Source organism: Oncorhynchus masou, chromosome 10 (genome assembly GCF_036934945.1).
Source record: "Oncorhynchus masou masou isolate Uvic2021 chromosome 10, UVic_Omas_1.1, whole genome shotgun sequence".
In the NCBI taxonomy this organism is placed as follows: Eukaryota; Metazoa; Chordata; class Actinopteri; order Salmoniformes; family Salmonidae; genus Oncorhynchus; species Oncorhynchus masou.
In genome coordinates this window covers 53,722,839-53,794,927 of record NC_088221.1, presented here as the reverse complement: position 1 = coordinate 53,794,927, position 72,089 = coordinate 53,722,839, and positions in this window count along the sequence as shown.

Genomic DNA, 72,089 nt, shown 5'->3' with positions numbered 1-72,089 from the left:
TTTAACCAGGTATTATATATATTATATATATAACCCTAACCCTTTATTTGACCAGGTATTTATATATTATATATATAACCCTAACCCTTTATTTAACCAGGTATGTCTATATATAACCCTAACCCTTTATTTGACCAGGTATTTATATATTATATATATAACCCTAACCCTTTATTTAACCAGGTATTTATATATATAACCCTAACCCTTTATTTAACCAAGTATTTATATATTATATATATAACCCTAACCCTTTATTTAACCAGGTATTTATATATTATATATATAACCCTAACCCTTTATTTGACCAGGTATTTATATATTATATATATAACCCTAACCCTTTATTTAACCAGGTATTTATATATATATATATAACCCTAACCCTTTATTTAACCAGGTATTTATATATATAACCCTAACCCTTTATTTAACCAGGTATTTATATATTATATATATAACCCTAACCCTTTATTTGACCAGGTATTTATATATTATATATATAACCCTAACCCTTTATTTAACCAGGTATTTATATATTATATATATAACCCTAGCCCTTTATTTGACCAGGTATTTATATATTATATATATAACACTAACCCTTTATTTAACCAGGTATTTATATATTATATATATAACCCTAACCCTTTATTTAACCAGGTATGTATATATTATATATATAACCCTAACCCTTTATTTGACCAGGTATTATATATATATAACCCTAACCCTTTATTTAACCAGGTATTTATATATTATATATATAAACCTAACCCTTTATTTAACCAGGTATTTATATATATAACCCTAACCCTTTATTTAACCAAGTATTTATATATTATATATATAACCCTAACCCTTTATTTAACCAAGTATTTATATATTATATATATAACCCTAACCCTTTATTTAACCAGGTATTTATATATTATATATATAACCCTAACCCTTTATTTAACCAAGTATTTATATATTATATATATATATATTTATATATATATATAACCCTTTATTTAACCAGGTATTTATATATTATATATATAACCCTAACCCTTTATTTGACCAGGTATTTATATATATATATATATAACCCTAACCCTTTATTTAACCAGGTATTTATATAATATATATATAACCCTAACCCTTTATTTAACCAGGTATTTATATATATAACCCTAACCCTTTATTTAACCAAGTATTTATATATTATATATATAACCCTAACCTTTATTTAACCAGGTATTTATATATTATATATATAACCCTAACCCTTTATTTGACCAGGTATTTATATATTATATATATAACCCTAACCCTTTATTTAACCAGGTATTTATATAATATATATATAACCCTAACCCTTTATTTAACCAGGTATTTATATATATAACCCTAACTCTTTATCTAACCAGGTATTTATATATTATATATATAACCCTAACCCTTTATTTAACCAGGTATTTATATATATAACCCAAACCCTTTATTTAACCAAGTATTTATATATTATATATATAACCCTAATCCTTTATTTGACCAGGTATTTATATATTATATATATAACCCTAACCCTTTATTTAACCAGGTATTTATATATTATATATATAACCCTAACCCTTTATTTGACCAGGTATTTATATATTATATATATAACCCTAACCCTTTATTTAACCAGGTATGTCTATATATAACCCTAACCCTTTATTTAACCAGGTATTTATATAATATATATATATAACCCTAACCCTTTATTTAACCAGGTATTTATATATATAACCCTAACCCTTTATTTAACCAAGTATTTATATATTATATATATAACCCTAACCCTTTATTTAACCAGGTATTTATATATTATATATATAACCCTAACCCTTTATTTGACCAGGTATTTATATATTATATATATAACCCTAACCCTTTATTTAACCAGGTATTTATATAATATATATATAACCCTAACCCTTTATTTAACCAGGTATTTATATATATAACCCTAACCCTTTATTTAACCAGGTATTTATATATTATATATATAACCCTAACCCTTTATTTGACCAGGTATTTATATATTATATATATAACCCTAACCCTTTATTTAACCAGGTATTTATATATTATATATATAACCCTAACCCTTTATTTGACCAGGTATTTATATATTATATATATAACCCTAACCCTTTATTTAACCAGGTATTTATATATTATATATATAACCCTAACCCTTTATTTAACCAGGTATGTATATATTATATATATAACCCTAACCCTTTATTTGACCAGGTATTTATATATATAACCCTAACCCTTTATTTAACCAGGTATTTATATATTATATATATAAACCTAACCCTTTATTTAACCAGGTATTTATATATATAACCCTAACCCTTTATTTAACCAAGTATTTATATATTATATATATAACCCTAACCCTTTATTTAACCAGGTATTTATATATTATATATATATAACCCTAATAGGTATTTATATATTATATATATAACCCTAACCCTTTATTTAACCAGGTATTTATATATTTTATATATTATATATATAACCCTAACCCTTTATTTAACCAGGTATTTATATATTATATATATAACCCTAACCCTTTATTTGACCAGGTATTTATATATATAACCCTAACCCTTTATTTAACCAGGTATTTATATATTATATATATAACCCTAACTTTATTTAACCAGGTATTTATATTTATATTATAACCCTAACCCTTTATTTGACCAGGTATTTATATATTATATATATAACCCTAACCCTTTATTTAACCAGGTATTTATATATATAACCCTAACCCTTTATTTAACCAAGTATTTATATATTATATATATAACCCTAACCCTTTATTTAACCAGGTATTTATATATTATATATATAACCCTAACCCTTTATTTAACCAGGTATTTATATATTATATATATAACCCTAACCCTTTATTTAACCAGGTATTTATATATTATATACATAACCCTAACCCTTTATTTAACCAGGTATTTATATAGTATATATATAACCCTAACCCTTTATTTAACCAGGTATTTATATATTATATATATAACCCTAACCCTTTATTTAACCAGGTATTAATATATTATCTTAGCTACTGTTGTATCAATATGTTTTGACCATTTATTTCACCTTTATTTGACCAGGTAGGCTAGTTGAGAACAAGTTCTCATCTACAACTGCGACATGGCCAAGATAAAGCAAAGCAGTGTGACACAAACAACAACACAGAGTTTCATATGGAATAAACAAACATACAGTCAACAATAAAGTAGAAAAGTACATATACAGTGTGCAAAAGAGGTAAGATAAGGGAGATAAGGCAATAAATAGGCCACGGTGGTGAAGTCATTACAATATACCTGTCACGCCCTGACCTTAGTTATCGTTGTTTTCTTTATTATTTTGGTTAGGTCAGGGTGTGACGGAGGTGGTATGTGTGTTTTTGTCTTGTCTAGGTTTTTTTTTGTATATCCCTGGGGTTTTGGTATTGTCTAGGTAAATGTAGGTCTATGGTGGCCTGAATTGGTTCCCAATCAGAGACAGCTGTTTATCGTTGTCTCTGATTGGGGACCATATTTAGGTTGCCACTTCCATTTTGGTTTTGTGGGTTATTATCTATGTGTCAGTACTCGTGTTGCATAGCTTCATGGTCGTTTTGTATAGTTTGTTTAGTGTTTTTCCTTCATTAAAAGAAGAATGTATGCTTATCACAGAATGGCCCACCAAACAAGGACCAAGACGCGTGAAAAGGAGGAGCAGCGCTGAATGGGGAGATGGACCTGGGAGGAGATATTAGATGGAGCAGGACACAGCCAGGGGAGTATCACCGTCCTAAGGAGGAGTTAGAGGCAGCAAAAGCAGGAACTGCGATACTACGAGGAGAAATACCGGAAAATAGAGAAACAGCGATGATATGAAGGTACACGGCTAGCACGGAAGCCCGAGAGGCAGACTCAATATATTTGGGGGGGAAGCACACGAGGAGATTGCATGAGTCAGGTCAGAGTCCTTTGTCAACTCCTCGTGCTTACTGTGGAACGCACGGTGTCTCCAATGCGCTATTCTAGCCCGGCGCGCTATATTCCAGTCCAGTACGCCCTGTTCCTCCTCCCCGCACTCGCCCTGAGGTGCGTGTCCCAAGCCCAGTACCACCAGTGCTGGCACCACGCACCAGGCCTATAGTGCGCCTCGGTAGTCCAGTACGCCCTGTTCCTCCTCCCCGCACTCGCCCTGAGGTGCGTGTCCCAAGCCCAGTACCACCAGTGCCGGCACCAAGCACCAGACCTACAGTGCACCTCAGCAGTCCAGAGCGTCCGGCGACAGTTCACAGTCCGGAACCTCCAGCGACGGGCCACAGTCCGGAACCTCCAGCGACGGGCCACAGTCCGGAACCTCCAGCGACGGGCCACAGTCCGGAACCTCCAGCGACGGGCCACAGCCCGGAACCTCCAGCGACGGGCCACAGCCCGGAACCTCCAGCGACGGGCCACAGCCCGGAACCTCCAGCGACGGGCCACAGCCCGGAACCTCCAGCGACTGGCCACAGCCCGGAACCTCCAGCGACGGGCCACAGCCCGGAACCTCCAGCGACGGGCCACAGCCCGGAACCTCCAGCGAGATGCACACCCAGACCCTCGCATATAGGTTTTGCCGGCCAGGAGTCCGCACCTTTAGGGGGGGTACTGTCACGCCCTGACCTTAGATATCTTTGTTTTCTTTATTATTTTGGTTAGTTCAAGGTGTGACGGAGGTGGTAAGTGTGTTTTTATGGGGTTTTGGTATTGTCTAGCTACATGTAGGTCTAAGGTGGCCTGAATTTGTTCCCAATCAGAGACAGCTGTTTATCGTTGTCTGTGATTGGGGATCCTATTTAGGTTGCCATTTTCCATTTTGGTTTTGTGGGTTATTGTCTATGAGTAGTTGCCTGTCAGTACTCGTGTCTCATAGCTTCACAGTCGTTTTGTATAGTTTGTTCAGGGTTTTTCCTTCATTAAAAGAAGAATGTATGCGTATCACGCTGCGCCTTGTTCTCATCCATATGACAAATGTGACAATACCAATTAAACACTGGAGTGATAGATGTGCAGAAGATGAATGTGCAAGTAGGGATACTGGGGTGCAAAGGAGCAAAATAAATAAATACAGTATGGGGATGAGGTAGTTGGATGGGCTATTTACAGATGGGCTATGTACTGGTGCAGTGATCTGTGAGCTGCTCTGACAGCTGGTGCTTAAAGCTAGTGAAGGAGATATGAGTCTCCAGCTTTAGTGATTTTTGAGAGACTGCCAGAGGTCTATCAGAAGGACTGCCAGAGGTCCGGACAACAGGCCCTCTGATTTGACACACTGAACTCTATCAGAGAAGTAGTTGGTGAACCAGGCAAGGCAGTCAAATTGAAAAACCCTGTCTTTCTGGCTGCCCTCACCTTCGAAGTACCAGTTGGTTTATTTGTCATGTCCATCTAACCCTAATGAAACGCTAACTGTCAGGTTAACCTCTCGACAGTGCAATAACAATAAAACAGGTAAATAACTAAGTGAATTAAAATACAAATAAAAGCTCAATTAAATAATTTTACCAATTTAATAATGGAAATAGCCTTAATAGAAATAACAGACATGAGCCAAGCCAGTTTACTTGTAGAATGATATAGGTTATAAGACCTCGATCATTCATTTAATTTAGTCAGTCCTACCACCTAAACATTACGCATTTTAAACAGGTTGACTTAAAACATGGGGGAGGACTATGGAATTGTTTTAAGATACCATGGATCATTGAGCTATTTGATTTGGAATTGTAGGACCCTTTTAGGTATCAAATAAAAATATCCAAGAATGACCGCCCATATAACACATTCAATCAATCAATAAAATACATTTATAAAGCCCTTTGTGACATCGGCTGATATAAAAAGTGCTGTACAGAAACCCAGCCTAAAACTCCAAACAACAAGCAATGCAAATGTAGAAGCACGACGGCTAGGAAAAACTCCCTAGAAAGGCCAGGACCTAGGAAGAAACCTAGAGAGGAACCAGGGGTTCCTGGGGTGGCCAGTCCTCTTCTGGCTGTGCCGGGTGGAGATTATAACAGAACATGGCCAAGATGTTCAAATGTTCATAAATGACCAGCAGGGTCAGATAATAATAATCACAGTGGTTGTAGAGTGTGCAACAGGTCATGACCTCAGGAGTAAATGTCATTATAATGGGCTTTTCATAGCCAATCATTGAGAGCTAGACAGCAGGTGTGGTAGAGAGAGAGTCCAAAACAGCAGGTCCGGGACAGGTAGCACGTAGTAGACCTACAGTAGAAACAGTCAGTCCAGTACAGTAGACCTACAGTAGAAACAGTCAGTCCAGTACAGTAGACCTACAGTAGAAACAGTCAGTCCAGTACAGTAGACCTACAGTAGAGACACAGTCCAGTAGACCTACAGTAGAGACAGACAGTCCAGTACAGTAGACCTACAGTAGAGACACAGTCCAGTAGACCTACAGTAGAGACAGACAGTCCAGTACAGTAGACCTACATTAGAGACAGTAGACCAGACAGTCCAGTACAGTAGACCTACATTAGAGACAGACAGTCCAGTACAGAAAACCTACAGTAGAGACAGACAGTCCAGTACAGTAGACCTACAGTAGATCTACAGTAGAGACAGACAGTCCAGTACAGTAGACCTACAGTAGAGACAGACAGTCCAGTACAGTAGACCTACAGTAGAGACAGTCCAGTAGACCTACAGTAGAGACACAGTCCAGTAGACCTACAGTAGAGACAGACAGTCCAGTACAGTAGACCTACAGTAGAGACAGACAGTCCAGTACAGTAGACCTACAGTAGAGACAGACAGTCCAGTACAGTAGACCTACAGTAGAGACAGACAGTCCAGTACAGTAGACCTACAGTAGACCTACATTAGATACAGACAGTCCAGTACAGTAGACCTACAGTAGAGACAGACAGTCCAGTACAATAGACCTACATTAGAGACAGTCCAGTACAGTAGACCTACAGTAGAGACAGACAGTTCAGTACAATAGACCTACATTAGAGGCAGTAGGCCAGACAGTCCAGTACAGTAGACATACAGTAGAAACAGTAGGCCAGACAGTCCAGTAGACCTACAGTAGAGACAGACAGTCCAGTACAGTAGACCTACAGTAGAGACAGACAGTCCAGTACAGTAGACCTACAGTAGACCTACAGTAGAGACAGACAGTCCAGTCCAGTAGACCTACAGTAGAGACAGACAGTCCAGTACAGTAGACCTACATTAGAGACAGTCCAGTACAGTAGACCTACAGTAGAGACAGACAGTTCAGTACAATAGACCTACATTAGAGGCAGTAGGCCAGACAGTCCAGTACAGTAGACATACAGTAGAAACAGTAGGCCAGACAGTCCAGTAGACCTACAGTAGAGACAGACAGCCCAGTACAGTAGACCTACAGTAGAGACAGACAGTCCAGTACAGTAGACCTACAGTAGAGACAGACAGTCCAGTACAGTAGACCTACAGTAGACCTACAGTAGATATACAGTCCAGTACAGTAGACCTACAGTAGAGACACAGTCCAGTAGACCTACAGTAGAGACACAGTACAGTAGACCTACAGTAGAGACAGACAGTCCAGTACAGTAGACCTACAGTAGAGACACAGTCCAGTAGACCTACAGTAGAGACAGACAGTCCAGTACAGTAGACCTACAGTAGAGACAGACAGTCCAGTACAGTAGACCTACTTTAGAGACAGTCCAGTACAGTAGACCTACAGTAGAGACAGACAGTCCAGTACAGTAGACCTACATTAGAGGAAGTAGGCCAGACAGTCCAGTACAGTAGACATACAGTAGAAACAGTAGGCCAGACAGTCCAGTAGACCTACAGTAGAGACAGACAGTCCAGTACAGTAGACCTACAGTAGAGACAGACAGTCCAGTACAGTAGACCTACAGTAGAGACAGACAGTCCAGTACAGTAGACCTACAGTAGAGACAGTAGAGACAGTCAGTCCAGTACAGTAGACCTACATTAGAGACAGACAGTCCAGTACAGTAGACCTACAGTAGAGACACAGTCCAGTAGACCTACAGTAGAGACACATTCCAGTAGACCTACAGTAGAGACAGACAGTCCAGTACAGTAGACCTACAGTAGAGACAGACAGTCCAGTACAGTAGACCTACAGTAGAGACAGACAGTCAGGTACAGTAGACCTACAGTAGAGACACAGTCCAGTACAGTAGACCTACAGTAGAGACAGACAGTCCAGTACAGTAGACCTACAGTAGAGACAGACAGTCCAGTACAGTAGACCTACAGTAGACCTACATTAGATACAGACAGTCCAGTACAGTAGACCTACAGTAGAGACAGACAGTCCAGTACAGTAGACCTACATTAGAGGCAGTAGGCCAGTACAGTAGACCTACAGTAGAGACACAGTCCAGTAGACCTACGGTAGAGACAGACAGTTCAGTCCAGTAGACCTACAGTAGAGACAGACAGTCAGGTACAGTAGACCTACAGTAGAGACAGACAGTCCAGTACAGTAGACCTACATTAGAGGCAGTAGGCCAGACAGTCCAGTACAGTAGACCTACAGTAGAAACAGTAGGCCAGACAGTCCAGTAGACCTACAGTAGAGACAGTAGAGACAGACAGTCCAGTAGACCTACAGTAGAGACAGACAGTCCAGTACAGTAGACCTACATTAGAGACAGACAGTCCAGTATAGTAGACCTACAGTAGAGACAGACAGACAAGTACAGAAGAGACAGAGGGCCAGACAGTCCAGTACAGTAGACCTACAGTAGACCTACATTAGAGACAGACAGTCCAGTATAGTAGACCTACAGTAGAGACAGACAGTCCAGTACAGAAGAGACAGAGGGCCAGACAGTCCAGTACAGTAGACCTACAGTAGATACAGGAGCCCATAGATCTAGTAGAGACAGACAGTCTCAGTCCAGTAGACCTAAAGAGACAGACACAGTCACAGTCACACACTAGAGACAGACAGTCAACATGGTGTCCTTGCACAGTAGAGACAGTTTATAGACCCTACAGTAGAGCATCAGACACTAGAGAAACAGTCCAGTACAGTAGCCTACATTAGAGTGTTGGGCCAGACAGTCCAGTACAGTGAAACTCTGTAGTTTTTCCCCAAACAAGTAGACCCACAGTAGAGACAGACAGTCCAGTACAGTTAACCTGGTTAAATAAAGGTAAAGGTGCAGTTAGTAGAGACAGACCGTCCAGTACAGTAGACCTACAGTAGAGAGACAGTCCAGTACAGTAGACCTACAGTAGAGACAGACAGTCCAGTACTTTAGACCTAAGTAGAGACAGACAGTCAGGTACAGTAGACCTTCAGTCAGAGAAACATTGACTTGCAAAACAGTAAGGCTTAGTGGTTAACAGTCCATATTAGTAGACCTAAGGAGAGTGAGAAACCATCAAACCACATTTTGATTTGGTCTGACAGAGTACATTAGACCTACAGTAGAGACAGACAGTCCAGTACAGTAGACCTACATTAGAGACAGACAGTCCAGTACAGTAGACCTACAGTAGAGACAGTCCAGTAGACCTACAGCAGAGACAGACAGTCCTCCCCCACAGACCTACAGTAGAGACACAGTCCAGTAGAACAGAAATAGACAGACAGTCCAGTACAGTAGACCTACATTAGAGACAGACAGTCCAGTACAGTAGACCTACATTAGAGACATTAGGCCAGACAGTCCAGTACAGTAGACCTACAGTAGAAACAGTCAGTCCAGTACAGTAGACCTGTGGTTAGAAACAGTCAGTCCAGTACAGTAGACCTACAGTAGAGACAGACAGTCCAGTTGGTAGAATACAGTAGAGACAGTACAGTATGTGGAGACAATACAGTAGGCCTTGGTATAATACACAGTCCAGTAGGCCTACAGTAGAGATACAGTCCAGTAGGCCTACAGTACAGACACAGTCCAGTAGACCTACAGTAGATACAGACAGTCCAGTACAGTAGACCTACAGTAGAGACAGACAGTCCAGTACAGTAGACCTGGTTTATAAGACAGTCCAGTACAGTAGACCTACAGTAGAGACAGACAGTCCAGTACAGTTTAGATAATTAGAGGAAGTGGTTGGTAGACATACAGTACAGTTGGTAGAAACAGTATGTGGTTGGTATAGTAGTAGACCTACAGTAGAACAGTCTGGTTGGTATAATACAGTAGACCTAAGTAGAGAAGACAGTCCAGTACAGTAGACCTACAGTAGAGACAGACAGTCCAGTTACAGTAGACAGTCAGTAGAGAATACAGTATGTGGTTGGTATACAGTAGTGGTTGGTATAAGACAGTCTGTTTGGTACAGTACAGTCTGTTTGGTATAATACAGTATGTGGTTGGTATAATACAGTAGAGACACAGTCCAGTACAGTCTACAGTATTAGTACAGTCATTTGGTATAATACAGTATGACAGACAGTCCAGTACAGTATGGTTGGATAATACAGTCAGTGGTTGGTATAATACAGTAGAGTTACAGACAGTCCAGTTGGTATAATACAGTATGAGACAGACAGTCCAGTACAGTTAGACCTACAGTATGTTTGAGATAATACAGTCTGGTTGGTATAATACAGTAGAGGCCAGTCCAGTACAGTATGTGGTTGGTATAAGACAGATGTGGTTGGTATAATACCAGTAGACACAGTCCAGTACAGTAGACCTACAGTAGAGACAGACAGTATAGTACAGTAGACCTTGGTAGAGACAGACAGTATAATACAGTATGTGGTTGGTATAATACAGTAGTGACAGACAGTATAATACAGTATGTACATTGGTATAATACAGTCTGGTTGGTATAATACAGTAGAGATAAGACAGTCTGGTTGGTATAATACAGTAGAGACACAGTCCAGTTTGGTAGAATACAGTATGTGACAGTTGGTATAATACAGTAGTACAGTTGGACAGACAGTCCAGTACAGTAGACCTACAGTAGTGGTTGGATAATACAGTCCTGTTTGGTATAATACAGTAGAGACAGACAGTCAGTACAGTAGACCTACAGTAGAGACACAATACAGTAGTGGTTGGTATAATACAGTCTGGTTAGTATAATACAGTATGTGGTTGGTATAATACAGTAGAGACAGACAGTCAGTACAGTATAATACATGTAGAGTACAGACAGTCCTGTACAGTAGACCTACATTAGAGACAGACAGTCCTGTACAGTAGACCTACATTAGAGACAGACAGTCTGTGGTTGGTATAATACAGTGGAGACAGACAGTCTGGTTGGTAGATACAGTAGACCTAAAGTAGATACAGACATGTCCAGTACAGTTTAGATACAGTAGAGACAGACAGTCTGGTTGGTTTAATACAGTAGACCTACATTAGATACAGACAGTTGGTATAATACAGTAGAGACAGACAGTCCAGTACAGTATAATACAATATGTGGTTGGTATAATACAGTACAGTAGATAATACAGTAGAGACACAGTCCAGTAGACCTGGTTAGAGACAGACAGTCAGTCTGGTAGAATACAGTAGAGACAGACAGTATGTGGTTGGTATAATACAGTAGACAGACAGTATGTACAGTAGAATACAGTAGAGACAGTTGGTATAATACAGTAGAGATACAGTCCAGTAGACCTACAGTAGAGACAGACAGTCCAGTACAGTAGACCTACATTAGAGACATTGGTATAAGACAGTCCAGTACAGTATACCTACAGTAGAGTACAGTACAGTCCAGTACAGTATAATACAGTAGAGTTGGTACAGTCCAGTACAGTAGACCTACAGTATGAGTTGGTATAATACAGTCAGTTGGTATAATACAGTACAGTGGTTGGTATAATACAGTAGTGGTTGGTCCAGTACAGTAGTGGTTGGTATAATACAGTCCAGTACAGTAGACCTACAGTAGAGACAGACAGTCCAGTACAGTTAGTATAATACAGTAGAGACAGACAGTATAATACAGTATGTGGTTGGTATAATACAGTATGTGACAGTTGGTATAATACAGTAGACCTACATTGGAGAAGACAGTCCAGTACAGTAGACCTACAGTATGTGGTTGGTACAGACAGTAGTACAGTAGACCTACAGTAGAGACATACAGTCTGTACAGTAGACCTACATTAGAGACATACAGTCAGTACAGTAGACCTACAGTAGAGACAGTGTCCAGTACAGTAGACCTACAGTCTGTGGTTGGTATAGGCCAGTACAGTAGACCTACAGTAGAGACACAGTCCAGTTTAATAATACAGTATGTAGAGTATAATACAGTCAGTCCAGTAGACCTACAGTAATACAGTCTGGTTGGTATAAGACCTACAGTAGAGACAGACAGTCCAGTTGGTAGACCTACAGTAGAGGTCCAGTATAATACAGTAGAGACACAGTCTGTTTAGACCTACAGTATGAGACAGACAGTACAGTACAGTAGATACATTAGAGACATGTTTGACAGTCCAGTACAGTAGACCTACAGTATAAACAGTCAGTCCAGTACATAATACAGTAGTGGTTGGTATAATACAGTCAGTCCAGTACAGTAGAATACAGTAGTGGTTGGATAAGACAGTCCAGTACAGTAGACCTACAGTAGAGAGACAGTCCAGTACAGTAGACCTACAGTAGTATAGACAGTCTGGTTGGTATAAGTCTGGTACAGTAGACCTACAGTAGAGACACAGTGGTTGGTAGACCTACAGTAGAGACAGTAGAGATAAGACAGTCAGTAGGTTACAGTATAATACAGTCCAGTATAGTAGACCTACATTAGAGACAGACAGTCCAGTGGTTGGTAGAATACAGTGGTTGGTATAAGACAGTATGTCCAGTTGGTAGAATACAGTCTGGTTACAGACAGTCCAGTACAGTAGATACAGTATGAGACAGACAGTCCAGTACAGTAGACCTACATTAGAGGCAGTAGGCCAGTACAGTAGACCTACAGTAGAGACACAGTCCAGTAGACCTACAGTAGAGACAGACAGTTCAGTCCAGTAGATACAGTAGAGACAGTACAGTCTGGTACAGTATAATACAGTATGTGGAGACAGACAGTCCAGTACAGTAGATAATACAGTATGAGGTTGGGCCAGACAGTCCAGTACAGTAGAATACAGTCTGGTTGGTAGAATACAGTAGAGACAGTTTGGACAGACAGTACAGTAGTACAGTTGGACAGACAGTCCAGTACAGTAGACCTACATTAGAGACAGACAGTCCAGTATAGTATACCTACAGTATGAGACAGACAGATAAGTACAGAAGAAACAGTTGGTAGACAGTCCAGTATGTAGACCTTGGTAGATACATAGCCCATAGATCTGTATTGAGATAATACAGGAAGGTTGGTATAATAAAGAACTGATACACAGTTGGTCATACACTCACACATATCAAATGGTGTCCTTACAAGGTATGGAGTTGGTATAATAGCCACCCTGGCATAACACAGAAATGTGCAGTTGGTATAGTGGTTAGAGTGTTGGGTAAGTAACAGTCTGGTGAAATACAGTATGTTTTTGGTAAATAATACAGTTCTGTTTAGGCCGTATTGTAAATAAGTATTTGTTGGTATAATACTTGCCTGGTTAAATAAATGTGGTGATAATAGTCTGGTTGGAACACACAGGTGCAGTTCACAGGCCAACATTCTACTGAACAGTAAAAAGTATCTTTAATAATGTATCAATTAGTCTATAAACACAACAACAGATTTAGGTTTTATAATACAATATGTCTTCAGTCAGAAAACATTGACTTGCAAAACAGTAAGGCTTAGTGGTTAAATGTATATTACAGTGATAAGGGGAGATGGGTGGTATAAAACAGTATTTGATTTGGTCTGACAGAGAATCATTAACACAAATTGTTGGTATAATAAATGATTGTAGTGGTTTAAGTATGAAGTCCTATACAGTCTGTTGGAGGTAATACAGTAGTCAGCATGACAAAGCCTATCCCCCCACAGCCACAGTCCCCTTGGTCTGTAAACAGAAATATGCAGTTGGTTCTCAACAGTCAGTTGGCCTCCAAACAAGCAGCCAGACGCCCAACAGGTATAATACAACAGGCAGCCAGAACCCCAACAGGCAGTATGCCGTTGGTCTACAGTCTGGTTGGTGGTTGGTGGTATATACAGCAGTTTTCCTCCAGTATTTGTCCAATTTCTATAATACAGTCTGTGGTTGGTATAATACAGTCTGGTTGGTATAATACAGTCTGTGGTTGGTATAATACAGTCTGGTTGGTATAATACAGTCTGTGGTTGGTAGAATACAGTCTGGTTGGTATAATACAGTATGTGGTTGGTATAATACAGTATGTGGTTGGTATAATACAGTCTGGTTGGTGTAATACAGTCTGGTTGGTATAATACAGTATGTGGTTGGTATAATACAATATGTGGTTGGTATAATACAGTCTGTTTGGTATAATACAGTATGTGGTTGGTATAATCCAGTATGTGGTTGGTATAATACAGTATGTGGTTGGTATAATACAGTATATGGTTGGTATAATACAGTATGTGGTTGGTATAATACAGTATGTGGTTGGTATAATACAGTCTGTTTGGTATAATACAGTATGTGGTTGGTATAATACAGTCTGTTTGGTATAATACAGTATGTGGTTGGTATAATACAGTATGTGGTTGGTATAATACAATATGTGGTCGGTGTAATACAGTCTGGTTGTATTAGTACAGTCTGGTTGGTATAATACAGTATGTGGTTGGTATAAAACAGTATGTGGTTGGTATAATACAATCTGTTTGGTATAATACAGTATGTGGTTGGTATAGTACAGTCTGTTTGGTATAATACAGTATGTGGTTGGTATAAAACAGTATGTGGTTGGTATAATACAGTCTGTTTGGTATAATACAGTATGTGGTTGGTATAGTACAGTCTGTTTGGTATAATACAGTATGTGGTTGGTATAATACAATATGTGGTTGGTGTAATACAGTCTGGTTGTATTAGTACAGTCTGGTTGGTATAATACAGTATGTGGTTGGTATAATACAGTATGTGGTTGGTATAATACAGTCTGTTTGGTATAATACAGTCTGGTTGTTATAATACAGTCTGGTTGGTATAATACAGTCTGGTTGGTATAATACAGTATGTGGTTGGTATAATACAGTATGTGGTTGGTATAATACAGTATGTGGTTGGTATAATACAGTCTGGTTGGTATAATACAGTATGTGGTTGGTATAATACAGTCTGGTTGGTATAATACAGTATGTGGTTGGTATAATACAGTCTGGTTGGTATAATACAGTATGTGGTTGGTATAATACAGTCTGTTTGGTATAATACAGTATGTGGTTGGTATAATACAGTATGTGGTTGGTATAATACAGTATGTGGTTGGTATAATACAGTATGTGGTTGGTATAATACAGTATGTGGCTGGTATAATACAGTCTGGTTGGTATAATACAGTATGTGGTTGGTATAATACAGTATGTGGTTGGTATAATACAGTATGTGGTTGGTATAATACAGTCTGTTTGGTATAATACAGTATGTGGTTGGTATAATACAGTATGTGGTTGGTATAATACAGTCTGTTTGGTATAATACAGTATGTGGTTGGTATAATACAGTCTGTGGTTGGTATAATACAGTCTGGTTGGTATAATACAGTATGTGGTTGGTATAATACAGTCTGTTTGGTATAATACAGTATGTGGTTGGTATAATACAGTATGTGGTTGGTATAATACAGTCTGTTTGGTATAATACAGTATGTGGTTGGTATAATACAGTCTGTGGTTGGTATAATACAGTCTGTTTGGTATAATACAGTATGTGGTTGGTATAATACAGTCTGTTTGGTATAATACAGTATGTGGTTGGTATAATACAGTATGTGGTTGGTATAATACAGTCTGGTTGGTATAATACAGTATGTGGTTGGTATAATACAGTCTGGTTGGTATAATACAGTATGTGGTTGGTATAATACAGTATGTGGTTGGTATAATACAGTCTGTTTGGTATAATACAGTATGTGGTTGGTATAATACAGTCTGTTTGGTATAATACAGTATGTGGTTGGTATAGTACAGTCTGTTTGGTATAATACAGTCTGTGGTTGGTATAATACAGTCTGGTTGGTTTAATACAGTATGTGGTTGGTATAACACAGTCTGGTTGGTTTAATACAGTATGTGGTTGGTATAATACAGTCTGTGGTTGGTATAATACAGTCTGGTTGGTATAGTACAGTCTGGTTGGTTTAATACAGTATGTGGTTGGTATAATACAATATGTGGTTGGTTTAATACAGTCTGGTTGTTATAATACAGTCTGGTTGGTTTAATACAGTATGTGGTTGGCTTAATACAGTCTGGTTGGTATAATACAGTATGTGGTTGGTATAATACAGTCTGGTTGTTATAATACAATATGTGGTTGGTATAATACAGTCTGGTTGGTATAATACAGTCTGGTTGGAATAGTACAGTCTGGTTAGTATATAACAGTCTGGCTGGTATAATACAGTCTGTTTGGTATAATACAGTATGTGGTTGGTATAATACAGTCTGGTTGGTATAATACAGTATGTGGTTGGTATAATACAGTATGTGGTTGGTATATAATATAATATGTGGTTGGTATAATACAGTCTGGTTGGTATAATACAGTCTGGTTGGTATAATACAGTCTGGTTGGTATAATAACAGTCTGGTTGGTATAATACAGTCTGTTTGGTATAATACAGTATGTGGTTGGTATAATACAGTCTGGTTGGTATAATACAGTATGTGGTTGGTATAATACAGTATGTGGTTGGTATAATACAGTATGTGGTTGGTATAATACAGTCTGGTTGGTATAATACAGTATCTGGTTGGTATAATACAGTCTGGTTGGTATAATACAGTATGTGGTTGGTATAATACAGTATGTGGTTGGTATAATACAGTATGTGGTTGGTATAATACAGTCTGGTTGGTATAATACAGTATGTGGTTGGTATAATACAGTATGTGGTTGGTATAATACAGTATGTGGTTGGTATAATACAGTCTGGTTGGTATAATACAGTATGTGGTTGGTATAATACAGTATGTGGTTGGTATAATACAGTATGTGGTTGGTATAATACAGTCTGGTTGGTATAATACAGTATGTGGTTGGTATAATACAGTATGTGGTTGGTATAATACAGTATGTGGTTGGTATAATACAGTATGTGGTTGGTATAATACAGTATGTGGTTGGTATAATACAGTATGTGGTTGGTATAATACAGTCTGTGGTTGGTATAATACAGTCTGGTTGGTATAATACAGTATGTGGTTGGTATAATACAGTCTGTTTGGTATAATACAGTATGTGGTTGGTATAATACAGTATGTGGTTGGTATAATACAGTATGTGGTTGGTATAATACAGTATGTGGCTGGTATAATACAGTCTGGTTGGTATAATACAGTATGTGGTTGGTATAATACAGTATGTGGTTGGTATAATACAGTATGTGGTTGGTATAATACAGTCTGTTTGGTATAATACAGTATGTGGTTGGTATAATACAGTATGTGGTTGGTATAATACAGTCTGTTTGGTATAATACAGTATGTGGTTGGTATAATACAGTCTGTGGTTGGTATAATACAGTCTGTTTGGTATAATACAGTATGTGGTTGGTATAATACAGTCTTTTTGGTATAATACAGTATGTGGTTGGTATAATACAGTATGTGGTTGGTATAATACAATCTGTTTGGTATAATACAGTATGTGGTTGGTATAATACAGTCTGTTTGGTATAATACAGTATGTGGTTGGTATAATACAGTATGTGGTTGGTATAATACAGTCTGTTTGGTATAATACAGTATGTGGTTGGTATATAATACAGTATGTGGTTGGTATAATACAGTCTGTTTGGTATAATACAGTATGTGGTTGGTATAATACAGTATGTGGTTGGTATAATACAGTCTGTTTGGTATAATACAGTCTGTGGTTGGTATAATACAGTCTGGTTGGTTTAATACAGTATGTGGTTGGTATAATACAGTCTGGTTGGTATAATACAGTATGTGGTTGGTATAATACAGTCTGGTTGGTATAATACAATCTGGTTGGTATAATACAGTATGTGGTTGGTATAATACAATATGTGGTTGGTTTAGTAATACAGTCTGGTTGTTATAATACAGTCTGGTTGGTTTAATACAGTATGTGGTTGGCTTAATACAGTCTGGTTGGTATAATACAGTATGTGGTTGGTATAATACAGTCTGGTTGTTATAATACAATATGTGGTTGGTATAATACAGTCTGGTTGGTATAATACAGTCTGGTTGCAATAGTACAGTCTGGTTGGTATAATACAGTCTGGTTGGTATAATACAGTCTGTTTGGTATAATACAGTATGTGGTTGGTATAATACAGTCTGGTTGGTGTAATACAGTATGTGGTTGGTATAATACAGTCTGGTTGGTGTAATACAGTATGTGGTTGGTATAATACAGTCTGTGGTTGGTATAATACAGTATGTGGTTGGTTTAATACAGTATGAGGTTGGTATAGTACCGTCTGTGGGTGGTTTAATACCGTCTCTGTGAGGCTCTGTGTGCATCTCAAATAGCACCCTATTCCTTAGATAGTTCACTGCTTTGACCAGGGCTCATAGGGCACATAGGGCTCTGTTCTAAAGTAGTGCACTATTGAGGGAATTGGGTTCCATTTGAGTCAGGGTTCTACAGCAGGGGGGACCCACCAATATTGACAAACAATCATGCCGCCTGCCGCCCTCGGTCTGCAGTTGGTCCACCTCCGCCTCTCCTGGCCTTGTGGCACCGTGGGAGATGTGTTTTTGATAAGCTGAATAAACGCTACAGTAGTTCCACCCTGGATGCTGTTACCTACGAGCTAGCGCACTGCCGGCCTGTAAAATATTCATTGCTTTCCTTTCTGCCACTAACAGACCGTGTCTTCTGTCTCCTCTGGAAGAGGGATGGGTTTGCCCTGAAAGCATCATGTCCAGGATTATAAAATGTTCTTAAAAAAGTGTTCTATAAAAAGTGCCATTTTTATCTACTCTTGATCTATGTTAGTTTATTCACATTTCAACATGATGTAGTGCCTCTTTATTAATTTAGGTGAGATGTATTTGAGTTATGGTGTAAAACAATGTTACTAATGGCCCTTGGTCCCATTAATGTGGACAGTTGGAGGCAGTGAGTCCTCTATGTAACACAGGACATTAACATTTAGTATGAGTATTTATGAGGATCCCCAATTAGCTGCTGCAGAAGCAGGGACTTCTCTTCCTGGGGTCCAAACAGGAAACAACACAACATTAAATACATAATACACGTCACGACATTTACATTACCATTCAGCCATTCAGCAGGCCCCTCCCATCCGGAGACCCACAGCTAGTGAATTAATCTGAAGATGACCACATATCCCAGTTGTGTCCCAATCACGCAGCACATACATAATACAGTACATAGTACAACACAAAATGTTAAATTATGTCTGTGTGTGTCTCTTCACAGTCCCCGTCGTGCTGTAAGCTGTTCTTTAATCTGGTTTAAATGGTAGCTTGAGTTACCTGGGATGGAAGAGAGTTCCATGTAGTCATGGCTCTATTTATGTGTTTCTCAGCCTCTGTTCTGGACCTTAGATAGCCATCACTAGCCGGCTACCACCCAGTTACTCAACTCTGCACATTAGAGGCTGTTGGAGCTGGGAACACAAGTATTACTGCACTGTTAGGTATTACAAGCATTTGTTGGAGTACTGTTGGAGGAACACAAGCATTTAGTTAGATATTACTGTACTGTTGGAGCTGGGAACACAAGCATTTAGTTAGATATTACTGCACTGTTGGAGCTGGGAACACAAGCATTTAGTTAGATATTACTGGTTGGAGCTGGGAACACAAGCATTTAGTTAGATATTACTGCACTGTTGGAGCTGGGAACACAAGCATTTAGTTAGATATTACTGCACTGTTGGAGCTAGGAACACAAGCATTTAGTTAGATATTACTGCACTGTTGGAGCTGGGAACACAAGCATTTAGTTAGATATTACTGCACTGTTGGAGCTAGGAACACAAGCATTTAGTTAGATATTACTGCACTGTTGGAGCTAGGAACACAAGCATTTAGTTAGATATTACTGTACTGTTGGTTCTAGGAACACAAGCATTTAGTTAGATATTACTGCACTGTTGGAGCTAGGAACACAAGCATTTGTTAGATATTCTAGGAACACAAGCATTTAGTTAGATATTACTGCACTGTTGGAGCTAGGAACACAAACATTTAGTTAGATATTACTGCACTGTTGGAGCTGGGAAACACATTTAGTTAGATATTACTACACTGTTGGAGCTGGGAATAAGATTTCTGCAAAATATCTGCAAAATATGTGTATGTGACCAATAAAATTATGTGATTTAAAATTTGATTTAACAGTTCAGTACCTTCAACACATCAACACCTCGCACAAAGACCAATAGCGATGCAGTCAATCTCTCCTCAACCTTGAGCCAGGAGAGATTGATATGAATGTCATTGATATTCACCCTCTGTGTACATCTAAATACAGTACGTGCTGCTCTGTTCTGGACCAACTGCAGTTTACCTACAGTGTGTCCTTCTTCGTCGCACCATAGTCCAGGTTCGAAGTTACAGTAGAGATTAGGCCTATGCATTACAGTAGGGTGTATATCTATACATTACAGTAGAGAGTAGGTCCATGCATTACAGTAGAGAGTAGGCCTATGCATTACAGTAGAGAGTATATCTATACATTACAGTAGAGAGTAGGTCCATGCATTACAGTAGAGAGTATATCTATACATTACAGTATAGAGTAGGCCATGCATTACAGTAGAGAGTATGGGCCTATACATTACAGTAGGGAGTAGGCCTATGCATTACAGTAGAGAGTGGACCTATGCATTACAGTAGAGAGTAGACCTATACATTACAGTAGGAGTAGGCCTATGCATTACAGTAGGAGTAGGCCTATACATTACAGTAGAGAGTAGGCCTATGCATTACAGTAGAGAGTAGGCCTATACATTACAGTAGAGAGTAGGCCTATACATTATGCATTACAGTAGAGAGTAGACCTATACATTACAGTAGAGAGTAGGCCTATGCATTACAGTAGAGAGTAGGCCTATACATTACAGTAGAGAGTAGGCCTATGCATTACAGTAGAGAGTAGGCCTATACATTACAGTAGAGAGTAGACCTATGCATTACAGTAGAGAGTAGGCCTATACATTACAGTAGAGAGTAGGCCTATGCATTACAGTAGAGAGTAGGTCCATGCATTACAGTAGAGAGTAGACCTATGCATTACAGTAGAGAGTAGACCTATGCATTACAGTAGGGAGTGGGCCTATACAATACAGTAGAGAGTAGGCCTATGCATTACAGTAGAGAGTAGGCCTATACATTACAGTAGAGAGTAGGCCTATACATTACAGTAGAGAGTAGGCCTATACATTACAGTAGAGAGTAGGCCTATACATTACAGTAGAGAGTAGACCTATGCATTACAGTAGAGAGTAGGCCTATACATTACAGTAGAGAGTAGACCTATACATTACAGTAGAGAGTAGGCCTATACATTACAGTAGAGAGTAGACCTATACATTACAGTAGAGAGTAGGCCTATACATTACAGTAGAGAGTAGGCCTATACATTACAGTAGAGAGTAGACCTATACATTACAGTAGAGAGTAGGCCTATACATTACAGTAGAGAGTAGACCTATACATTACAGTAGAGAGTGGGCCTATACATTACAGTAGAGAGTAGACCTATACATTACAGTAGAGAGTGGGCCTATACATTACAGTAGAGAGTAGACCTATACATTACAGTAGAGAGTAGGCCTATACATTACAGTAGAGAGTAGGCCTATACATTACAGTAGAGAGTAGGCCTATGCATTACAGTAGAGAGTAGACCTATACATTACAGTAGAGAGTAGGCCTATGCATTACAGTAGAGAGTAGGCCTATACATTACAGTAGAGAGTAGGCCTATGCATTACAGTAGAGAGTAGGCCTATGCATTACAGTAGAGAGTAGACCTATACATTACAGTAGAGAGTGGGCCTATACATTCCAGTAGAGAGTGGGCCTATGCATTTAACAGATTTCCTAGAACAACAGGATGGATGTGGATCTGCTGATAAACATAATTTTCTCTCTCTCTCTCTTTACTTTCCAAACCTCTCCAAGGACACGTAACAATGACACAGATGTTTTGTCTGTAAGAACTAAGCACCTGGAACTCATCTCATCTGTGAGTGGATTCCCTAAAGCCAGAAGCTGATCTGAGTGCTAATGCCAGGCAGCTCTCACAGAGACATTGTTCTCTGCTGTTTAATACATTCCAAAGGGATGCCCAGAATAGCCAACCTGGTCTCAAAGACTAGACGTAACATAGTAAATATAAATCCTTGACACAAAAATTAGTCTGTTACTTTTGGTAGGGTCACCGGTTACATAAGACAGAAGGTTAATTAACCCTTTAACCTAACTCCTAACCTTAAACACTAACCCTAACCTCAAGCCTACCTAACGTTAGCCACCCAGCTAACTTTAGAATTAGCCACCTAATTGGAATCCGTAACATATCATATGTTTTGCAAATTTGTAACATATTATGCAAAATGGATGGACATCCACAAATGAATACATTTGTACATATTCTAAACTGCTCTTCTCTGCATCACGGAGGCGCTGACTTAAAGCTAATCATCCTTCTAGACCATCGGCTGCCTTCACTGTGAACCATCAGTCCACCCTCTCCAGTTGGGCATCTCCGGCGCGGCCCACGTTTGGATTGCGTCCTACCTGACAAAGGAATCTGTCTCCTCGCCACGCGCTCTCACCACTGGTGTCCCCCAGGGCTCTGTTCTAGGCCCTCTCCTATTCTCGCTATACACCAAGTCACTTGGCTCTGTCATAACCTCACATGGTCTCTCCTATCATTGCATGCAGACGACACACAATTAATCTTCTCCTTTCCCCCTTCTGATGACCAGGTGGCGAATCGCATCTCTGCATGTCTGGCAGACATATCAGTGTGGATGACGGATCACCACCTCAAGCTGAACCTCGGCAAGACGGAGCTGCTCTTCCTCCCGGGGAAGGACTGCCCGTTCCATGATCTCGCCATCACGGTTGACAACTCCATTGTGTCCTCCTCCCAGAGCGCTAAGAACCTTGGCGTGATCCTGGACAACCAACATCATGGCGGTGGCCCGTTCCTGTAGGTTCATGCTCTACAACATCCGCAGAGGACCCTGCCTCACACAGGAAGCGGCGCAGGTCCTAATCCAGGCACTTGTCATCTCCCGTCTGGATTACTGCATTAACCCTGCCTGTGCCATTAAACCCCTACAACTCATCCAGAAAGCCCGTCTGGTGTTCAACCTTCCAAGTTCTCTCACGTCACCCCGCTCCTCCGCTCTCTCCACTGGCTTCCAGTTGAAGCTCGCATCCGCTACAAGACCATGGTGCTTGCCTACGGAGCTGTGAGGGAACGGCACCGCAGTACCTCCAGGCTCTGATCAGGCCCTACACCCAAACAAGGGCACTGCGTTCATCCACCTCTGGCCTGCTCGCCTCCCTACCACTGAGGAAGTACAGTTCCCGCTCAGCCCAGTCAAAACAAACTGTTCGCTGCTCTGGCCCCCAATGGTGGAACAAACTCCCTCACGACGCCAGGACAGCGGAGTCAATCACCACCTTCCGGAGACACCTGAAACCCCACCTCTTGAATACCTAGGATAGGATAAGTATCCTTCAAAATGATTTAGATGCACTATTGTAAAGTGGCTGTTCCACTGGATGTCAGAAGGTGAATTCACCAATTTGTAAGTCGCTCTGGATAAGAGCGTCTGCTAAATGACTTAAATGTAATGTAAATGTTTAATATTCACATGGAAAGGTCCACAGACCCACTCCAAAAGGCTTTCGAAGCCATCATCGACTCAGTGGGTTTTGTCCAACATGTCTCTGGACCCACTCACTGTTCCAGTCACACTCTGGACCTAGTTTTGTCCCATGGAATAAATGTTGTGGATCTTAATGTTTTTCCTCATAATCCTGGACTATCGGACCACCATTTTATTATGTTTGCAATTGCAACAAATAATCTGCTCAGACCCCAACCAAGGAACATCAAAAGTCGTGCTATAAATTCACATACAACACAAAGATTCCTTGATGTCCTTCCAGATTCCCTCTGTCTACCCAATGACACCAGAGGACAAAAATCAGTTAACCACCTAACTGAGGAATTCAATTTAACCTTGCGCAATACCCTAGATGCAGTTGCACCCCTAAAAACTAAAAACATTTCTCATAAGAAACTAGCTCCCTGGTACACAGAAAATACCTGAGCTCTGAAGCAAGCTTCCAGAAAATTGCAACGGAAATGGCGCCACACCAAACTGGAAGTCTTCCGTCTAGCTTGGAAAGACAGTACCGTGCAGTACCGATGAGCCCTTACTGCTGCTCGATCATCCTATTTTTCTAACTTAATTGAGGAAAATAAGAACAATCCGAAATTCCTTTTTGATACTGTCGCAAAGCTAACTAAAAAGCAGCATTCCCCAAGAGAGGATGACTTTCACTTTAGCAGTGATAAATTCATGAACTTCTTTGAGGAAAAAATTATGATTATTAGAAAGCAAATTACAGACTCCTCTTTAAATCTGCGTATTCCTTCAAAGCTCAGTTGTCCTGAGTCTGCACAACTCTGCCTGGACCTAGGATCAAGAGAGACGCTCAAGTGTTTTAGTACTATATCTCTTGACACAATGATGAAAATAATCATGGCCTCTAAACCTTCAAGCTGCATACTGGACCCTCTTCCAACTAAACTACTGAAAGAGCTGCTTCCTGTGCTTGGCCCTCATATGTTGAACATAATAAACGGCTCTCTATCCACCGGATGTGTACCAAACTCACTAAAAGTGGCAGTAATAAAGCCTCTCTTGAAAAAGCCAAACCTTGACCCAGAAAATATAAAAAACTATCAGCCTATATCGAATCTTCCATTCCTCTCAAAAATCTTAGAAAAGGCTGTTGCGCAGCAACTCACTGCCTTCCTGAAGACAAACAATGTATACGAAATGCTTCAGTCTGGTTTTAGACCCCATCATAGCATTGAGACGGCACTTGTGAAGGTGGTAAATGACATTTTAATGGCATCGGACCGAGGCTCTGCATCTGTCCTCGTGCTCCTAGACCTTAGTGCTGCTTTTGATACCATCGATCACCACATTCTTTTGGAGAGATTGGAAACCCAAATTAGTCTACACGGACAAGTTCTGGCCTGGTGTAGATCTTATCTGTCGGAAAGATATCAGTTTGTCTCTGTGAATGGTTTGTCCTCTGACAAATCAACTGTAAATTTCGGTGTTCCTCAAGGTTCCGTTTTAGGACCACTATTGTTTTCACTATATATTTTACCTCTTGGGGATGTTATTCGAAAACATAATGTTAACTTTCACTGCTATGCGGATGACACACAGCTGTACATTTCAATGAAACATGGTGAAGCCCCAAAATTGCCCTTGCTAGAAGCATGTGTTTCAGACATAAGGAAGTGGATGGCTGCAAACTTTCTACTTTTAAACTCGGACAAAACAGAGATGCTTGTTCTAGGTCCCAAGAAACAAAGAGATCTTCTGTTGAATCTGACAATTAATCTTAATGGTTGTACAGTCGTCTCAAATAAAACTGTGAAGGACCTCGGCGTTATTCTGGACCCCGATCTCTCTTTTGAAGAACATATCAAGACCATTTCAAGGACAGCTTTTTTCCATCTACGTAACATTGCAAAAATCAGAAACTTTCTGTCCAAAAATGATGCAGAAAAATTAATCCATGCTGTTGTCACTTCTAGTTTAGACTACTGCAATGCTCTACTTTCAGGCTACCCGGATAAAGCACTAAATAAACTTCAGTTAGTGCTAAATACAGCTGCTAGAATCCTGACTAGAACCAAAAAATTTGATCATATTACTCCAGTGCTAGCCTCCCTACACTGGCTTCCTGTCAAAGCAAGGGCTGATTTCAAGGTTTTACTGCTAACCTACAAAGCAGTACATGGGCTTGCTCCTACCTATCTCTCTGATTTGGTCCTGCCGTACATACCTACACGTACACTACGGTCACAAGACGCAGGCCTCCTAATTGTCCCTAGAATTTCTAAGCAAACAGCTGGAGGCAGGGCTTTCTCCTATAGAGCTCTATTTTTATGGAACGGTCTGCCTACCCATGTCAGAGACGCAAACTCGGTCTCAACCTTTAAGTCTTTACTGAAGACTCATCTCTTCAGTGGGTCATATGATTGAGTGTAGTCTGGCCCAGGAGTGGGAAGGTGAACGGAAAGGCTCTGGAGCAACGAACCACCCTTGCTGTCTCTGCCTGGCCGGTTCCCCTCTTTCCACTGGGATTCTCTGCCTCTAACCCTATTACAGGGGCTGAGTCACTGGCTTACTGGGGCTCTCTCATGCCGTCCCTGGAAGGGGTGCGTCACCTGAGTGGGATGATTCAATGATGTGGTCATCCTGTCTGGGTTGGCACCCCCCCTTGGGCGGAGATCTTTGCGGGCTATACTCAGCTTTGTCTCAGGATGGTAAGTTGGTGGTTGAAGATATCCCTCTAGTGGTGTGGGGGCTGTGCTTTGGCAAAGTGGGTGGGGTTATATCCTTCCTGTTTGGCCCTGTCCGGGGGTGTCCTCGGATGGGGCCACAGTGTCTCCTGACCCCTCCTGTCTCAGCCTCCAGTATTTATGCTGCAGTAGTTTATGTGTCGGGGGGCTGGGTTCAGTTTGTTATATCTGGAGTACTTCTCCTGTCCAATTCGGTGTCCTGTGTGAATCTAAGTGTGCGCTCTCTAATTCTCTCCTTCTCTCTCTCGGAGGACCTGAGCCCTAGGACCATGCCCCAGGACTACCTGACATGATGACTCCTTGCTGTCCCCAGTCCACCTGGCCGTGCTGCTGCTCCAGTTTCAACTGTTCTGCTTTATTATTATTATTCGACCATGCTGGTCATTTATGAACATTTGAACATCTTGGCCATGTTCTGTTATAATTTCTACCCGGCACAGCCAGAAGAGGACTGGCCACCCCACATAGCGGGCAGGCAGGCAGGCAGGCACGGCGGGCGGGCGGGCGGGCAGGCAGGGAGACTGAAACATGTATATCTAACATGGACTGTATATCTAACATGTGTGGTGTTAGTCCTATATCAGTCCTGTCTCTATGGTGTTAGTCCTATATCAGTCCTGTCTCTATGGTGTTAGTCCTGTCTCTATGGTGTTAGTCCTATATCAGTCCTGTCTCTATGGTGTTAGTCTTATATCAGTCCTGTCTCTATGGTGTTAGTCCTATATCAGTCCTGTCTCTATGGTGTTAGTCCTGTCTCTATGGTGTTAGTCCTATATCAGTCCTGTCTCTATGGTGTTAGTCCTATATCAGTCCTGTCTCTATGGTGTTAGTCCTGTCTCTATGGGTGTTAGTCCTATATCAGTCCTGTGTCTATGGTGTTAGTCCTATATCAGTCCTGTCTCTATGGTGTTAGTCCTATATCAGTCCTGTCTCTATGGGTGTTAGTCTTATATCAGTCATGTCTCTATGGTGTTAGTCCTATATCAGTCCTGTCTCTATGGTGTTAGTCCTATATTAGTCCTGTCTCTATGGTTAGTCCTATGTCAGTCCTGTCTCTATGGTGTTAGTCCTGTCTCTATGGGTGTTAGTCCTATATCAGTCCTGTCTCTATGGTGTTAGTCCTATATCAGTCCTGTCTCTATGGTGTTAGTCCTATATCAGTCCTGTCTCTATGGTGTTAGTCCTGTCTCTATGGGTGTTAGTCCTATATCAGTCCTGTCTCTATGGTGTTAGTCCTATATCAGTCCTGTCTCTATGGTGTTAGTCCTATATCAGTCCTGTCTCTATGGTGTTAGTCCTATATCAGTCCTGTCTCTATGGTGTTAGTCCTATATCAGTCCTGTCTCTATGGTGTTAGTCCTATATCAGTCCTGTCTCTATGGTGTTAGTCCTGTCTCTATGGATGTTAGTCCTATATCAGTCCTGTGTCTATGGTGTTAGTCATATATCAGTCCTGTCTCTATGGTGTTAGTCCTATATCAGTCCTGTCTCTATGGTGTTAGTCCTATATCAGTCCTGTCTCTATGGTGTTAGTCCTATATCAGTCCTGTCTCTATGGGTGTTAGTCCTATATCAGTCCTGTCTCTATGGGTGTTAGTCCTATATCAGTCCTGTCTCTATGGGTGTTAGTCCTATATCAGTCCTGTGTCTATGGTGTTAGTCCTATATCAGTCCTGTCTCTATGGGTGTTAGTCCTATATCAGTCCTGTCTCTATGGGTGTTAGTCCTATATCAGTCCTGTCTCTATGGTGTTAGTCCTATATCAGTCCTGTCTCTATGGGTGTTAGTCCTATATCAGTCCTGTGTCTATGGTGTTAGTCCTGTCTCTATGGTGTTAGTCCTATATCAGTCCTGTGTCTATGGTGTTAGTCTTATATCAGTCCTGTCTCTATGGTGTTAGTCCTGTCTCTATGGTGTTAGTCCTATATCAGTCCTGTCTCTATGGTGTTAGTCCTGTCTCTATGGTGTTAGTCATATATCAGTCCTGTCTCTATGGTGTTAGTCTTATATCAGTCCTGTCTCTATGGTGTTAGTCATATATCAGTCCTGTCTCTATGGTGTTAGTCCTATATCAGTCCTGTCTCTATGGTGTTAGTCCTATATCAGTCCTGTCTCTATGGTGTTAGTCCTATATCAGTCCTGTCTCTATGGTGTTAGTCCTGTCTCTATGGTGTTAGTCATATATCAGTCCTGTCTCTATGGTGTTAGTCCTGTCTCTATGGTGTTAGTCATATATCAGTCCTGTCTCTATGGTGTTAGTCTTATATCAGTCCTGTCTCTATGGTGTTAGTCCTATATCAGTCCTATCTCTGTGGTGTTTGTCCTATATCAGTCCTGTCTCTATGGTGTTAGTCCTATATCAGTCCTGTCTCTATGGTGTTAGTCCTGTCTCTATGGTGTTAGTCCTATATCAGTCCTGTCTCTATGGTGTTAGTCCTGTCTCTATGGTGTTAGTCCTATATCAGTCCTGTCTCTATGGTGTTAGTCCTGTCTCTATGGTGTTAGTCTTATATCAGTCCTGTCTCTATGGTGTTAGTCCTGTCTCTATGGTGTTAGTCCTATATCAGTCCTGTGTCTATGGTGTTAGTCCTATATCAGTCCTGTCTCTATGGTGTTAGTCCTATATCAGTCCTGTCTCTATGGTGTTAGTCTTATATCAGTCCTGTCTCTATGGTGTTAGTCTTATATCAGTCCTGTCTCTATGGTGTTAGTCCTATATCAGTCCTATCTCTATGATGGGTATTTTTCAAAGCTGTAACAAATTTGGACAGAAGATTTGGACAGAAACTGCATTGTTTATCAGAACACAAACACACCTTCGAGAATGTGACAGGTGGTCCCTCAACACCCTTCCTCATAACTCATTGTTTGTTCTTGTTTCCCAATCAACAGTCTGCATCTTCCTCTTCTGTCACGGTGGATGAGTCTGGTTCTTCCTCTTCTATCAGGGTGGATGAGTCTAGATCCTCCTCTTCTGTCATGGTGGATGAGTCTCGATCCTCCTCTTCTGTCATGGTGGATGAGTCTGGATCCTCCTCAGTCTCAAGCCTCCTCTTCTGTCACGGTGGATGAGTCTGGACCCTCCTCTTTTGTCATGGTGGATGAGTCTGGATCCTCCTCTTCTGTCAAGGTCGATGAGTCTGGATCCTCCTCTTCTGTCACGTTGGATGAGTCTGGATCCTCCTCTTCTGTCACGTTGGATGAGTCTGGATCCTCCTCTTCTGTCATGGTGGATGAGTCTGGATCCTCCTCTTCTGTCATGGTGGATGAGTCTGGATCCTCCTCTTCTGTCACGGTGGATGAGTCTGGATCCTCCTCAGTCTGGATCCTCCTCTTCAGTCATGGTGGATGAGTCTGGATCCTCCTCTTCAGTCATGGTGGATGAGTCTGGATCCTCCTCTTCTGTCACGTTGGATGAGTCTGGATCCTCCTCTTCTGTCACGTTGGATGAGTCTGGATCCTCCTCTTCTGTCACGGTGGATGAGTCTGGATCCTCCTCTTCTGTCACGTTGGATGAGTCTGGATCCTCCTCTTCTGTCATGGTGGATGAGTCTGGATCCTCCTCAGTCTCAAGCCTCCTCTTCTGTCACGGTGGATGAGTCTGGACCCTCCTCTTTTGTCATGGTGGATGAGTCTGGATCCTCCTCTTCTGTCAAGGTGGATGAGTCTGGATCCTCCTCTTCAGTCATGGTCGATGAGTCTGGATCCTCCTCTTCTGTCACGTTGGATGAGTCTGGATCCTCCTCTTCTGTCATGGTGGATGAGTCTGGATCCTCCTCTTCTGTCATGGTGGATGAGTCTGGATCCTCCTCTTCTGTCACGGTGGATGAGTCTGGATCCTCCTCAGTCTGGATCCTCCTCTTCAGTCACGGTGGATGAGTCTGGACCCTCCTCTTTTGTCATGGTGGATGAGTCTGGATCCTCCTCTTCTGTCAAGGTGGATGAGTCTGGATCCTCCTCTTCAGTCATGGTCGATGAGTCTGGATCCTCCTCTTCTGTCACGTTGGATGAGTCTGGATCCTCCTCTTCTGTCATGGTGGATGAGTCTGGATCCTCCTCTTCTGTCATGGTGGATGAGTCTGGATCCTCCTCTTCTGTCACGGTGGATGAGTCTGGATCCTCCTCAGTCTGGATCCTCCTCTTCAGTCATGGTGGATGAGTCTGGATCCTCCTCTTCAGTCATGGTGGATGAGTCTGGATCCTCCTCTTCTGTCACGTTGGATGAGTCTGGATCCTCCTCTTCTGTCACGGTGGATGAGTCTGGATCCTCCTCTTCTGTCACGGTGGATGAGTCTGGATCCTCCTCTTCTGTCATGGTGGATGAGTCTCGATCCTCCTCTTCTGTCATGGTGGATGAGTCTGGATCCTCCTCAGTCTCAAGCCTCCTCTTCTGTCACGGTGGATGAGTCTGGACCCTCCTCTTTTGTCATGGTGGATGAGTCTGGATCCTCCTCTTCTGTCAAGGTGGATGAGTCTGGATCCTCCTCTTCAGTCATGGTCGATGAGTCTGGATCCTCCTCTTCTGTCACGTTGGATGAGTCTGGATCCTCCTCTTCTGTCATGGTGGATGAGTCTGGATCCTCCTCTTCTGTCATGGTGGATGAGTCTGGATCCTCCTCTTCTGTCACGGTGGATGAGTCTGGATCCTCCTCAGTCTGGATCCTCCTCTTCAGTCATGGTGGATGAGTCTGGATCCTCCTCTTCAGTCATGGTGGATGAGTCTGGATCCTCCTCTTCTGTCACGTTGGATGAGTCTGGATCCTCCTCTTCTGTCACGTTGGATGAGTCTGGATCCTCCTCTTCTGTCATGGTGGATGAGTCTGGATCCTCCTCTTCTGTCACGGTGGATGAGTCTGGATCCTCCTCTTCTGTCACGGTGGATGAGTCTGGATCCTCCTCTTCTGTCACGGTGGATGAGTCTGGATCCTCCTCTTCAGTCATGGTCGATGAGTCTGGATCCTCCTCTTCTGTCACGGTGGATGAGTCTGGATCCTCCTCTTCTGTCACGGTGGATGAGTCTGGATCCTCCTCTTCTGTCATGGTGGATGAGTCTGGATCCTCCTCTTCTGTCATGGTGGATGAGTCTGGATCCTCCTCTTCTGTCATGGTGGATGAGTCTGGATCCTCCTCTTCTGTCATGGTGGATAACGTTTAGCTAGCTTGTTACGTTAGCTACTGGTTTGCCTAGTCAGACTTTTCCCCAGACACCACGCGTGGTGATATGCTAGCTTGTCTGCCAGGACAGGGATACTTAACGTTAGCTAGATAGTGCTAATTGCTAACATTAGGCACATTCGCTAGCATGTCACTGCCCATTAGGAAATTCAGACTACACCAAGGTGAGATACGGTCCATTAGCTATTGAACGTTAGCTAATGTCGACAACTAGTCAACCGACGTGCCTAATTAGGTAGCCCACCAGGTGATATTTAGCTAGATATAACCCTGCCTTAGTGAGCTAACGCTAGTTAGCATGTCATCACGTGAAAAGGTTTGACCACAAAAACCTTGAGCTAACGTTAACTAGCTGGCTAGCTCACAAAGGAGCTAACGTTAACTAGCTGGCTAGCTCACAAAGGATTTGTCCAAATTAAAAGGTCATAACAGTCATTATGCTAGCCTATGCTGGTTTTATTTTTACTTGTAAGGAAGTTAACGTGCGTTGTACTCATAACTACAGCCAGTGGTTATCTAGCTAATTTTAGAAAGCATCTAGGTAACCACAGATTTTTAACCTAATTTTTTAACCCCCCCCCCACCCCACAGAAATTTAAAGCAGCTATCAAACAGGTCTTATCACACAGCTCCAGCAACTCCTCTCGCTTACAGAGGTCGGGAAAACAATCAAATACAAATGTTTGCTTATCGGAGTAGTGATTACAATCCGGTCGATAGCACAGAACCGTCCGCTTCTGATTGTCGGAGAGACCTAAGGTTATCTAGTTAGCTACAAAAGGTAATAAAATACAAATATAGTCATAAAAAAAATGCTACGGTAGCTTACTTAAAAAATTGCTAAACAAGTATACACGCAAGAAATATATGAGAAACTAAAAAGGCTATAATATCTACTCGCTAGGTTATTTGCTACTTGTCGATGAGAGTTTGCATGGAAAAATGTGGAGGTTTTTCCCACCATGCACCTTGAGTGATTACGTCAAAGCTTAAAACGTGAAGTGTAGTTCTGTATGATAGCCACATTAGCGGCTAATTAGTATTTCATTTTTGGGGCGTAATTACAGGCTCTCAAAGCAAACTTGTCTGAGAGATTGGCGAGGTAATCAAAACGCCAAGGTAAGTCTACACCAAACATAGCCCTTATATGAAGTAGTTCCATAAAAAATAACAAATAAAATGAATGGTGGAAAAACTATAGGAAACATTTCTGGGTTTAACCGCTAGGTTTTATGGGTATTATGACTCATACAGTTATACTCTGTACATCATCTCTGAGAACACATCAGGCCTCTGTTCCACTGAGGGCACGTGTAGCAGCCAGGGCAGGACTGTGTCTGTTTGAGCTGTGGGGCAGGAAATATACAGTACTCATCATCATTGTTTTTACAGTGTGCTACTGCTAGTACATATCGTAGAGGTGCTCCTGTCCATGGACACACACTGTAGGATCTCTCTCAATACCTCCTCCTTTCCTCATTCCCCTCATCTGGTCCTCCTCTTCAAACTCATCTTATCCTCCTTCTACAGCCACTCCCATCTCTGTCGAGTTAGCTCCCGTCCTTCTACAGCCCCTCCCACCTTATTTACCAGAGCTCCTGTCCTTCTACAGCCCCTCCCACCTTATTTACCAGGGCTCCTGTCCTTCTACAGCCCCTCCCACCTTATTTACCAGGGCTCCTCTCCTTCTACATCCCCTCCCACCTTATATACCAGGGCTCCTGTCCTTCTACAGCCCCTCCCACCTTATTTACCAGGGCTCCTCTCCTTCTACAGCCCCTCCCACCTCTGTCTAGTTAGCTCCTCTCCTTCTACATCCCCTCCCACCTCTGTCGAGTTAGCTCCTCTCCTTCTATAGCCCCTCCCATCTCTGTCTAGTTAGCTCCTCTCCTTCTACAGCCACTCCCATCTCTGTCTAGTTTGCTCCTCTCCTTCTACAGCCCCTCCCACCTTATTTACCAGGGCTCTTCTCCTTCTACAGCCCCTCCCACCTTATTTACCAGGGCTCTTCTCCTTCTACAGCCCCTCCCACCTTATTTACCAGGGCTCCTCTCCTTCTCCATCCCCTCCCACCTTATTTACCAAGGCTCCTCTCCTTCTACAGCCCCTCCCACCTTATTTACCAAGGCTCCTCTCCTTCTACAGCCCCTCCCACCTTATTTACCAGGGCTTCTCTCCTTCTACAGCCCCTCCCACCTTATTTACCAGGGCTTCTCTCCTTCTACAGCCCCTCCCACCTTATTTACCAGGGCTTCTCTCCTTCTACAGCCCCTCCCACCTTATTTACCAGGGCTTCTCTCCTTCTACAGCCCCTCCCACCTTATTTACCAGGGCTCCTCTCCTTCTACATCCCCTCCCACCTTATTTACCAGGGCTCCTCTCCTTCTACAGCCCCTCCCACCTTATTTACCAGGGCTCCTCTCCTTCTACAGCCCCTCCCACCTTATTTACCAGGGCTCCTCTCCTTCTACAGCCCCTCCCACCTTATTTACCAGGGCTCCTCTCCTTCTACATCCCCTCCCACCACATTTACCAGAGCTCCTGTCCTTCTACATCCCCTCCCACCTTATTTACCAGGGCTCCTCTCCTTCTACAGCCCCTCACACCTTATTTACCAAGGCTCCTCTCCTTCTACATCCCCTCCCACCACATTTACCAGGCTCCTGTCCTTCTACATCCCCTCCCACCACATTTACCAGGGCTCCTCTCCTTCTACAGCCCCTCCCACCTTATTTACCAGGGCTCCTCTCCTTCTACATCCCCTCCCACCACATTTACCAGGCTCCTGTCCTTCTACATCCCCTCCCACCTTATTTACCAAGGCTCCTCTCCTTCTACATCCCCTCCCACCACATTTACCAGGCTCCTGTCCTTCTACATCCCCTCCCACCTTATTTACCAGGGCTCCTCTTCTTCTACAGCCCCTCCCACCTTATTTACCAAGGCTCCTCTACTTCTACATCCCCTCCCACCACATTTACCAGGCTACTGTCCTTCTACATCCCCTCCCACCACATTTACCAGAGCTCCTGTCCTTCTACAGCCCCTCCCACCTTATTTACCAGAGCTCCTGTCCTTCTACATCCCCTCCCACCACATTTACCAGGCTCCTGTCCTTCTACATCCCCTCCCACCTTATTTAACAAGGCTCCTCTCCTTCTACATCCCCTCCCACCACATTTACCAGGCTCCTGTCCTTCTACATCCCCTCCCACCTTATTTACCAGGGCTCCTCTCCTTCTACAGCCCCTCCCAACTTATTTACCAAGGCTCCTCTCCTTCTACATCCCCTCCCACCACATTTACCAAGGCTCCTCTTCTTCTACATCCCCTCCCACCACATTTACCAGGGCTCCTCTCCTTCTACATCCCCTCCCACCACATTTACCAAGGCTCCTCTCCTTCTACATCCCCTCCCACCACATTTACCAGGGCTCCTCTCCTTCTACAGCCCCTCCCACCTTATTTACCAGGCTTCTCTCCTTCTACAGCCCCTCCCACCTTATTTACCAGGCTTCTCTCCTTCTACATCCCCTCCCACCACATTTACCAGGGCTCCTCTCCTTCTACAGCCCCTCCCACCTTATTTACCAGGCTTCTCTCCTTCTACATCCCCTCCCACCACATTTACCAAGGCTCCTCTCCTTCTACATCCCCTCCCACCACATTTACCAGGGCTCCTCTCCTTCTACAGCCCCTCCCACCTTATTTACCAGGCTTCTCTCCTTCTACAGCCCCTCCCACCTTATTTACCAAGGCTCCTCTCCTTCTACATCCCCTCCCACCACATTTACCAGGCTCCTGTCCTTCTACATCCCCTCCCACCTTATTTACCAGGGCTCCTCTCCTTCTACAGCCCCTCCCACCTTATTTACCAGGGCTCCTCTCCTTCTACAGCCCCTCCCATCTCTGTCTAGTTAGCTCCTCGCCGTCAACAGCCCCTCCCATCTCTGTCGAGTTAGCACCTCTCCTTCTACATCCCCTCCCACCTTATTTACCAGGCTCCTCTCCTTCTACATCCCCTCCCACCACATTTACCAGGCTCCTGTCCTTCTACATCCCCTCCCACCTTATTTACCAAGGCTCCTCTCCTTCTACATCCCCTCCCACCACATTTACCAAGGCTCCTCTCCTTCTACATCCCCTCCCACCACATTTACCAGGCTCCTGTCCTTCTACATCCCCTCCCACCTTATTTACCAGGGCTCCTCTCCTTCTACAGCCCCTCCCACCTTATTTACCAGGGCTCCTCTCCTTCTACAGCCCCTCCCATCTCTGTCGAGTTAGCACCTCTCCTTCTACATCCCCTCCCACCTTATTTACCTGGGCTCCTCTCCTTCTACATCCCCTCCCACCTTATTTACCAGGGCTCCTCTCATGCTACAGCCCCTCCCACCTTATTTACCAGGGCTCCTCTCCTTCTACAGCCCCTCCCAGCTCTGTCTAGTTAGCTCCTCTCATTCTACAGCCCCTCCCACCTTATTTACCAGGGCTCCTCTCCTTCTACAGCCCCTCCCACCACATTTACCAGGCTCCTGTCCTTCTACATCCCCTCCCACCTTATTTACCTGGGCTCCTCTCCTTCTACATCCCCTCCCACCTTATTTACCAAGGCTCCTCTCCTTCTACATCCCCTCCCACCACATTTACCAGGCTACTGTCCTTCTACATCCCCTCCCACCATATTTACCAGGCTCCTGTCCTTCTACAGCCCCTCCCACCTTATTTACCAGGGCTCCTCTCCTCCATCCCCTCCCACCTTATTTACCAAGGCTCCTCTCCTTCTACATCCCCTCCCACCACATTTACCAGGCTACTGTCCTTCTACATCCCCTCCCACCTTATTTAACAAGGCTCCTGTCCTTCTACAGCCCCTCCCACCTTATTTACCAGGGCTCTTCTCCTTCTACAGCCCCTCCCACCTCATTTACCAGGCTACTGTCCTTCTACATCCCCTCCCACCTTATTTAACAAGGCTCCTGTCCTTCTACAGCCCCTCCCACCTTATTTACCAGAGCTCCTCTACTTCAGATTGCAGCAGTAGTTTCTATTTGTGAAACATATAGTAGATTATACAGCACTGCAATGTAAGCAATATGTTTACATACAAAAACAGATATATAGATTTTCAGCAGGAGCATGTGGGAGAGATTATGGGCAGATTAAACCTTTACTACAACATGTTCTTCATTTCTGCAGTATTTGATTGCAGTACTCGTGTAACTGTCCCTCCTCTCCCTGTGTTGTAATAAGAGAGTGAAGCTGTTTCCACTTCAATGCCCAGAGCAGGATGAGAGTCTTAGCTCTAATGAAGCCATACTGGTTATCCAGACCTCAGCTTCTCATTCTGTCAGTCAGCATGCTGATGTAGCTGTTCTGCAGTCTGATGAGAGAGACAGGGAGAGGGAGAGGGTGGGAGAGATAGAGACAGACAGGGAGAGATAGGGAGGGAGAGTTTCAACATCCTCAGCTCCTGCATCTTCACCAATATTTGGAACCAAGGACTGATCACCCCAATCCACAAAAGTGGAGACAAATTGGAGACAGAGAGAGAGATATGCGATATGAGTCAACAGTAACCTTGGGAAAATCCTCTGCATTATCATTAACAGCACACTTGTACATTTCCTCAATGAAAACAATGTACTGAGCAAATGTCAAATGGACTTTTTACCAAATTACCGTACAACAGACCATGTATTCACCCTGCACACCCTAATTGACAACGAAACAAACCAAAACAAAGGCAAAGTCTTCTCATGTTTTGTTGATTTCAAAAAAGCCTTTGACTCAATTTGGCATGAGGGTCTGCTATACAAACTGATGGAAAGTGGTGTTTGGGGTAAAACATACGACATTATAAAATCCATGTACACAAACAACAAGTGTGCGGTTAAAATTGGCAAAAAACACACACATTTCTTCACACAGGGTCATGGGGTTAGACAGGGATGCAGCTTAAGCCCCACCCTCTTCAACATATATATCAACGAATTGGCACTAGAAAAGTCTGCAGCACCCGGCCTCACCCTGCTCGAATCTGAAGTCAAATGTCTGCTGTTTGCTGATGATCTGGTGCTTCTGTCACCAACCAAGGAGGGCCTACAGCAGCACCTAGATCTTCTGCACAGATTCTGTCAGACCTGGGCCCTGACAGTAAATCTCAGTAAGACCAAAATAATGGTGTTCCAAAAAAGGTCCAGTCGCTAGGACCACAAATACAAATTCCATCTAGACACTGTTGCCCTAGAGCACACAAAAAACTATGCATACCTTGGCCTAAACATCAGCGCCACAGGTAACTTCCACAAAGCTGTGAACGATCTGAGAGACAAGGCAAGAAGGGCATTCTATGCCATCAAAAGGAACATAAATTTCAACATACCAATTAGGATCTGGCTAAAAATACTTGAATCAGTCATAGAGCCCATTGCCCTTTATGTTTGTGAGGTCTGGGGTCCACTCACCAACCAAGGATTCACAAAATGGGACAAACACCAAATTGAGACTCTGCACGCAGAATTCTTCAAAAATATCCTCCGTGTACAACGTAGAACACCAAATAATGCATGCAGAGCAGAATTAGGCCGATACCCACTAATTATCAAAATCCAGAAAAGAGACGTTAAATTCTACAACCACCTAAAATGAAGCGATTCCCAAACCTTCCATAACAAAGCCATCACCTACAGAGAGATGAACCTGGAGAAGAGTCCCCTAAGCAAGCTGGTCCTGGGGCTCTGTTCACAAACACACCCTACAGAGCCCCATGACAGCAGCACAATTAGACCCAACCAAATCATGAAAAAACAAAAAGATAATTACTTGACACATTGGAAAGAATTAACAAAAAAACAGAGCAAACTAGAATGCTATTTAGCCCTAAACAGAGAGTACATAGCGGCAGAATACCTGACCACTGTGACTGACCCAAAATTAAGGAAAGCTTTGACTATGTACAGACTTAGTGAGCATAGCCTTGCTATTGAGAAAGGCCGGCCTAGGCAGACATAGCTCTCAAGAGAAGACAGGCTATGTGCTCACTGCCCACAAAATGAGGTGGAAACTGAGCTGCACTTCCTAACCTCCTGCCCAATGTATGACCATATTAGAGACACATATTTCCCCCAGATTACACAGATCAACAAAGAAATAGAAAACAAACCCAATTTTGATAAACTCCCATATCTACTGGGTGAAATTCCAGTATGCCATCACAGCAGCAAGATGTGTGACCTGTTGCCACAAGAAAAGGGCAACCAGTGAAGAACAAATACCATTGTAAATACAACCCATATTTATGCTAATTTATTTTATCTTGTGTCCTTTAACCATTTGTACATTGTTAAAACACTGTATATATATAATATGACATTTGTAATGTCTTTATTGTTTTGAAACGTCTCTATGTGTAATGTTTACTGTTAATTTGTATTGTTTATTTCACTTTATATATTCACTTTATCTATTATCTACCTCACTTGCATTGGCAATGTTAACACATGTTTCCCATGCCAATAAAGCCCTTGAATTGAATTGAGAGGGAGGGAGAGAACGAGACAGACAGACAGAGAGGGAGGGAGGGAGGGAGGATAGAGACAGAGAGAGGGGGAGACAGACAGAGGGAGGGAGAGAGATAGAGACAGACAGAGAGAGGGAGGGAGAGATAGAGACAGACAGACAGAGAGAGGGAGTGAGATATAGAGACAGACAGAGAGAGAGGGAGAGACAGAGAGAGGGAGGGGGAGATAAAAACAGACAGAGAGAGGGAGAGGGAGAGATAGAGACAGACAGAGAGAGGGAGAGACCACCATACCTTCATTTGTCTGACCACCATACCTTCATCTGTCTGGCCCCATACCTTCATCTGTCTGACCCTATCCCTTCATCTGTCTGACCTCTATCCCTTCATCTGTCTGACCTCTATCCCTTCATCTGTCTGACCTCTATCCCTTCATCTGTCTGACCTCTATCCCTTCATCTCACATGGTCTCTCCTATCATTGCTATGCAGACGACACACAATTAATCTTCTCCTTTCCCCTTCTGATGACCAGGTGGCGAATCGCATCTCTGCATGTCTGGCAGACATATCAGTGTGGATGACGGATCACCACCTCAAGCTGAACCTCGGCAAGACGGAGCTGCTCTTCCTCCCGGGGAAGGACTGCCCGTTCCATGATCTCGCCATCACGGTTGACAACTCCATTGTTTCCTCCTCCCAGAGCGCTAAGAACCTTGGCGTGATTCTGGACAACACCCTGTCGTTCTCAACCAACATCATGGCGGTGGCCCGTTCCTGTAGGTTCATGCTCTACAACATCCGCAGAGTACGACCCTGCCTCACACAGGAAGCGGCGCAGGTCCTAATCCAGGCACTTGTCATCTCCCGTCTGGATTACTGCAACTCGCTGTTGGCTGGGCTCCCTGCCTGTGCCATCAAACCCCTACAACTCATCCAGAACGCCGCAGCCCGTCTGGTGTTCAACCTTCCCAAGTTCTCTCACGTCACCCCGCTCCTCCGCTCTCTCCACTGGCTTCCAGTTGAAGCTCGCATCCGCTACAAGACCATGGTGCTTGCCTACGGAGCTGTGAGGGGAACGGCACCGCAGTACCTCCAGGCTCTGATCAGGCCCTACACCCAAACAAGGGCACTGCGTTCATCCACCTCTGGCCTGCTCGCCTCCCTACCACTGAGGAAGTACAGTTCCCGCTCAGCCCAGTCAAAACTGTTCGCTGCTCTGGCCCCCCAATGGTGGAACAAACTCCCTCACGACGCCAGGACAGCGGAGTCAATCACCACCTTCCGGAGACACCTGAAACCCCACCTCTTCAAGGAATACCTAGGATAGGATAAGTAATCCTTCTCACCCCCCTCCCCCTTAATGATTTAAGATGCACTATTGTAAAGTGGCTGTTCCACTGGATGTCAGAAGGTGAATTCACCAATTTGTAAGTCGCTCTGGATAAGAGCGTCTGCTAAATGACTTAAATGTAAATGTAAATCTGTCTGACCTCTATCCCTTCATCTGTCTGACCTCTATCCCTTCATCTGTCTGACCTCTATCCCTTCATCTGTCTGACCACCATACCTTCATCTGTCTGGCCCCATACCTTCATCTGTCTGGCCCCATACCTTCATCTGTCTGGCCCCATACCTTCATCTGTCTGACCCCTATCCCTTAATCTGTCTGACCTCTATCCCTTAATCTGTCTGACCTCTATCCCTTCATCTGTCTGACCCCTATCCCTTCATCTGTCTGACCTCTATCCCTTCATCTGTCTGACCTCTATCCCTTCATCTGTCTGACCTCTATCCCTTCATCTGTCTGACCTCTATCCCTTCATCTGTCTGACCTCTATCCCTTCATCTGTCTGACCTCTATCCCTTCATCTGTCTGACCTCTATCCCTTCATCTGTCTGACCTCTATCCCTTCATCTGTCTGACCCCTATCCCTTCATCTGTCTGACCTCTATCCCTTCATCTGTCTGACCTCTATCCCTTCATCTGTCTGACCTCTATCCCTTAATCTGTCTGACCTCTATCCCTTAATCTGTCTGACCTCTATCCCTTCATCTGTCTGACCTCTATCCCTTCATCTGTCTGACCTCTATCCCTTCATCTGTCTGACCTCTATCCCTTCATCTGTCTGACCTCTATCCCTTCATCTGTCTGACCTCTATCCCTTCATCTGTCTGACCCCTATACACAGCCTAGAGAGAGAGAGAATGCTAGGTGGCGTATTGACTGATAACAGAAGAGAAGAGTCTCCAGGCATGTAGATATTATTTTAGAAGAGACTAAACTCCTTCGCTGGGTTCTTTCTGATGCACACAGCATGCCTAGTGTATCCTCCTCCTTTCTCATCTCCTCATCTCCTCTCCTCCATTCTCATCTCATCTCCTCATCTCATCTCCTCATCTCCTCTCCTCTCCCCCCTCTCCTCTCCTCTCCTCTCCCCACTCTGTACCCCTCCTCCCAAGACACCTAACCCTAATCTCCTCTACCACCTCCCGTTATCTCCTCCATGCCAAGTATACACTGATACATCATCCTGTCCATTCCAAGTGGATACTGATTCTCCTCTGCCCTCCCCTCCTCCCACTTCTCTCCCCTCCCCTCCTCCCACTTCTCTCCCCTCCCCTCTTCCCACTTCTCTCCCTCCCCTCTTCCCCTCGTCTTCTCTCCCCTCCCCTCCTCCCACTTCTCTCCCTCCCCTCCTCCCACTTCTCTCCCCTCCCCTCTTCCCCTTGTCTTCTCTCCCCTCCCCCTCCTCCCACTTCTCTCCCTCCCCCTCCTCCCACTTCTCTCCCTCCCCTCCTCCCACTTCTCTCCCCTCCTCTCCTCCCACTTCTCTCCCCTCCCCTCTTCCCCTTGTCTTCTCTCCCCTCCCATCTTCCCCTCCCCTCTTCCCCTTGTCTTCTCTCCCCTCCCCTCTTCCCCTTGTCTTCTCTCCCCTCCCCTCTTCCCCTCGTCTTCTCTCCCCCCTCTCCACTCCCCTCCTTCCTACCCTGCAAACGCTGTCCTTACCTCCGAGACACCATAGTCTGAAAAAGTCTTACTCTGTCAAGACAAAGAGACACACGGTACTATTCTGTTGTCAAGACAAAGAGACACACGGTACTATTCTGTTGTCAAGACAAAGAGACACACGGTACTATTCTGTTGTCAAGACAAGGAGACACACGGTACTATTCTGTTGTCAAGACAAAGAGACACACGGTACTAATCTGTTGTCAAGACAAAGAGACACACGGTACTAATCTGTTGTCAAGACAAGGAGACACACGGTACTAATCTGTTGTCAAGACAAGGAGACACACGGTACTAATCTGTTGTCAAGACAAAGAGACACACGGTACTATTCTGTTGTCAAGACAAAGAGACACACGGTACTAATCTGTTGTCAAGACAAGGAGACACACGGTCTATTCTGTTGTCAAGACAAGGAGACACACGGTCTATTCTGTTGTCAAGACAAGGAGACACAGCATACGTTCTTTTACTTTCCTCTTTATCCATTTGAATGAAAAGCGTTGAATTAGTCGATTCATATTAATTACGGAAGGTGCACCCAGGGATGTTCTCTGTGTATCGTCCCATAATCCTCATTATAAACCGGGTGGTTCCAGTCCTGAATGCTGATTGGCTGACAGCCGTGGTACACCACGGGTATGACAAAACATGTATATTTACTGCTCTCGTTACGTTGGTAACCAGTTTATAACAGCAATAAGGCACCACGGGGGGGGGGTTGTGGTATATGGACCCATATATAATATGGCTAAGGGCTGTGTCTAGGCTCTCTGCATAAGCCGTGGTATATTGGCCATATACCATAAACCCCCTCGGGCCTTGTTGCTCAGACTGTGTTCACCTTGAAGGACTCTCCACTCGCTCCCTGAAGGCTTTCTGTTACATCTGCTGTGCTACGTAGAAGACATCACACACTGACTCCATGCAGTGTTAGTAGTCTCTCTTCTCTGTGTGTCTGTCTGTATGACATGTTGCTGTAGCCTGGTTACCCGTGCGTTTAACTAGCGTTCCACTCATGGCCCTAGTCACTCCTGTGTAGTGGTAGGAGTGCAACAGACTGGATTTCTCCAGAATAACGTGTTGCTACTCTGAGGACGACAGAATCAAGTAAATCAAAAGATTAAGAACTTTAAATCTCTTGTCCAAAGATTGTTTAAATCACTCGTCTCTCTTGTCCAAAGATTATCTTTAAATCACTAGTCTCTCTCTTGTCCAAAGATTCTTTAAATCACTAGTCTCTCTTGTCCAAAGATTCTCTTTAAATGACTTGTCTCTCTTGTCCAAAGATTATCTTTAAATCACATGTCTCTCTTGTCCAAAGATTATCTTTAAATCACTAGTCTCTCTTGTCCAAAGATTATCTTTAAATCACTAGTCTCTCTTGTCCAAAGATTATCTTTAAATCACTAGTCTCTCTTGTCCAAATATTATCTTTAAATCACTAGTCTCTCTTGTCCAAAGATTATCTTAAATCACTAGTCTCTCTTGTCCAAATATTATCTTTAAATCACTAGTCTCTCTTGTCCAAATATTATCTTTAAATCACTAGTCTCTCTTGTCCAAAGATTATCTTTAAATCACTAGGCTTTATGTCGAAGCTGCAGTGGGAAGAGACAAGTACATCTGGTCTGCAGTCTCCCCAAACAGATCCAGCGCCCGAGAAGCGGAGGTGGAACTGTATATTCAGTCTACTGCAGCAGGTTTCATGGTTCATTCTCTACGATCCTCCTACACGTTATGCAGCTCAGCTCTACGCCAGGCAGCGTTTATAATACTAGCAATTCCCATGCCATTAATATTCAGCAGTCTCTACAGTCTATGGCTGATTGATGCCTCAACCTTCCCACTTGGGCCCTATGGGTCCAGCTCAACAGTAGTGCACTACTTTCAACAGAGACCTATGGGTCCAGCTCAACAGTAGTGCACTACTTTCAACAGAGACCTATGGGTCCAGCTCAACAGTAGTGCACTACTTTCAACAGAGACCTATGGGTCCAGCTCAACAGTAGTGCACTACTTTCAACAGAGACCTATGGGTCCAGCTCAACAGTAGTGCACTACTTTCAACAGAGACCTATGGGTCCAGCTCAACAGTAGTGCACTACTTTCAACAGAGCCCTATGGGTCCAGCTCAACAGTAGTGCACTACTTTCAACAGAGCCCTATGGGTCCAGCTCAACAGTAGTGCACTATTAAGAGAATAGAGTGCCATTTGTGACTGATTCAGTGTTCTTTTAAGCAGGCATAATTAGTGGAGCTGCTACCTCTCCTCCTGGACTTAATTAGAGGAGCTGCTACCTCTCCTCCTGGACTTAATGACATAATTAGTGGAGCTGCTACCTCTCCTCCTGGACTTAATGACATTATTAATGGAGCTGCTACCTCTCCTCCTGGACTTAATGACATAATTAGAGGAGCTGCTACCTCTCCTCCTGGACTTAATGACATTATTAGAGGAGCTGCTACCTCTCCTCCTGGACTTAATTAGAGGAGCTGCTACCTCTCCTCCTGGACTTAATGACATAATTAGTGGAGCTGCTACCTCTCCTCCTGGACTTAATGACATTATTAATGGAGCTGCTACCTCTCCTCCTGGACTTAATGACATAATTAGAGGAGCTGCTACCTCTCCTCCTGGACTTAATGACATAATTAGAGGAGCTGCTACCTCTCCTCCTGGACTTAATGACATAATTAGAGGAGCTGCTACCTCTCCTCCTGGACTTAATGACATAATTAGTGGAGCTGCTACCTCTCCTCCTGGACTTAATGACATAATTAGAGGAGCTGCTACCTCTCCTCCTGGACTTAATGACATAATTAGAGGAGCTGCTACCTCTCCTCCTGGACTTAATTAGAGGAGCTGCTACCTCTCCTCCTGGAATTAATGACATTAGTGGAGCTGCTACCTCTCCTCCTGGAATTAATGACATCATTAGTGGAGCTGCTACCTCTCCTCCTGGAATTAATTAGAGGAGCTGCTACCTCTCCTCCTGGACTTAATTAGTGGAGCTGCTACCTCTCCTCCTGGAATTAATGACATTATTAGTGGAGCTGCTACCTCTCCTCCTGGAATTAATGACATTATTAGTGGAGCTGCTACCTCTCCTCCTGGAATTAATGACATAATTAGAGGAGTTGCTACCTCTCCTCCTGGACTTAATGACATAATTAGAGGAGCTGCTACCTCTCCTCCTGGACTTAATGACATAATTAGAGGAGCTGCTACCTCTCCTCCTGGACTTAATTAGAGGAGCTGCTACCTCTCCTCCTGGAATTAATTAGAGGAGCTGCTACCTCTCCTCCTGGAATTAATTAGTGGAGCTGCTACCTCTCCTCCTGGACTTAATGACATAATTAGTGGAGCTGCTACCTCTCCTCCTGGACTTAATTAGAGGAGCTGCTACCTCTCCTCCTGGACTTAATTAGAGGAGCTGCTACCTCTCCTCCTGGACTTAATTAGTGGAGCTGCTACCTCTCCTCCTGGACTTAATTACATCATTAGTGGAGCTGCTACCTCTCCTCCTGGACTTAATTACATTATTAGTGGAGCTGCTACCTCTCCTCCTGGACTTAATTAGTGGAGCTGCTACCTCTCCTCCTGGACTTAATTAGAGGAGCTGCTACCTCTCCTCCTGGACTTAATTAGAGGAGCTGCTACCTCTCCTCCTGGACTTAATTAGAGGAGCTGCTACCTCTCCTCCTGGACTTAATTAGAGGAGCTGCTACCTCTCCTCCTGGACTTAATGACATCATTAGTGGAGCTGCTACCTCTCCTCCTGGACTTAATTAGAGGAGCTGCTACCTCTCCTCCTGGACTTAATTAGAGGAGCTGCTACCTCTCCTCCTGGGGTTAATGACATCATTAGTGGAGCTGCTACCTCTCCTCCTGGAATTAATGACATCATTAGTGGAGCTGCTACCTCTCCTCCTGGAATTAATTAGAGGAGCTGCTACCTCTCCTCCTGGACTTAATTAGTGGAGCTGCTACCTCTCCTCCTGGAATTAATGACATCATTAGTGGAGCTGATACCTCTCCTCCTGGAATTAATGACATTATTAGTGGAGCTGCTACCTCTCCTCCTGGAATTAATGACATAATTAGAGGAGTTGCTACCTCTCCTCCTGGACTTAATGACATAATTAGAGGAGCTGCTACCTCTCCTCCTGGACTTAATGACATAATTAGAGGAGCTGCTACCTCTCCTCCTGGACTTAATTAGAGGAGCTGCTACCTCTCCTCCTGGAATTAATTAGAGGAGCTGCTACCTCTCCTCCTGGAATTAATTAGTGGAGCTGCTACCTCTCCTCCTGGACTTAATGACATAATTAGTGGAGCTGCTACCTCTCCTCCTGGACTTAATTAGAGGAGCTGCTACCTCTCCTCCTGGACTTAATTAGAGGAGCTGCTACCTCTCCTCCTGGACTTAATTAGAGGAGCTGCTACCTCTCCTCCTGGACTTAATTACATCATTAGTGGAGCTGCTACCTCTCCTCCTGGACTTAATTAGTGGAGCTGCTACCTCTCCTCCTGGACTTAATTAGAGGAGCTGCTACCTCTCCTCCTGGAATTAATTAGAGGAGCTGCTACCTCTCCTCCTGGACTTAATTAGAGGAGCTGCTACCTCTCCTCCTGGACTTAATTAGAGGAGCTGCTACCTCTCCTCCTGGACTTAATTAGAGGAGCTGCTACCTCTCCTCCTGGACTTAATTACATTATTAGAGGAGCTGCTACCTCTCCTCCTGGACTTAATTAGAGGAGCTGCTACCTCTCCTCCTGGACTTAATTAGAGGAGCTGCTACCTCTCCTCCTGGACTTAATTAGAGGAGCTGCTACCTCTCCTCCTGGACTTAATTACATCATTAGTGGAGCTGCTACCTCTCCTCCTGGACTTAATTACATTATTAGTGGAGCTGCTACCTCTCCTCCTGGACTTAATTAGAGGAGCTGCTACCTCTCCTCCTGGACTTAATTAGAGGAGCTGCTACCTCTCCTCCTGGACTTAATTAGAGGAGCTGCTACCTCTCCTCCTGGACTTAATTAGTGGAGCTGCTACCTCTCCTCCTGGACTTAATTACATTATTAATGGAGCTGCTACCTCTCCTCCTGGACTTAATTAGAGGAGCTGCTACCTCTCCTCCTGGACTTAATTAGAGGAGCTGCTACCTCTCCTCCTGGACTTAATGACATCATTAGTGGAGCTGCTACCTCTCCTCCTGGACTTAATTAGAGGAGCTGCTACCTCTCCTCCTGGACTTAATTAGAGGAGCTGCTACCTCTCCTCCTGGACTTAATGACATTATTAGTGGAGCTGCTACCTCTCCTCCTGGAATTAATTACATCATTAGTGGAGCTGCTACCTCTCCTCCTGGAATTAATTAGAGGAGCTGCTACCTCTCCTCCTGGACTTAATTAGAGGAGCTGCTACCTCTCCTCCTGGACTTAATGACATCATTAGTGGAGCTGCTACCTCTCCTCCTGGAATTAATGACATTATTAGTGGAGCTGCTACCTCTCCTCCTGGAATTAATGACATAATTAGAGGAGTTGCTACCTCTCCTCCTGGACTTAATGACATAATTAGAGGAGCTGCTACCTCTCCTCCTGGACTTAATGACATAATTAGAGGAGCTGCTACCTCTCCTCCTGGACTTAATTAGAGGAGCTGCTACCTCTCCTCCTGGAATTAATTAGAGGAGCTGCTACCTCTCCTCCTGGAATTAATTAGTGGAGCTGCTACCTCTCCTCCTGGACTTAATGACATAATTAGTGGAGCTGCTACCTCTCCTCCTGGACTTAATTAGAGGAGCTGCTACCTCTCCTCCTGGACTTAATTAGAGGAGCTGCTACCTCTCCTCCTGGACTTAATTAGTGGAGCTGCTACCTCTCCTCCTGGGGTTAATGACATCATTAGTGGAGCTGCTACCTCTCCTCCTGGGGTTAATGACATAATTAGTGGAGCTGCTACCTCTCCTCCTGGACTTAATTAGTGGAGCTGCTACCTCTCCTCCTGGACTTAATTAGAGGAGCTGCTACCTCTCCTCCTGGACTTAATTAGAGGAGCTGCTACCTCTCCTCCTGGACTTAATTAGAGGAGCTGCTACCTCTCCTCCTGGACTTAATTAGAGGAGCTGCTACCTCTCCTCCTGGACTTAATTACATTATTAATGGAGCTGCTACCTCTCCTCCTGGACTTAATTAGAGGAGCTGCTACCTCTCCTCCTGGAATTAATTAGAGGAGCTGCTACCTCTCCTCCTGGACTTAATTAGAGGAGCTGCTACCTCTCCTCCTGGACTTAATTACATCATTAGTGGAGCTGCTACCTCTCCTCCTGGACTTAATTACATTATTAGTGGAGCTGCTACCTCTCCTCCTGGACTTAATTAGTGGAGCTGCTACCTCTCCTCCTGGACTTAATTAGAGGAGCTGCTACCTCTCCTCCTGGACTTAATTAGAGGAGCTGCTACCTCTCCTCCTGGACTTAATTAGTGGAGCTGCTACCTCTCCTCCTGGAGTTAATGACATTATTAGTGGAGCTGCTACCTCTCCTCCTGGACTTAATTAGAGGAGCTGCTACCTCTCCTCCTGGACTTAATTAGAGGAGCTGCTACCTCTCCTCCTGGACTTAATTAGAGGAGCTGCTACCTCTCCTCCTGGACTTAATTAGTGGAGCTGCTACCTCTCCTCCTGGACTTAATTAGTGGAGCTGCTACCTCTCCTCCTGGACTTAATTAGTGGAGCTGCTACCTCTCCTCCTGGACTTAATTAGTGGAGCTGCTACCTCTCCTCCTGGACTTAATTAGAGGAGCTGCTACCTCTCCTCCTGGACTTAATTAGTGGAGCTGCTACCTCTCCTCCTGGACTTAATTAGAGGAGCTGCTACCTCTCCTCCTGGACTTAATTAGTGGAGCTGCTACCTCTCCTCCTGGACTTAATTAGAGGAGCTGCTACCTCTCCTCCTGGATTTAATTAGTGGAGCTGCTACCTCTCCTCCTGGACTTAATTAGTGGAGCTGCTACCTCTCCTCCTGGAGTTAATTACATTATTAGTGGAGCTGCTACCTCTCCTCCTGGACTTAATTAGAGGAGCTGCTACCTCTCCTCCTGGACTTAATTAGTGTAACTGCTACCTCTCCTCCTGGACTTAATTAGAGGAGCTGCTACCTCTCCTCCTGGACTTAATTACATTATTAATGGAGCTGCTACCTCTCCTCCTGGAATTAATTAGAGGAGCTGCTACCTCTCCTCCTGGACTTAATTAGTGGAGCTGCTACCTCTCCTCCTGGACTTAATTAGAGGAGCTGCTACCTCTCCTCCTGGACTTAATTAGAGGAGCTGCTACCTCTCCTCCTGGACTTAATTAGTGGAGCTGCTACCTCTCCTCCTGGACTTAATTACATCATTAGTGGAGCTGCTACCTCTCCTCCTGGAATTAATTAGAGGAGCTGCTACCTCTCCTCCTGGACTTAATTAGTGGAGCTGCTACCTCTCCTCCTGGACTTAATTAGAGGAGCTGCTACCTCTCCTCCTGGAATTAATTACATTATTAGTGGAGCTGCTACCTCTCCTCCTGGACTTAATTAGAGGAGCTGCTACCTCTCCTCCTGGACTTAATTACATCATTAGTGGAGCTGCTACCTCTCCTCCTGGACTTAATTACATCATTAGTGGAGCTGCTACCTCTCCTCCTGGAATTAATTACATCATTAGTGGAGCTGCTACCTCTCCTCCTGGAATTAATTACATCATTAGTGGAGCTGCTACCTCTCCTCCTGGACTTAATTAGAGGAGCTGCTACCTCTCCTCCTGGACTTAATTAGAGGAGCTGCTACATCTCCTCCTGGACTTAATTAGAGGAGCTGCTACCTCTCCTGGACTTAATTACATTATTAATGGAGCTGCTACCTCTCCTCCTGGACTTAATTAGAGGAGCTGCTACCTCTCCTCCTGGACTTAATTAGTGGAGCTGCTACCTCTCCTCCTGGACTTAATTACATTATTAATGGAGCTGCAACCTCTCCTCCTGGACTTAATTAGTGGAGCTGCTACCTCTCCTCCTGGACTTAATTAGAGGAGCTGCTACCTCTCCTCCTGGGGTTAATGACATTATTAGTGGAGCTGCTACCTCTCCTCCTGGACTTAATTAGAGGAGCTGCTACCTCTCCTCCTGGACTTAATTAGAGGAGCTGCTACCTCTCCTCCTGGACTTAATTAGAGGAGCTGCTACCTCTCCTCCTGGACTTAATTAGAGGAGCTGCTACCTCTCCTCCTGGACTTAATTAGTGGAGCTGCTACCTCTCCTCCTGGACTTAATTACATTATTAGTGGAGCTGCTACCTCTCCTCCTGGACTTAATTACATCATTAGTGGAGCTGCTACCTCTCCTCCTGGACTTAATTACATCATTAGTGGAGCTGCTACCTCTCCTCCTGGAATTAATGACATTATTAGTGGAGCTGCTACCTCTCCTCCTGGACTTAATTACATCATTAGTGGAGCTGCTACCTCTCCTCCTGGAATTAATGACATTATTAGTGGAGCTGCTACCTCTCCTCCTGGACTTAATTAGAGGAGCTGCTACCTCTCCTCCTGGAATTAATGACATTATTAGTGGAGCTGCTACCTCTCCTCCTGGAATTAATTAGAGGAGCTGCTACCTCTCCTCCTGGAATTAATTAGAGGAGCTGCTACCTCTCCTCCTGGACTTAATTAGTGGAGCTGCTACCTCTCCTCCTGGAATTAATTAGAGGAGCTGCTACCTCTCCTCCTGGACTTAATTAGAGGAGCTGCTACCTCTCCTCCTGGACTTAATTACATCATTAGTGGAGTTGTTACCTCTCCTCCTGGAATTAATTACATCATTAGTGGAGTTGTTACCTCTCCTCCTGGACTTAATTACATCATTAGTGGAGTTGTTACCTCTCCTCCTGGAATTAATTACATCATTAGTGGAGTTGTTACCTCTCCTCCTGGAATTAATTACATCATTAGTGGAGTTGTTACCTCTCCTCCTGGAATTAATTACATCATTAGTGGAGTTGTTACCTCTCCTCCTGGAATTAATTACATCATTAGAGGAGCTGCTACCTCTCCTCCTGGAATTAATTACATCATTAGTGGAGCTGCTACTCTCCCCCTGGAATTAATTACATTATTAGTGGAGCTGCTACCTCTCCTCCTGGAATTAATTACATCATTAGTGGAGCTGCTACCTCTCCTCCTGGACTTAATTAGAGGAGCTGCTACCTCTCCTCCTGGACTTAATTAGAGGAGCTGCTACCTCTCCTCCTGGACATAATTAGAGGAGCTGCTACCTCTCCTCCTGGAATTAATGACATAATTAGTGGAGCTGCTACCTCTCCTCCTGGACTTAATGACATAATTAGTGGAGCTGCTACCTCTCCTCCTGGACTTAATGACATAATTAGAGGAGCTGCTACCTCTCCTCCTGGACTTAATGACATAATTAGTGGAGCTGCTACCTCTCCTCCTGGACTTAATGACATAATTAGTGGAGCTGCTACCTCTCCTCCTGGACTTAATGACATAATTAGTGGAGCTGCTACCTCTCCTCCTGGACTTAATGACATAATTAGTGGAGCTGCTACCTCTCCTCCTGGACTTAATGACATAATTAGTGGAGCTGCTACCTCTCGTCCTGGAATTAATGACATTATTAGTGGAGCTGCTACCTCTCCTCCTGGACTTAATTAGAGGAGCTGCTACCTCTCCTCCTGGACTTAATTAGAGGAGCTGCTACCTCTCCTCCTGGACTTAATTAGAGGAGCTGCTACCTCTCCTCCTGGACTTAATGACATTATTAGTGGAGCTGCTACCTCTCCTCCTGGACTTAATTAGAGGAGCTGCTACCTCTCCTCCTGGACTTAATTACATTATTAATGGAGCTGCTACCTCTCCTCCTGGACTTAATTAGAGGAGCTGCTACCTCTCCTCCTGGACTTAATTAGAGGAGCTGCTACATCTCCTCCTGGAATTAATTAGAGGAGCTGCTACCTCTCCTCCTGGACTTAATTAGTGGAGCTGCTACCTCTCCTCCTGGAATTAATTAGAGGAGCTGCTACCTCTCCTCCTGGACTTAATTAGAGGAGCTGCTACCTCTCCTCCTGGAATTAATTACATCATTAGTGGAGTTGTTACCTCTCCTCCTGGAATTAATTACATCATTAGTGGAGTTGTTACCTCTCCTCCTGGAATTAATTACATCATTAGTGGAGTTGTTACCTCTCCTCCTGGAATTAATTACATCATTAGTGGAGTTGTTACCTCTCCTCCTGGAATTAATTACATCATTAGAGGAGCTGCTACCTCTCCTCCTGGAATTAATTACATCATTAGTGGAGCTGCTACTCTCCCCTGGAATTAATTACATTATTAGTGGAGCTGCTACCTCTCCTCCTGGAATTAATTACATCATTAGTGGAGCTGCTACCTCTCCTCCTGGACTTAATTAGAGGAGCTGCTACCTCTCCTCCTGGACTTAATTAGAGGAGCTGCTACCTCTCCTCCTGGACTTAATTAGAGGAGCTGCTACCTCTCCTCCTGGAATTAATGACATAATTAGTGGAGCTGCTACCTCTCCTCCTGGACTTAATGACATAATTAGTGGAGCTGCTACCTCTCCTCCTGGACTTAATGACATAATTAGAGGAGCTGCTACCTCTCCTCCTGGACTTAATGACATAATTAGTGGAGCTGCTACCTCTCCTCCTGGACTTAATGACATAATTAGTGGAGCTGCTACCTCTCCTCCTGGACTTAATGACATAATTAGTGGAGCTGCTACCTCTCCTCCTGGACTTAATGACATAATTAGTGGAGCTGCTACCTCTCGTCCTGGAATTAATGACATTATTAGTGGAGTTGCTACCTCTCCTCCTGGACTTAATTAGAGGAGCTGCTACCTCTCCTCCTGGACTTAATTTAGAGTAGCTGCTACCTCTCCTCCTGGACTTAATTAGAGGAGCTGCTACCTCTCCTCCTGGACTTAATTAGTGGAGCTGCTACCTCTCCTCCTGGACTTAATTAGTGGAGCTGCTACCTCTCCTCCTGGACTTAATTAGTGGAGCTGCTACCTCTCCTCCTGGACTTAATTAGAGGAGCTGCTACCTATCCTCCTGGACTTAATTAGAGGAGCTGCTACCTCTCCTCCTGGACTTAATGACATAATTAGTGGAGCTGCTACCTCTCCTCCTGGACTTAATTAGAGGAGCTGCTACCTCTCCTCCTGGACTTAATTACATTATTAGAGGAGCTGCTACCTCTCCTCCTGGAATTAATTAGAGGAGCTGCTACCTCTCCTCCTGGACTTAATTACATTATTAGAGGAGCTGCTACCTCTCCTCCTGGACTTAATTAGAGGAGCTGCTACCTCTCCTCCTGGACTTAATTAGAGGAGCTGCTACCTCTCCTCCTGGACTTAATTAGAGGAGCTGCTACCTCTCCTCCTGGACTTAATTACATCATTAGTGGAGCTGCTACCTCTCCTCCTGGACTTAATTACATTATTAGTGGAGCTGCTACCTCTCCTCCTGGACTTAATTAGAGGAGCTGCTACCTCTCCTCCTGGACTTAATTAGAGGAGCTGCTACCTCTCCTCCTGGACTTAATTAGTGGAGCTGCTACCTCTCCTCCTGGACTTAATTAGTGGAGCTGCTACCTCTCCTGGACTTAATTACATTATTAATGGAGCTGCTACCTCTCCTCCTGGACTTAATTAGAGGAGCTGCTACCTCTCCTCCTGGACTTAATTAGAGGAGCTGCTACCTCTCCTCCTGGACTTAATTAGAGGAGCTGCTACCTCTCCTCCTGGACTTAATTAGAGGAGCTGCTACCTCTCCTCCTGGACTTAATTAGAGGAGCTGCTACCTCTCCTCCTGGACTTAATTAGAGGAGCTGCTACCTCTCCTCCTGGACTTAATTACATTATTAGTGGAGTTGTTACCTCTCCTCCTGGACTTAATTACATCATTAGTGGAGTTGTTACCTCTCCTCCTGGACTTAATAACATTATTAGTGGAGCTGCTACCTCTCCTCCTGGACTTAATAACATTATTAGTGGAGCTGCTACCTCTCCTCCTGGACTTAATTAGTGGAGCTGCTACCTCTCCTCCTGGACTTAATTAGAGGAGCTGCTACCTCTCCTCCTGGACTTAATGACATTATTAGAGGAGCTGCTACCTCTCCTCCTGGACTTAATTAGAGGAGCTGCTACCTCTCCTCCTGGAGTTAATTACATCATTAGTGGAGCTGCTACCTCTCCTCCTGGAATTAATGACATCATTAGTGGAGCTGATACCTCTCCTCCTGGAATTAATGACATTATTAGTGGAGCTGCTACCTCTCCTCCTGGAATTAATTAGAGGAGCTGCTACCTCTCCTCCTGGACTTAATTAGAGGAGCTGCTACCTCTCCTCCTGGGGTTAATTACATCATTAGTGGAGCTGCTACCTCTCCTCCTGGAATTAATGACATCATTAGTGGAGTTGTTACCTCTCCTCCTGGAATTAATTACATCATTAGTGGAGTTGTTACCTCTCCTCCTGGACTTAATTACATCATTAGTGGAGTTGTTACCTCTCCTCCTGGAATTAATTACATCATTAGTGGAGTTGTTACCTCTCCTCCTGGAATTAATTACATCATTAGTGGAGTTGTTACCTCTCCTCCTGGAATTAATTACATCATTAGTGGAGTTGTTACCTCTCCTCCTGGAATTAATTACATCATTAGTGGAGTTGTTACCTCTCCTCCTGGAATTAATTACATCATTAGAGGAGCTGCTACCTCTCCTCCTGGAATTAATTACATCATTAGTGGAGCTGCTACTCTCCCCTGGAATTAATTACATTATTAGTGGAGCTGCTACCTCTCCTCCTGGAATTAATTACATCATTAGTGGAGCTGCTACCTCTCCTCCTGGACTTAATTAGAGGAGCTGCTACCTCTCCTCCTGGACTTAATTAGAGGAGCTGCTACCTCTCCTCCTGGACTTAATTAGAGGAGCTGCTACCTCTCCTCCTGGACTTAATGACATCATTAGAGGAGCTGCTACCTCTCCTCCTGGACTTAATGACATCATTAGAGGAGCTGCTACCTCTCCTCCTGGAGTTAATGACATTATTAGTGGAGCTGCTACCTCTCCTCCTGGACTTAATAACATAATTAGTGGAGCTGCTACCTCTCCTCCTGGGGTTAATGACATCATTAGTGGAGCTGCTACCTCTCCTCCTGGAGTTAATGACATCATTAGTGGAGCTGCTACCTCTCCTCCTGGAATTAATGACATTATTAGTGGAGCTGCTACCTCTCCTCCTGGACTTAATTAGAGGAGCTGCTACCTCTCCTCCTGGACTTAATTAGAGGAGCTGCTACCTCTCCTCCTGGACTTAATTACATTATTAGTGGAGCTGCTACCTCTCCTCCTGGACTTAATTAGAGGAGCTGCTACCTCTCCTCCTGGACTTAATTACATTATTAATGGAGCTGCTACCTCTCCTCCTGGACTTAATTAGAGGAGCTGCTACCTCTCCTCCTGGACTTAATTAGAGGAGCTGCTACATCTCCTCCTGGAATTAATTAGAGGAGCTGCTACCTCTCCTCCTGGACTTAATTAGTGGAGCTGCTACCTCTCCTCCTGGAATTAATTAGAGGAGCTGCTACCTCTCCTCCTGGACTTAATTAGAGGAGCTGCTACCTCTCCTCCTGGAATTGATTACATCATTAGTGGAGTTGTTACCTCTCCTCCTGGAATTAATTACATCATTAGTGGAGTTGTTACCTCTCCTCCTGGAATTAATTACATCATTAGTGGAGTTGTTACCTCTCCTCCTGGACTTAATTACATCATTAGTGGAGTTGTTACCTCTCCTCCTGGACTTAATTACATCATTAGTGGAGTTGTTACCTCTCCTCCTGGAATTAATTACATCATTAGTGGAGTTGTTACCTCTCCTCCTGGAATTAATTACATCATTAGTGGAGTTGTTACCTCTCCTCCTGGAATTAATTACATCATTAGTGGAGTTGTTACCTCTCCTCCTGGAATTAATTACATCATTAGAGGAGCTGCTACCTCTCCTCCTGGAATTAATTACATCATTAGTGGAGCTGCTACTCTCCCCCTGGAATTAATTACATTATTAGTGGAGCTGCTACCTCTCCTCCTGGAATTAATTACATTATTAGTGGAGCTGCTACCTCTCCTCCTGGAGTTAATTAGAGGAGCTGCTACCTCTCCTCCTGGACTTAATTAGAGGAGCTGCTACCTCTCCTCCTGGACTTAATTAGAGGAGCTGCTACCTCTCCTCCTGGAGTTAATTAGAGGAGCTGCTACCTCTCCTCCTGGACTTAATGACATAATTAGTGGAGCTGCTACCTCTCCTCCTGGACTTAATGACATAATTAGAGGAGCTGCTACCTCTCCTCCTGGACTTAATGACATAATTAGTGGAGCTGCTACCTCTCCTCCTGGACTTAATGACATAATTAGTGGAGCTGCTACCTCTCCTCCTGGACTTAATGACATAATTAGTGGAGCTGCTACCTCTCCTCCTGGACTTAATGACATAATTAGTGGAGCTGCTACCTCTCCTCCTGGACTTAATGACATAATTAGTGGAGCTGCTACCTCTCGTCCTGGAATTAATGACATTATTAGTGGAGTTGCTACCTCTCCTCCTGGACTTAATTAGAGGAGCTGCTACCTCTCCTCCTGGACTTAATTAGAGGAGCTGCTACCTCTCCTCCTGGACTTAATTAGTGGAGCTGCTACCTCTCCTCCTGGGGTTAATGACATTATTAGTGGAGCTGCTACCTCTCCTCCTGGACTTAATTAGAGGAGCTGCTACCTCTCCTCCTGGACTTAATTAGAGGAGCTGCTACCTCTCCTCCTGGACTTAATTACATTATTAATGGAGCTGCTACCTCTCCTCCTGGACTTAATTAGAGGAGCTGCTACATCTCCTCCTGGAATTAATTAGAGGAGCTGCTACCTCTCCTCCTGGACTTAATTAGTGGAGCTGCTACCTCTCCTCCTGGAATTAATTAGAGGAGCTGCTACCTCTCCCCCTGGACTTAATTAGAGGAGCTGCTACCTCTCCTCCTGGACTTAATTAGAGGAGCTGCTACCTCTCCTCCTGGAATTAATTACATCATTAGTGGAGTTGTTACCTCTCCTCCTGGAATTAATTACATCATTAGTGGAGTTGTTACCTCTCCTCCTGGAATTAATTACATCATTAGTGGAGTTGTTACCTCTCCTCCTGGACTTAATTACATCATTAGTGGAGTTGTTACCTCTCCTCCTGGAATTAATTACATCATTAGTGGAGTTGCTACCTCTCCTCCTGGAATTAATTACATCATTAGTGGAGCTGCTACCTCTCCTCCTGGAATTAATTACATCATTAGTGGAGCTGCTACCTCTCCTCCTGGAATTAATTACATTATTAGTGGAGCTGCTACCTCTCCTCCTGGAATTAATGACATTATTAGTGGAGCTGCTACCTCTCCTCCTGGACTTAATTAGAGGAGCTGCTACCTCTCCTCCTGGACTTAATTAGAGGAGCTGCTACCTCTCCTCCTGGACTTAATTAGAGGAGCTGCTACCTCTCCTCCTGGACTTAATTAGAGGAGCTGCTACCTCTCCTCCTGGACTTAATTAGAGGAGCTGCTACCTCTCCTCCTGGACTTAATTAGAGGAGCTGCTACCTCTCCTCCTGGACTTAATTACATCATTAGTGGAGCTGCTACCTCTCCTCCTGGAATTAATGACATCATTAGTGGAGCTGATACCTCTCCTCCTGGAATTAATGACATCATTAGTGGAGCTGCTACCTCTCCTCCTGGACTTAATGACATAATTAGTGGAGCTGCTACCTCTCCTCCTGGACTTAATGACATAATTAGTGGAGCTGCTACCTCTCCTCCTGGACTTAATGACATAATTAGTGGAGCTGCTACCTCTCGTCCTGGAATTAATGACATTATTAGTGGAGTTGCTACCTCTCCTCCTGGACTTAATTAGAGGAGCTGCTACCTCTCCTCCTGGACTTAATTTAGAGTAGCTGCTACCTCTCCTCCTGGACTTAATTAGAGGAGCTGCTACCTCTCCTCCTGGACTTAATTAGTGGAGCTGCTACCTCTCCTCCTGGACTTAATTAGTGGAGCTGCTACCTCTCCTCCTGGACTCTTTTACATAATTAGTGGAGCTGCTACCTCTCCTCCTGGACTTAATTAGAGGAGCTGCTACCTCTCCTCCTGGACTTAATTAGAGGAGCTGCTACCTCTCCTCCTGGACTTAATGACATTATTAGTGGAGCTGCTACCTCTCCTCCTGGACTTAATTAGAGGAGCTGCTACCTCTCCTCCTGGACTTAATTACATTATTAATGGAGCTGCTACCTCTCCTCCTGGACTTAATTAGAGGAGCTGCTACCTCTCCTCCTGGACTTAATTACATTATTAGTGGAGCTGCTACCTCTCCTCCTGGAATTAATTAGAGGAGCTGCTACCTCTCCTCCTGGACTTAATTAGAGGAGCTGCTACCTCTCCTCCTGGACTTAATTAGAGGAGCTGCTACCTCTCCTCCTGGACTTAATTACATCATTAGTGGAGCTGCTACCTCTCCTCCTGGACTTAATTAGAGGAGCTGCTACCTCTCCTCCTGGACTTAATTACATCATTAGTGGAGCTGCTACCTCTCCTCCTGGAATTAATTAGAGGAGCTGCTACCTCTCCTCCTGGACTTAATTAGTGGAGCTGCTACCTCTCCTCCTGGACTTAATTAGTGGATCTGCTACCTCTCCTGGACTTAATTACATTATTAATGGAGCTGCTACCTCTCCTCCTGGACTTAATTAGAGGAGCTGCTACCTCTCCTCCTGGACTTAATTAGAGGAGCTGCTACCTCTCCTCCTGGACTTAATTAGAGGAGCTGCTACCTCTCCTCCTGGACTTAATTAGAGGAGCTGCTACCTCTCCTCCTGGACTTAATTAGAGGAGCTGCTACCTCTCCTCCTGGACTTAATTACATTATTAGTGGAGTTGTTACCTCTCCTCCTGGACTTAATTACATCATTAGTGGAGTTGTTACCTCTCCTCCTGGACTTAATTACATCATTAGTGGAGCTGCTACCTCTCCTCCTGGAATTAATTACATCATTAGTGGAGCTGCTACCTCTCCTCCTGGAATTAATTAGTGGAGCTGCTACCTCTCCTCCTGGACTTAATGACATTATTAGTGGAGCTGCTACCTCTCCTCCTGGACTTAATTAGTGGAGCTGCTACCTCTCCTCCTGGACTTAATTAGAGGAGCTGCTACCTCTCCTCCTGGACTTAATGACATTATTAGTGGAGCTGCTACCTCTCCTCCTGGAATTAATGACATCATTAGTGGAGCTGCTACCTCTCCTCCTGGACTTAATTAGTGGAGCTGCTACCTCTCCTCCTGGAATTAATTAGAGGAGCTGCTACCTCTCCTCCTGGACTTAATTAGAGGAGCTGCTACCTCTCCTCCTGGAATTAATTACATCATTAGTGGAGTTGTTACCTCTCCTCCTGGAATTAATTACATCATTAGTGGAGTTGTTACCTCTCCTCCTGGAATTAATTACATCATTAGTGGAGTTGTTACCTCTCCTCCTGGAATTAATTACATCATTAGTGGAGTTGTTACCTCTCCTCCTGGAATTAATTACATCATTAGAGGAGCTGCTACCTCTCCTCCTGGAATTAATTACATCATTAGTGGAGCTGCTACTCTCCTCCTGGAATTAATTACATTATTAGTGGAGCTGCTACCTCTCCTCCTGGAATTAATTACATCATTAGTGGAGCTGCTACCTCTCCTCCTGGACTTAATTAGAGGAGCTGCTACCTCTCCTCCTGGACTTAATTAGAGGAGCTGCTACCTCTCCTCCTGGACTTAATTAGAGGAGCTGCTACCTCTCCTCCTGGAATTAATGACATAATTAGTGGAGCTGCTACCTCTCCTCCTGGACTTAATGACATAATTAGTGGAGCTGCTACCTCTCCTCCTGGACTTAATGACATAATTAGAGGAGCTGCTACCTCTCCTCCTGGACTTAATGACATAATTAGTGGAGCTGCTACCTCTCCTCCTGGACTTAATGACATAATTAGTGGAGCTGCTACCTCTCCTCCTGGACTTAATGACATAATTAGTGGAGCTGCTACCTCTCCTCCTGGACTTAATGACATAATTAGTGGAGCTGCTACCTCTCCTCCTGGACTTAATGACATAATTAGTGGAGCTGCTACCTCTCGTCCTGGAATTAATGACATTATTAGTGGAGTTGCTACCTCTCCTCCTGGACTTAATTAGAGGAGCTGCTACCTCTCCTCCTGGATTTAATTAGAGGAGCTGCTACCTCTCCTCCTGGACTTAATTAGAGGAGCTGCTACCTCTCCTCCTGGACTTAATGACATAATTAGTGGAGCTGCTACCTCTCCTCCTGGACTTAATTAGAGGAGCTGCTACCTCTCCTCCTGGACTTAATTACATTATTAATGGAGCTGCTACCTCTCCTCCTGGACTTAATTAGAGGAGCTGCTACCTCTCCTCCTGGACTTAATTAGAGGAGCTGCTTCATCTCCTCCTGGAATTAATTAGAGGAGCTGCTACCTCTCCTCCTGGACTTAATTAGTGGAGCTGCTACCTCTCCTCCTGGAATTAATTAGAGGAGCTGCTACCTCTCCTCCTGGACTTAATTAGAGGAGCTGCTACCTCTCCTCCTGGAATTAATTACATCATTAGTGGAGTTGTTACCTCTCCTCCTGGAATTAATTACATCATTAGTGGAGTTGTTACCTCTCCTCCTGGAATTAATTACATCATTAGTGGAGTTGTTACCTCTCCTCCTGGACTTAATTACATCATTAGTGGAGTTGTTACCTCTCCTCCTGGAATTAATTACATCATTAGTGGAGTTGTTACCTCTCCTCCTGGAATTAATTACATCATTAGTGGAGTTGTTACCTCTCCTCCTGGAATTAATTACATCATTAGTGGAGTTGTTACCTCTCCTCCTGGAATTAATTACATTATTAGAGGAGCTGCTACCTCTCCTCCTGGAATTAATTACATTATTAGTGGAGCTGCTACCTCTCCTCCTGGACTTAATTAGAGGAGCTGCTACCTCTCCTCCTGGACTTAATTAGAGGAGCTGCTACCTCTCCTCCTGGACTTAATTAGAGGAGCTGCTACCTCTCCTCCTGGAATTAATGACATAATTAGTGGAGCTGCTACCTCTCCTCCTGGACTTAATGACATAATTAGTGGAGCTGCTACCTCTCCTCCTGGACTTAATGACATAATTAGAGGAGCTGCTACCTCTCCTCCTGGACTTAATGACATAATTAGTGGAGCTGCTACCTCTCCTCCTGGACTTAATGACATAATTAGTGGAGCTGCTACCTCTCCTCCTGGACTTAATGACATAATTAGTGGAGCTGCTACCTCTCCTCCTGGACTTAATGACATAATTAGTGGAGCTGCTACCTCTCCTCCTGGACTTAATGACATAATTAGTGGAGCTGCTACCTCTCCTCCTGGACTTAATGACATAATTAGTGGAGCTGCTACCTCTCGTCCTGGAATTAATGACATTATTAGTGGAGTTGCTACCTCTCCTCCTGGAATTAATTAGAGGAGCTGCTACCTCTCCTCCTGGACTTAATTTAGAGTAGCTGCTACCTCTCCTCCTGGACTTAATTAATGGAGCTGCTACCTCTCCTCCTGGACTTAATTAGTGGAGCTGCTACCTCTCCTCCTGGACTTAATTAGTGGAGCTGCTACCTCTCCTCCTGCACTTAATTAGTGGAGCTGCTACCTCTCCTCCTGGACTTAATTAGAGGAGCTGCTACCTCTCCTCCTGGACTTAATTAGAGGAGCTGCTACCTCTCCTCCTGGACTTAATTAGAGGAGCTGCTACCTCTCCTCCTGGACTTAATTAGAGGAGCTGCTACCTCTCCTCCTGGACTTAATTACATTATTAATGGAGCTGCTACCTCTCCTCCTGGACTTAATTAGTGGAGCTGCTACCTCTCCTCCTGGACTTAATTAGTGGAGCTGCTACCTCTCCTCCTGGACTTAATTAGTGGAGCTGCTACCTCTCCTCCTGGACTTAATTAGAGGAGCTGCTACCTCTCCTCCTGGAGTTAATTACATCATTAGTGGAGCTGCTACCTCTCCTCCTGGACTTAATTAGAGGAGCTGCTACCTCTCCTCCTGGACTTAATTACATTATTAGTGGAGCTGCTACCTCTCCTCCTGGAGTTAATTAGAGGAGCTGCTACCTCTCCTCCTGGACTTAATTAGAGGAGCTGCTACCTCTCCTCCTGGACTTAATTAGAGGAGCTGCTACCTCTCCTCCTGGACTTAATTAGAGGAGCTGCTACCTCTCCTCCTGGACTTAATTAGTGGAGCTGCTACCTCTCCTCCTGGACTTAATTAGAGGAGCTGCTACCTCTCCTCCTGGACTTAATTAGTGGAGCTGCTACCTCTCCTCCTGGACTTAATTAGAGGAGCTGCTACCTCTCCTCCTGGACTTAATTAGAGGAGCTGCTACCTCTCCTCCTGGAATTAATTACATCATTAGTGGAGTTGTTACCTCTCCTCCTGGACTTAATTACATCATTAGTGGAGTTGTTACCTCTCCTCCTGGACTTAATAACATTATTAGTGGAGCTGCTACCTCTCCTCCTGGACTTAATAACATTATTAGTGGAGCTGCTACCTCTCCTCCTGGACTTAATTAGAGGAGCTGCTACCTCTCCTCCTGGACTTAATTACATTATTAGTGGAGCTGCTACCTCTCCTCCTGGAATTAATGACATTATTAGTGGAGCTGCTACCTCTCCTCCTGGACTTAATTAGAGGAGCTGCTACCTCTCCTCCTGGACTTAATTACATTATTAGTGGAGCTGCTACCTCTCCTCCTGGAATTAATTACATTATTAGTGGAGCTGCTACCTCTCCTCCTGGAATTAATGACATCATTAGTGGAGCTGCTACCTCTCCTCCTGGAATTAATGACATCATTAGTGGAGCTGCTACCTCTCCTCCTGGAATTAATGACATTAGGGCGACAGGGTAGCCTAGTGGTTAGAGTGTAGAGGAAGCAGGGTAGCCTAGTGGTTAGAGTGTAGAGGAGGCAGGGTAGCCTAGTGGTTAGAGTGTAGAGGAGGCAGGGTAGCCTAGTGGTTAGAGTGTAGAGGAGGCAGGGTAGCCTAGTGGTTAGAGTGTAGAGGAGGCAGGGTAGCCTAGTGGTTAGAGTGTAGAGGAAGCAGGGTAGCCTAGTGGTTAGAGTGTAGAGGAGGTAGGGTAGCCTAGTGGTTAGAGTGTAGAGGAGGCAGGGTAGCCTAGTGGTTAGAGTGTAGAGGAGGCAGGGGAGCCTAGTGGTTAGAGTGTAGAGGAGGCAGGGTAGCCTAGTGGTTAGAGTGTAGAGGAGGCAGGGTAGCCTAGTGGTTAGAGTGTAGAGGAGGCAGGGTAGCCTAGTGGTTAGAGTGTAGAGGCGACAGGGTAGCCTAGTGGTTAGAGTGTAGGGGAGGCAGGGTAGCCTAGTGGTTAGAGTGTAGAGGAGGCAGGGTAGCCTAGTGGTTAGAGTGTAGAGGAAGCAGGGTAGCCTAGTGGTTAGAGTGTAGAGGTGGCAGGGTAGCCTAGTGGTTAGAGTGTAGAGGAGGCAGGGTATCCTAGTGGTTAGAGTGTAGAGGAGGCAGGTAGCCTAGTGGTTAGAGTGTAGAGGAGGCAGGGTAGCCTAGTGGTTAGAGGAGGCAGGGTAGCCTAGTGGTTAGAGGAGGCAGGTAGTCTAGTGGTTAGAGTGTAGAGGAGGCAGGGTAGCCTAGTGGTTAGAGTGTAGAGGAGGCAGGGTAGCCTAGTGGTTAGAGTGTAGAGGAGGCAGGGTAGCCTAGTGGTTAGAGTGTAGAGGCGACAGGGTAGCCTAGTGGTTAGAGTGTAGAGGAGGCAGGGTAGCCTAGTGGTTAGAGTGTAGAGGAGGCAGGGTAGCCTAGTGGTTAGAGTGTAGAGGAAGCAGGGTAGCCTAGTGGTTAGAGTGTAGAGGTGGCAGGGTAGCCTAGTGGTTAGAGTGTAGAGGAGGCAGGGTAGCCTAGTGGTTAGAGTGTAGAGGAGGCAGGGTAGCCTAGTGGTTAGAGTGTAGAGGAGGCAGGGTAGCCTAGTGGTTAGAGGAGGCAGGGTAGCCTAGTGGTTAGAGGAGGCAGGTAGTCTAGTGGTTAGAGTGTAGAGGAGGCAGGGTAGCCTAGTGGTTAGAGTGTAGAGGAGGCAGGGTAGCCTAGTGGTTAGAGTGTAGAGGAGGCAGGGTAGCCTAGTGGTTAGAGTGTAGAGGAGGCAGGGTAGCCTAGTGGTTAGAGTGTAGAGGAGGCAGGGTAGCCTAGTGGTTAGAGTGTAGAGGAGGCAGGGTAGCCTAGTGGTTAGAGTGTAGAGGAGGCAGGGTAGCCTAGTGGTTAGAGTGTAGAGGAGGCAGGGGAGCCTAGTGGTTAGAGTGTAGAGGAGGCAGGGTAGCCTAGTGGTTAGAGGAGGCAGGTAGTCTAGTGGTTAGAGTGTAGAGGAGGCAGGGTAGCCTAGTGGTTAGAGTGTAGAGGAGGCAGGGTAGCCTAGTGGTTAGAGTGTAGAGGAGGCAGGGTAGCCTAGTGGTTAGAGTGTAGAGGAGGCAGGGGAGCCTAGTGGTTAGAGTGTAGAGGAGGCAGGGTAGCCTAGTGGTTAGAGGAGGCAGGTAGTCTAGTGGTTAGAGTGTAGAGGAGGCAGGGTAGCCTAGTGGTTAGAGTGTAGAGGAGGCAGGGTAGCCTAGTGGTTAGAGTGTAGAGGAGGCAGGGTAGCCTAGTGGTTAGAGTGTAGAGGAGGCAGGGTAGCCTAGTGGTTAGAGTGTAGAGGAAGCAGGGTAGCCTAGTGGTTAGAGTGTAGAGGTGGCAGGGTAGCCTAGTGGTTAGAGTGTAGAGGAGGCAGGGGAGCCTAGTGGTTAGAGTGTAGAGGAGGCAGGGTAGCCTAGTGGTTAGAGGAGGCAGGTAGTCTAGTGGTTAGAGTGTAGAGGAGGCAGGGTAGCCTAGTGGTTAGAGTGTAGAGGAGGCAGGGTAGCCTAGTGGTTAGAGTGTAGAGTCGGCAGGGTAGCCTAGTGGTTAGAGTGTAGAGGCGGCAGGGGAGCCTAGTGGTTAGAGTGTAGAGGAGGCAGGGTAGCCTAGTGGTTAGAGTGTAGAGGAGGCAGGGTAGCCTAGTGGTTAGAGTGTAGAGGAGGCAGGGTAGCCTAGTGGGTTAGAGTGTAGAGGAGGCAGGGTAGCCTAGTGGTTAGAGTGTAGAGGAGGCAGGGTAGCCTAGTGGTTAGAGTGTAGAGGAGGCAGGGTAGCCTAGTGGTTAGAGTGTAGAGGAGGCAGGGTAGCCTAGTGGGTTAGAGTGTAGAGGAGGCAGGGTAGCCTAGTGGTTAGAGTGTAGAGGAGGCAGGGTAGCCTAGTGGTTAGAGTGTAGAGGTGGCAGGGTAGCCTAGTGGTTAGAGTGTAGAGGAGGCAGGGTAGCCTAGTGGTTAGAGTGTAGAGGCGGCAGGGTCACCTGGGGCTCAGTCACCTGGGGCTCGGTCACCTGGGGCTCGGTCACCTGGGGCTCTGTCAACTGCGGCCCGGTCACCTGGGGCCCGGTCACCTGGAGCTCTGTCACCTGGGTCTCAGTCACCTGGGGCTCAGTCACCTGGTGCTCAGTCACCTGGGGGCTCAGTCACATTGGGCTCAGTCACCTGGGTCTCAGTCACCTGGGGCTCTGTCACCTGGGGTCCGGTCACCTGGGGCTCAGTCACCTGGGTCTCTGTCACCTGGGGCTCTGTCACCTGGGGCCCGGTCACCTGGGGCCCGGTCACCTGGGGCTCGGTCACCTGGGGCTCTGTCACCTGGGGCTCAGTCACCTGGGGCCCTGTCACCTGGGGCTCTGTCACCTGGGGTCCAGTCACCTGGGGCTCTGTCACCTGGGGCTCAGTCACCTGGGGCCCAGTCACCTGGGGCTCTGTCACCTGGGGCTCTGTCACCTGGGGCTCTGTCACCTGGGGCCCTGTCACCTGGGGCTCTGTCACCTGGGGCTCTGTCACCTGGGGCTCTGTCACCTGGGGCTCAGTCACCTGGGGGCTCAGTCACCTGGTGCTCAGTCACCTGGGGCTCAGTCACCTGGGGCTCTGTCACCTGGGGCTCAGTCACCTGGTGCTCAGTCACCTGGGGCTCAGTCACCTGGGGCTCAGTCACCTGGGGCCCGGTCACCTGGGGCTCTGTCACCTGGGGCTCAGTCACCTGGGGCTCAGTCACCTGGGGGCTCAGTCACCTGGGGCTCAGTCACCTGGGGCTCAGTCACCTGGGGCTCAGTCACCTGGGGCTCAGTCACCTGGGGGCTCAGTCACCTGGGGGCTCAGTCACCTGGGGCTCAGTCACCTGGGGCTCAGTCACCTGGGGCTCAGTCACCTGGGGCTCAGTCACCTGGGGCTCAGTCACCTGGGGCTCAGTCACCTGGGGGCTCAGTCACCTGGGTCTCAGTCACCTGGGGCTCAGTCACCTGGGGCTCAGTCACCTGGGTCTCTGTCACCTGGAGCTCAGTCACCTGGGGCTCTGTCACCTGGGGCCCAGTCACCTGGGGCTCAGTCACCTGGGGCTCAGTCACCTGGGGCTCAGTCACCTGGGGCTCTGTCACCTGGGGCTCTGTCACCTGGGGCTCTGTCACCTGGGGCCCGGTCACCTGGGGCTCAGTCACCTGGGGCTCTGTCACCTGGGGCTCTGTCACCTGGGGCTCAGTCACCTGGGGGCTCAGTCACCTGGTGCTCAGTCACCTGGGGCTCAGTCACCTGGGGCTCTGTCACCTGGGGCTCAGTCACCTGGGGCTCAGTCACCTGGGGCTCAGTCACCTGGGGCTCAGTCACCTGGGGGCTCAGTCACCTGGTGCTCAGTCACCTGGGGCTCTGTCACCTGGGGCTCGGTCACCTGGGGCCCGGTCACCTGGGGCTCTGTCACCTGGGGCTCAGTCACCTGGGGCTCAGTCACCTGGGGGCTCAGTCACCTGGGGCTCAGTCACCTGGGGCTCAGTCACCTGGGGGCTCAGTCACATTGGGCTCAGTCACCTGGGGGCTCAGTCACCTGGGGCTCAGTCACCTGGGGCTCAGTCACCTGGGGGCTCAGTCACCTGGTGCTCAGTCACCTGGGGGCTCAGTCACATTGGGCTCAGTCACCTGGGTCTCAGTCACCTGGGGCTCTGTCACCTGGGGTCCGGTCACCTGGTGCTCAGTCACCTGGGTCTCTGTCACCTGGGGCTCAGTCACCTGGGGCTCAGTCACCTGGGTCTCAGTCACCTGGGGCTCTGTCACCTGGGGCTCTGTCACCTGGGGCTCTGTCACCTGGGGTCCAGTCACCTGGGGCTCGGTCACCTGGGGCTCAGTCACCTGGGGCCCAGTCACCTGGGGCTCTGTCACCTGGGGCTCTGTCACCTGGGGCTCGGTCACCTGGGGCTCTGTCTCTAGTGCTATGCAGAATATCAGAAAGGGAAGAGGACAGAATGGAACATTGTCTTCATATGTGAATGTGTATTTATCTATTCCTAAACCATGGGATGGCGTGATTAATGGGGAACCAATTACTTGTCTCCACAATGTCTGTGTGCCAGTCACTCCCTCCTTTGGCTTTGGGCGAGATAAGGTCTGAGACAAGATGTGTGTGGTAGTGTCTGGAACCATTGTATGTCCTCTCTGATGTTGCACCTATCCTGGGGTAGTGTATGACCTAGAGGCTCACTCCCCTCATTGAGCTTGTCCAGGAGAGGGGTCAAGAAGGGGTTTTACTTGAGATGGGAGTATCTAGAGTTGACAATTGAGTTATGCCATTGGATGAGTTGGTGTTTTTGTGCTATGAAGTACCAGGAACGAGATCAGAACCTCATCTTAGGGGCCAAACTGAACAATACAGTGAATGCTATCTGGCTACGGGACACTCCTTTCTCATTTATAAAGTCTCACTTTGTGAACTGTTCCTAATACATGTGGTTTGTTATGTCGACTACGGGGGGTGGATCTTTGCTATAAAAGATCTCAGTAGCCATTGTGTTGTCACTCTCAACGGATCATTAGAAAATGTTGAATCGTTGAAAGTCCTTGCTAATGCTCTTATTATTAATGATGTAGGTTAAGCATAACTCGGACTCATATGTTTGTCTCTCCTCATTTGATAAGACAGAAATTAGCCACCACACCAGTTTACAGAGGAGCATAGAGTGCATGATGTGTCCTGTAAGGAGCATTGGTGGCAAATCTGATGGTAAAGAACATCTAGCCGCTCGACAGCACCCTTACCTGCCCATCTATAAATTATGTCTCTGTAATCTACCATGGATAGGATGGTCTTCTGAATCAGGGTTAGTTTGGCAGCTGGGGTGAAAGTGAAGCGATTACGATAGAAGAAACCAAGTCTAGATTTAACCTTAGCCTGCAGCTTTGAAATGTGCTAAGAGAAGGACACTGCATCGTCTAGCCATACTCCCAAGTACTTGTATGAGGTGACTACCTCAATCTCTAAACCTTCAAAGGTAGTAATCACACCTGTGAGTAGAGGGGCATAATTAGACATCTGAGGTGAAAGGTGACAAAGCTAGAGAGGAGTTTGTCAGACCAGGAGACATCCCATCTGAGGTGAAAGGTGACAGAACTAGAGAGGTGTTCTGGGGGTTAGACCAGGAGACATCCCATCTGAGGTGAAAGGTGACAGAACTAGAGAGGTGTTTGTCAGACCAGGACACATCCCATCTGAGGTGAAAGGTGACAGAACTAGAGAGGTGTTGGTCAGACCAGGAAACATCCCATCCGAGGTGAAAGGTGACAGAACTAGAGAGGTGTTTGTCAGACCAGGAGACATCCCATCTGAGGTGAAAGGTGACAGAACTAGAGAGGTGTTTGTCAGACCAGGAGACATCCCATCTGAGGTGAAAGGTGACAGAACTAGAGAGGTGTTTGTCAGACCAGGAGACATCCCATCTGAGGTGAAAGGTGACAGAACTAGAGAGGTGTTTGTCAGACCAGGAGACATCCCATCTGAGGTGAAAGGTGACAGAACTAGAGAGGTGTTTGTCAGACCAGGAGACATCCCATCTGAGGTGAAAGGTGGCAGAGCTATTATGATGAAACTGATGGTTTTCTCCATTTTGCTCTACGATCCCCACGAGCGTTATAGTACTGGTCTGAAGTCGGTACCTTAGCCCGGGGTTAGACAGGTCCTTAGCCCGGGGTTAGACAGGTCCTTAGCCCGGGGTTAGACAGGTCCTTAGCCCGGGGTTAGACAGGTCCTTAGCCCGGGGTTAGACAGGTCCTTAGCCGGGGTTAGACAGGTCCTTAGCCCGGGGTTAGACAGGTCCTTAGCCGGGGTTAGACAGGTCCTTAGCCCGGGGTTAGACAGGTCCTTAGCCCGGGGTTAGACAGGTCCTTACCCCGGGGTTAGACAGGTCCTTAGCCCGGGGTTAGACAGGTCCTTAGCCCGGGGTTAGACAGGTCCTTAGCCCGGGGTTAGACAGGTCCTTAGCCCGGGGTTAGACAGGTCCTTAGCCCGGGTTAGACAGGTCCTTAGCCCGGGGTTAGACAGGTCCTTACCCCGGGGTTAGACAGGTCCTTAGCCCGGGGTTAGACAGGTCCTTAGCCCGGGGTTTGACAGGTCCTTAGCCCGGGGTTTGACAGGTCCTTAGCCCGGGGTTAGACAGGTCCTTAGCCCGGGGTTAGACAGGTCCTTAGCCCGGGGTTAGACAGGTCCTTAGCCCGGGGTTAGACAGGTCCTTAGCCCGGGTTAGACAGGTCCTTAGCCCGGGGTTAGACAGGTCCCTAGCCCGGGGTTAGACAGGTCCTTAGCCCGGGGTTAGACAGGTCCTTAGCCCGGGGTTAGACAGGTCCTTAGCCCGGGTTAGACAGATCTCCTAGTTGGCGCAGGTCTCCTACCTGGCTTCGCAATACTCCCCGTGTGCCCCCCCAAGAACTTTTAGGGGCTGACTCTCGGGCTTCCTACCGTGCTCGTTTCTCCAACTCCATTCTCCTGTAACCCTCCTCGCACTGCTCCAGCAAATCCCAGGCGGGCTCCGGCACTCTCCCTGGGTTCGACTGCCCACCTGTCTATCTCTTCCCAAGTTGTCCAATAAACCTGACATCGCTGCTCCTCCTGCCGCTGCCTGTCACCACGCTGCTTGGTCCTGTAGTGGTGGGTGATCACGGCAGATTTCCTCCTCTTCCTCTGAAGAGGTGAAATAAGGATTGGAACAATACGCAGCGTGGTAAGTGTCCATGGTTTTTAATGAGAAAAACTAAACATGAACACAAATACAAAATAATAAAGTGAACTGGCAACGAAACAGTCTTGTGTGGCACAAACACTGACATGGGAAACAATCACCCACCAAATACCCAAAAAATATGGCTGCCTAAATATGGTTCCCAATCAGAGACAACTATAAACACCTGCCTCTGATTGAGAACCACTCTAGACAACCATAGACTTTTATAAACACCTAGAATGAACACAACCCCATAAATCCACAAAAACCATTTACATTTAAGTCATTTAGCAGACGCTCTTATCCAGAGCGACTTACAAATTGGTGAATTCACCTTCTGACATCCAGTGGAACAGCCACTTTACAATAGTGCATCTAAATCATTAAGGGGGGGGGGTGAGAAGGATTACTTATCCTATCCTAGGTATTCCTTGAAGAGGTGGGGTTTCAGGTGTCTCCGGAAGGTGGTGATTGACTCCGCTGTCCTGGCGTCGTGAGGGAGTTTGTTCCACCATTGGGGGGCCAGAGCAGCGAACAGTTTTGACTGGGCTGAGCGGGAACTGTACTTCCTCAATGGTAGGGAGGCGAGCAGGCCAGAGGTGGATGAACGCAGTGCCCTTGCTTGGGTGTAGGGCCTGATCAGAGCCTGGAGGTACTGCGGTGCCGTTCCCCTCACAGCTCCGTAGGCAAGCACCATGGTCTTGTAGCGGATCGAGCTTCAACTGGAAGCCAGTGGAGAGAGCGGAGGAGCGGGGTGACGTGAGAGAACTTGGGAAGGTTGAACACCAGACGGGCTGCGGCGTTCTGGATGAGTTGTAGGGGTTTAATGGCACAGGCAGGGAGCCCAGCCAACAGCGAGTTGCAGTAATCCAGACGGGAGATGACAAGTGCCTGGATTAGGACCTGCGCCGCTTCCTGTGTGAGGCAGGGTCGTACTCTGCGGATGTTGTAGAGCATGAACCTACAGGAACGGGCCACCGCCATGATGTTGGTTGAGAACGACAGGGTGTAGACAGTACGAACACCCTAGATGAGACAAAAACCATACATCACCCATGTCACACCCTGGCCTAACCAAAATAATAAAGAAAACACAGATAACTAAGGCCAGGGCGTGACAACAACAAATTGTGGTTAAACTGAAATATACTAACTGATAAAAAAACAAACATATTTTTCAATGAAATTTAAAATAAAATAAAAAATAGTAAAAGGTATAATTTTAGTGAATGATATCATAACTAGGACTGAGTTATGTCACACATGCAGCTAACACA